The sequence below is a fragment of the Bubalus kerabau genome, unplaced genomic scaffold (assembly GCF_029407905.1).
Source record: "Bubalus kerabau isolate K-KA32 ecotype Philippines breed swamp buffalo unplaced genomic scaffold, PCC_UOA_SB_1v2 scaffold_25, whole genome shotgun sequence".
Taxonomy (NCBI): Eukaryota; Metazoa; Chordata; class Mammalia; order Artiodactyla; family Bovidae; genus Bubalus; species Bubalus kerabau.
Genome location: NW_026577879.1, coordinates 1,444,689 through 1,516,777, shown reverse-complemented (window position 1 = coordinate 1,516,777; position 72,089 = coordinate 1,444,689).

The window sequence follows — 72,089 nt, the reverse complement described above, 5'->3', positions numbered from 1 at the left end:
TGATCTACTGGCTGACAGGTGCTGATCAAGCAGCTGATACTCGCTGCTCAAGCTGCTGAAAGGTGCTGATCATCTGGCTGACAGTTGCTAATCAAGCGGCTGATAGGCGATGATCAAGGTGCTGACAGGTGCTGATCAACTGGCTGACAGGTGCTAAACATGCAGCTGATAGGTGCTGATTGCGCAGTTGAGAATGCAATGATCAAGCAGCTGATAGGCACTGATCAATCGGCAGGCAGGTGCTGATCAACTGGCTGACAAGTGCTAATCAAGTAGCTGATAGGCGATGATCAAGCTGCTGACAGGTTCTGATCAAGAGGCTGAGAGGTGCTGATCAACTGGCTGACAGGTGCTAATCACACGGCTGATAGGTGCTGATCAAGGTGCTGACAGGTGCTGTTCAACTGGCTGACAGGTGCTAATGAAGCGGCTGACAGGTGCTGATCAATTGGCTGACAGGTGCTGATCAACTGGCTGACAGGTGCTTATCAAGTGGCTAATAGGCCCTGATCAAGCTGCTGACAGGTGATTTTCAGGCGGCTGACTGGTGCTTATCGTGCGGCTGCATTGGTGCTTTTCAATCGGCTGAGTGGGCAGTGGTCAAGCAGCTGACAGGCACTAATCAAGCGGCTGACATGTGCTGATAAAGTCGTTGACAGGTGCTGATCAAGCGACTGATAGTCGCTGATAAAGTGGCTGACAGTACTTCTCAAGTGTCTGTCAGGCGCACCTCGCACGGCTGAGTAGGCGCTGATCGCAGGGCTGAGTAGACACAGATCAAGCGGCTGAAGCGATGATCACGCGGCTGAGTAAATGATCATCGTGTGGCTGATTAGGTGCTGATCAAGAGGCTGACAGGTACTTGTCAAGCGGCTGACAAGCACTGATCAGGCGGCTGTGTAGGCACTGACTGCGGGGCTCAGTGGGCACAGATCAACTGGCTGAAAGATGCTATTCGCGCGGCTGAGTCAGTGCTTTTCAATCGGCTGAGTGGAAAGTGGTTAAGCGCTGATCAAGCTGCTGACAGGTGCTTAACAAGCGGCTGACAATTGCTGATCAACTGGCTGACAGGGGTAATCAAGCCACTGATAGGCGCTTACCAAGCGGCTGACATGTGCTGGTCAACTGGCTGACAGGTGCTAATCAAGCGGCTGAGAGGTGCACATCAAGCTGCTGACAGGTGCTGATCAAGTGGCTGACAGGTACTTGTCAAGCGACTGACAAGCACTGATCGGGCAGCTGTGTAGGCACTGACTGCGGGGCTCAGTAGGCACAGATCAACTGGCTGAAAGATGATATTCACGCGGTTGAGTCTTTGCTTTTCAATCGGCTGAGTGGAAAGTGGTCAAGCGCTGATCAAGCTGCTGACAGGTGCATAACAAGCGGCTGACCATCGCTGATCAAGTGGCTGACAGGGGCTAATCAAGCAGCTGATAGGTGCTGATCAAGCTGCTGACAGGTGCTGATCAAGCGGTTGACAGGTTCTGATACAGCGGCTAACACGTGCTGATAATGTGGCTGACAGTTAATGATCAAGCTGCTTATAGGGGCTGCCCTAGCGCCTGACAGTTGCTGATAAAGTGGCTGACAGGTGCAAATGAAGTGGCTGACAGGTGCTGATCAACTGGCTGACAGGTACTGATCAAGTTGCTGACAGATGCTTCTCAAGTGGCTGACAGGCGCTTATCGCGTGGATGCGTATGCGTTTATCAATCAGCTGAGTGGGCACTGGTCAAGGGGCTGACAGGCACTGATCTAGTGGTGGACCAGGCGCTGAATGACCATCAGAGCAGGAAATGATCAAGCCGCTAACAGGCGCTGATCAGCCACCTGAGGGTCACTGATCCAGTGGCGGAGTAGGCTCTGATTACGCAGCTAAGTGGGCACTGATCAAGCTGTTGAGAGTTGCTGATATATTGGCTGACAGGTGCTGATAAAGTGGCTGACAGGTACTGATCAAGCTGCTGACACGCGTTTATCAAGCGGCTGACAGGTGCTGATCAAGTGGCTGACAGGTTCTTCTCAAGAGGCTGACAGTCACTGATCGGGCGGCTGAGTAGGCGCTGATCATGGGGCTCAGTAGGAGCAGATCAACTGGCTGAGAGATGCTATTTGCGCGGCTGAATAGGCACTGATCAACCGGCTGACAGGTGCTGATCAAGCAGCTGACAGACACTGATCTCGCGGCTGATTAAGCACTGATAGCGCAGCTCAGTAAGTGTTGATCAAGCGGTTTACAGGTGCTTGTAAAGCGGCTGACAGGCGCTTATCGCTCGGCTGCGTAGGCGCTTCTCAATCTGCTGAGTGGGCAGTGGTCAAGCGGCTGACTGACACTGATCCAGTGGTTGACCAGGCGCTGAATGACCAGCAGAGCAGGAAATGATCAAGCGCCTGACAGGAGAAGATCAACCGGCTGAGCGTCACTGACCGCGTGGCTGAGTAGGCTCTGTTCATGCAGCAAAGTGGGTGCTGATCTAGCGGATGACAGGTGATGATCAATAGACTGACAGGTGTTAATCAAGCAGCTGATACGCACTGATCAACCTGCTGACAGGTGCTGATCAACCGGATGACAGGTGCTGATCAACTGGCTGACAGCTGCTAATGACGCAACTCTCAGGTGCTGATCAACTGGATGACAGGTGCTAATCAAGTGGCTGATAGGCCCTGATAAATCTGCTGACAGGTGCTGATCAACTGGCTGACAGGTGCTAAACAAGCAGCTGATAGGTGCTGATTGCCCAGCTGAGAATGCAATGATCAAGCAGCTGACAGGCACTGATCAATCGGTAGGCAGGTGCTGATCAACTGGCTGACAAGTGCTAATCAAGTAGCTGATAGGCGATGATCAAGCTCCTGACAGGTTCTAATCAAGAGGCTGACAGGTGCTGATCAACTGGCTGACAGGTGCTAATCACACGGCTGATAGGCGATGATCAAGGGGCTGACAGGTGCTGTTCAACTGGCTGACAGGTGCTAATGAAGCGGCTGACAGGTGCTGATGAATTGGCTGACAGGTGCTGATCAACTAGCTGACAGGTGCTAATCAAGTGGCTAATAGGCCCTGATCAAGCTGCTGACAGGTGATCTTCAGGCGGCTGACTGGTGCTTATCGCGCGGCTGCATTGGCGCTTTTCAATCGGCTGAGTGGGCAGTGGTCAAGCAGCTGACAGGCACTTATCAAACGGCTGACAGGTGCTGATAAAGTCGTTGACAGGTGCCGATCAAGCGACTGATAGTCGCTGATAAAGTGGCTGACAGTACTTCTCAAGTGTCTGTCAGGCGCACCTCGCACGGCTGAGTAGGCACTGATCGCGGGGCTGAGTAGACACAGATCAAGCGGCTGAGGCGATGATCGTGCGGCTGAGTAAATGATGATCGCGTGGCTGATTAGGTGCTGGTCCAGTGGCTGCCAGGTACTTCTCAAGCGGCTGACAGGCACTGATCAAGTGGATGACCAGGAGCTGAATGACCAGCAGAGCAGGAAATGATCAAGCGGCTGACTGGTGCTGATCAACTGCCTGACAGGTTCTGACCAAGCGGCTGAATAGGTGCTGATCGTGAAGCTGATAAGGCGATGATCAAGCAGCTGATAGTCGTTGATCAAGTGGCTGTCAGGCACAGATCGCATGGCTGAGTAGGCGCTGGTCATGGGGCTGAGTAGGCACAGATCAAGAGGGTGAGGCGATGATCGCGCGGCTGAGTAAATGATCATCGTGTGGCCGATTAGGTGCTGATCAAGAGGCTGACAGGTACTTGTCAAGCGGCTGACAAGCACTGATCAGGCGGCTGTGTAGGCACTGACTGCGGGGCTCAGTGGGCACAGATCAACTGGCTGAAAGATGCTATTTGTGCGGCTGAGTCAGTGCTTTTCAATCGGCTGAGTGGAAAGTGGTCAAGCGCTGATCAAGCTGCTGACAGGTGCTTAACAAGCGGCTGACAATTGTTGATCAACTGGCTGACAGGGGCTAATCAAGCCACTGATAGGCGCTGACCAAGCGGCTGACAGGTGCTGGTCCACTGGCTGACAGGTGCTAATCAAGCGGCTGATAGGCGCACATCAAGCTGCTGACAGGTGCTGATCAAGTGTCTGACAGGTACTTGTCAAGCGGCTGACAAGCACTGATCGGGCAGCTGTGTAGGCACTGACTGCGAGGCTCAGTAGGCACAGATCAACTGGCTGAAAGATGATATTCACGCGGATGAGTCTTTGCTTTTCAATCGGCTGAGTGGAAAGTGGTCAAGCGCTGATCAAGCTGCTGACAGGTGCATAACAAGCGGCTGACAGTTGCTGATGAAGTGGCTGACAGGGGCTAATCAAGCAGCTGATAGGTGCTGATAAAGCTGCTGACAGGTGCTGATCAAGCGGTTGACAGTTTCTGATACAGCGGCTAACAGGTGCTGATAATGTGGCTGAGAGTTAATGATCAAGCTGCTTATAGGGGCTGCCCTAGCGCCTGACAGTTGCTGATAAAGTGGCTGACAGGTGCAAATGAACTGGTTGACAGGTGCTGATCAACTGGCTGACAGGTACTTATCAAGCTGCTGACAGATGCTTCTCAAGTGGCTGACAGGCGCTTATCGCGTGGATGCGTATGCGTTTATCAATCAGCTGAGTGGGCACTGGTCAAGGGGCTGACAGGCACTGATCTAGTGGTGGACTAGGCGCTGAATGACCATCAGAGCAGGAAATGATCAAGCCGCTGACAGGCGCTGATCAGCCCCCTGAGGGTCACTGATCCTGTGGCGGAGTAGGCTCTGATTACGCAGCTAAGTGGGCACTGATCAAGCTGTTGAGAGTTGCTGATATATTGGCTGACAGGTGCTGATAAAGTGGCTGACAGGTACTGATCAAGCTGCTGACACGCGTTTATCAAGCGGCTGACAGGTGCTGATCAAGTGGCTGACAGGTTCTTCTCAAGAGGCTGACAGTCACTGATCGGGCGGCTGAGTAGGCGCTGATCATGGGGCTCAGTAGGAGCAGATCAACTGGCTGAGAGATGCTATTTGCCCGGCTGAATAGGCACTGTTCAACCGGCTGACAGTTGCTGATCAAGCAGCTGACAGACAATGATCTCGCGGCTGATTAAGCACTGATAGCGCAGCTCAGTAAGTGTTGATCAAGCGGTTTACAGGTGCTTGTAAAGCGGCTGACAGGCGCTTATCGCTCGGCTGCGTAGGCGCTTCTCAATCTGCTGAGTGGGCAGTGGTCAAGCGGCTGACTGACACTGATCCAGTGGTTGACCAGGCGCTGAATGACCAGCAGAGCAGGAAATGATCAAGCGCCTGACAGGAGAAGATCAACCGGCTGAGCGTCACTGACCGCGTGGCTGAGTAGGCTCTGTTCATGCAGCAAAGTGGGTGCTGATCTAGCGGTTGACAGGTGATGATCAATAGACTGACAGGTGTTAATCAAGCAGCTGATACGCACTGATCAACCTGCTGACAGGTGCTGATCAACCGGATGACAGGTGCTGGTCAACTGGCTGACAGGTGCTAATGAAGCGACTGTCAGGTGCTGATCAACTGGCTGACAGGTGCTAATCAAGTGGCTGATAGGCCATGATCAATCTGCTGACAGGTGCTGATCAACTGGCTGACAGGTGCTGATCAAGCAGCTGATACTCGCTGCTCAAGCTGCTGACAGGTGCTGATCATCTGGCTGACAGGTGCTAATCAAGCGGCTGATAGGCGATGATCAAGGTGCTGACAGGTGCTGATCAACTGGCTGACAGGTGCTAAACAAGCAGCTTATAGGTGCTGATTGCGCAGCTGAGAATGCAATGATCAAGCAGCTGACAGGCACTGATCAATCGGTATGCAGGTGCTGATCAACTGGCTGACAAGTGCTAATCAAGTAGCTGATAGGCGATGATCAAGCTGCTGACAGGTTCTGATCAAGAGGCTGACAGGTGCTGATCAACTGGCTGACAGGTGCTAATCACACGGCTGATAGGCGATGATCAAGGGGCTGACAGGTGCTGTTCAACTGGCTGACAGGTGCTGATCAATTGGCTGACGGGTGCTGATCAACTAGCTGACAGGTGCTAATCAAGTGGCTAATAGGCCCTGATCAAGCTGCTGACAGGTGATTTTCAGGCGGCTGACTGGTGCTTATCGTGAGGCTGCATTGGCGCTTTTCAATCGGCTGAGTGGGCAGTAGTCAAGCAGCTGACAGGCACTAATCAAGCGGCTGACAAGTGCTCATAAAGTCGTTGACAGGTGCTGATCAACCGACTGATAGTCGCTGATAAAGTGGCTGACAGTACTTCTCAAGTGTCTGTCAGGCGCACATCGCATGGCTGAGTAGGCGCTGATCGCGGGGCTGAGTAGACACAGATCAAGCGGCTGAGTCGATGATCGTGCGGCTGAGTAAATGATGATCGCGTGGCTGATTGGGTGCTGGTCCAGTGGCTGCCAGGTATTCTCAAGCGGCTGACAGGCACTGATCAAGTGGATGACCAGGAGCTGAATGACCAGCAGAGCAGGAAATGATCAAGCGGCTGACTGGTGCTGATCAACTGCCTGACAGGTTCTGATCAAGCGGCTGAGTAGGCGCTGATCGTGCAGCTCATAAGGCGATGATCAAGCGGCTGATAGTCGTTGATCAAGTGGCTGTCAGGCACAGATCGCATGGCTGAGTAGGCGCTGGTCATGGGGCTGAGTAGGCACAGATCAAGAGGCTGAGGCGATGATCGCGCGGCTGAGTAAATGATCATCGTGTGGCTGATTAGGTGCTGATCAAGAGGCTGACAGGTACTTGTCAAGCGGCTGACAAGCACTGATCAGGCGGCTGTGTAGGCACTGACTGCGTGGCTCAGTAGGCACAGATCAACTGGCTGAAAGATGCTATTCGCGCGGCTGAGTCGGTGCTTTTCAATCGGCTGAGTGGAAAGTGGTCAAGCACTGATCACGCTGCTGACAGGTGCTTAAAATGAGGGTGACAAGTGCTGGTCAACTGGCTGACAGGTGCTAATCAAGCGGCTGATAGGCGCACATCAAGCTGCTGACAGGTGCTGATCAAGTGGCTGACAGGTACTTGTCAAGCGGCTGACAAGCACTGATCGGGCGGCTGTGTAGGCACTGACTGCGGGGCTCAGTAGGCACAGACCAACTGGCTGAAAGATGCTATTCACGCGGTTGTGTCTTTGCTTTTCAATCGGCTGAGTGGAAAGTGGTCAAGCGCTGATCAAGCTGCTGATAGGTGCATAACAAGCGGCTGACAATTGCTGATCAAGTGGCTGACAGGTACTTCTCAAGCGGCTGACAGGCACTGATCGGGCGGCTGAGTAGGCGCTGATTGCGGGGCTCAGTAGGCGCAGATCATCTGACTGAGTGATGCAATTCGCGCGGCTGAGTAGGCACTCTTCAACCCGCTGACAGGTGCTGATCAAGTGGATGACCGACTCTGATAAATAGGCTGACAGACTATGATCACGCGTCTGTGTAGGGGATGATTCGTGGCTTTGTAGGCGCTGATCGCGCAGCTGAGAAGGCAATGATCAACAGCTGTCAGGCACTGATGAAGCGGCTGGCAGGCGCTGTTTAAGCGGCTTACACGTGCTGATCAAGCAGCTGACAGGTGCTGATCAAGCAGCTGACAGGTGCTGATCAACTGACTGACAGGTTCTAATCCAGCAGCTGACAGTTGTTGATCAACATGCTGACAGGTGCTAATGAAGCAGCTGATAGGTGCTGATAAAGCTGCTGACAGGTACTGATCAAGCGGCTGACAGGTGCCGATCAACTGGCTGAGAGGTTCTGATCAAGAGTCTGAGTAAGCGCTGATCGTGCAGCTGATAAGGCGATGATCAAGTGGCTAACAGGCGCTGACCCAGAGGCTTAAAGGTGCTGGTCAACTGGCTGAGAGGTGTTGATCAACTGGCTGACAGTTGCTAATGAAGGGGCTGTCAGGTGTTGATCAACATGCTGACAGGTGCTAAACAAGCAGCTGATAGGTCCTGATAAAGCTGCTGAAAGTTCCTGATCTAGCGGCTGACAGGTGTCGATCAACTGGATGACAGGTACAATTCAAGTGGCAGATTGGCCCTGATCAAGCTTCTGACAGGTGCTTGTCAAGCGGCTGAGAGGCACTTATCGCACGGCTGTGTAGGCGCTTTTCAATCAGCTGAGTGGGCACTGGTCAAGTGGCTGACAGGGACTGAAGTGGTTGACCAGGCGTTGAATGACCAGCAGGGCAGGAAATGATCAAGCGGCTGACAGGTGCTGATCAACAGGCTGAGGGTCACGGATCACGTGGCTGAGTAGGATCTGATCACGCAGCAAAGTGGTCGCTGATCAAGCAGTTGACAGGTGCTGATAGAGTGGCTGACAGGTGCTGATAAAGTGGCTGACAGGTACTGATCAAGCGGTTGAGTAGGCCCTGATCGCGCAGCTGATTAGGCGATGATAAAGCAGCTGACAGGCGCTGATCAAGCGGCTGACAGGTGATGATAAAGTGGTTGAAAGGTGCTGATCAAGCGGCTGATAGTCGTTGATCAAGTGGCTGTCAGGCACAGATCGCATGACTGAGTAGGCGCTGGTCATGGGGCTGAGTAGGCACAGATCAAGAGGCTGAGGCGATGATCGCGCGGCTGAGTAAATGATCATCGTGTGGCTGATTAGGTGCTGATCAAGAGGCTGACAGGTACTTGTCAAGCGGCTGACAAGCACTGATCAGGCGGCTGTGTAGGCACTGACTGCGGGGCTCAGTAGGCACAGATCAACTGGCTGAAAGATGCTATTCGCGCGGCTGAATCGGTGCTTTTCAATTGGCTGAGTGGAAAGTGGTCAAGCGCTGATCAAGCTGCTGACAGGTGCTTAACAAGTGGCTGACAATTGCTGATCAACTGGCTGACAGGGGCTAATCAAGCCACTGATAGGCGCTGACCAAGCGGCTGACAGGTGCTAATCAAGCGGCTGATAGGTGCACATCAAGCTGCTGACAGGTGCTGATCAAGTGGCTGACAGGTACTTGTCAAGCGGCTGACAAGCACTGATCGGGCAGCTGAGTAGGCACAGATCAAGAGGCTGAGGCGATGATCACGCGGCTAAGTAAATGATCATCGCTTGGGAGATTAGGTGCTGATCAAGAGGCTGAGAGGCATTTATCAAGCTGCTGACAGGTGCTGATAAAGAGGCTGACAGGTGCTGATCAAGCAGCTGATAGGTGCTGATAAAGCTGCTGACAGGTGCTGATCAAGCAGCTGACAGGTGCTGATCAACTGGCTGAAAGTTTCTGATCAAGCAGCTGAGAAGGCACTGATCATGCATCTGATAAGGCGATGATCAAGCGGCTAACAGGCGCTGATCCAGTGGCTTACAGGTGCTGATCAACTAGCTGACAGGTGCTAATCAAGCAGCTTATAGGCGCTGATCAAGGTGCTGACAGGTGCTGATCAACTGGCTGACTGGTACAGATCAAGCGGCTGAGTAGGCGCTGATCATGCAGCTGATTATGTGATGATAAAGCGGGTAACAGGCACTGATCCAGCAGCTGAAAGGTGATGATAAAGTGGTTGACAGGTGCTGATCACGCGGTTGACAGGTTCTGATACAGCGGCTAACAGGTGCTGATAATGTGGCTGACAGTTAATGATCAAGCTGCTTATAGGGGCTACCCTAGCGCCTGACAGTTGCTGATAAAGTGGCTGACAGGTGCAAATGAAGTGGCTGACAGGTGCTGATCAACTGGCTGACAGGTACTGATCAAGCTGCTGACATGCGTTGATCAAGCGGCTGACAGGTGCTGATCAAGTGGCTGACAGGTACTTCTCAAGCGGCTGACAGGCACGGACCGGGCGGCTGAGTAGGCGTTCATTGCGGGGCTCATTAGGCGCAGATCAACTGGGTGAGAGATGCAATTCGCGCGGCTGAGTAGGCACTCTTCAACCTGCAGACAGTTGCTGATCAAGCGGATGACTGACTCTGATAAAGAGGCTTACAGACTATGATCACGTGGCTGTGGAGGGGCTGATTCGCGGCTGAGTAGGCGCTGATCGCGCAGCTGAGAAGGCAATGATCCAGCAGCTGACAGGCACTGATGAAGCGGCTGGCAGGTACTGTTTAATCGGCTTACAGGTCCTGATAAAGAGGCTGACAGGTGCTGATCAACTGCCTGAAAGGTGCTAATCAAGAGGCTGACAGTTGCTGATGAAGCGGCTGACAGGTGATGATCAACATGCTGACAGGTGCTAATCAAGCAGCTGATAGGTGCTGATAAAGCTGCTGACAGGTGCTGATCAAGCGGTTGACAGGTTCTGATACAGCGGCTAACAGGTGCTGATAATGTGGCTGACAGTTAATGATCAAGCGGCTTCTAGGGGCTGCCCTAGCGCCTGACAGTTGATGATAAAGTGGCTGACAGGTGAAAATGAAGTGGCTGACAGGTGCTGATCAACTGGCTGACAGGTACTGATCAAGTGGCTGATAGGCCCTGATCAAGTTGCTGACAGAGGCTTCTCAAGTGGCTGACAGGCGCTTATCGCGTGGATGCGTATGCGTTTATCAATCAGCTGAGTGGGCACTGGTCAAGGGGCTGACAGGCACTGATCTAGTGGTTGTCCAGGCGCTGAATGACCATCAGAGCAGGAAATGATCAAGCCGCTGACAGGAGCTGATCAGCCACCTGAGGGTCACTGATCCTGTGGCTGAGTAGGCTCTGATTACGCAGCTAAGCGGGCACTGATCAAGCTGTTGAGAGTTGCTGATATATTGGCTGACAGGTGCTGATAAAGTGGCTGACAGGTACTGATCAAGCTGCTGACACGCGTTTATCAAGCGGCTGACAAGTGCTGATCAAGTGGCTGACAGGTACTTCTCAAGAGGCTGACAGTCACTGATCGGGCGGCTGAGTAGGCGCTGATCGTGGGGCTCAGTAGGAGCACATCAACTGGCTGAGAGATGCTATTTGCGCGGCTGAATAGGCACTGTTCAACCGGCTGACAGGTGCTGATCAAGCAGCTGACAGACACTGATCTCGCGGCTGATTAAGCACTGATAGCGCAGCTCAGTAAGTGTTGATCAAGCGGTTTACAGGTGCTTGTAAAGCGGCTGACAGGCGCTTATCGCTCGGCTGCGTAGGCGCTTTTCAATCTGCTGAGTGGGCAGTGGTCAAGCGGCTGACTGACACTGATCCAGTGGTTGACCAGGCGCTGAATGACCAGCAGAGCAGGAAATGATCAAGCGCCTGACAGGAGAAGATCAACCGGCTGAGCGTCACTGACCGCGTGGCTGAGTAGGCTCTGTTCATGCAGCAAAGTGGGTGCTGATCTAGCGGTTGACAGGTGATGATCAATAGACAGACAGGTGTTAATCGAGCAGCTGATACACACTGATCAACCTGCTGACAGGTGCTGATCAGGCGGATGACAGGTGCTGATCAACTGGCTGACAGGTGCTAATGAAGTGACTCTCAGGTGCTGATCAACTGGCTGACAGGTGCTAATCAAGTGGCTGATAGGCCCTGATCAATCTGCTGACAGGTGCTGATCAAGCGGATGACAGGTGCTGATCAAGTGTCTGATAGGCCCTGATCAATCTGCTGACAGGTGCTGATCAACTGGCTGACAGGTGCTGATCAAGCAGCTGATACTCGCTGCTCAAGCTGCTGACAGGTGCTGATCATCTGGCTGACAGGTGCTAATCAAGAGGCTGATAGGCGATGATCAAGGTGCTGACAGGTGCTGATCAACTGGCTGACAGGTGCTAAACAAGCAGCTGATAGGTGCTGATTGTGCAGCTGAGAATGCAATGATCAAGCAGCTGACAGGCACTGATCAATCGGTAGGCAGGTGCTGATCAACTGGCTGACAAGTGCTAATCATGTAGCTGTTAGGCGATGATCTAGCTGCTGACAGGTTCTGATAGAGGCTGACAGGTGCTGATCAACTTCCTGACAGGTGATAATCACACGGCTGATAGGCGATGATCAAGGTGCTGACAGGTGCTGTTCAACTGGCTGACAGGTGCTAATGAAGCGGCTGACAGGTGCTGATCAATTGGCTGACAGGTGCTGATCAACTAGCTGACAGGTGCTAATCAAGTGGCTAATAGGCCGTGATCAAGCTGCTGACAGGTGATTTTCAGGCGGCTGACTGGTGCTTATTGCGCGGCTGCATTGGCGCTTTTCAATCGGCTGAGTGGGCAGTGGTCAAGCAGCTGACAGGCACTAATCAAGCGGCTGACAGGTGCTGATAAAGTCGTTGACAGGTGCTGATCAAGCGACTGATAGTCGCTGATCAAGTGGATGACAGTACTTCTCAAGTGTCTGTCAGGCGCACATCACACGGCTGAGTAGGCGCTGATCGCGGGGCTGAGTAGACACATATCAAGCGGCTGAGGCGATGATCGTGCGGCTGAGTAAATGATGATCGCGTGGCTGATTAGGTGCTGGTCAAGTGGCTGCCAGGTACTTCTCAAGCGGCTGAAAGGCACTGATCAAGTGGATGACCAGGAGCTGAATGACCAGCAGAGCAGGAAATGATCAAGCGGCTGAGTGGTGCTGATCAACTGCCTGAGAGGTTCTGATCAAGCGGCTGAGTAGGCGCTGATCGTGCAGCTGATAAGGCGATGATCAAGCGGCTGATAGTCATTGATCAAGTGGATGTCAGGCACAGATCGCATGGCTGAGTAGGCGCTGGTCATGGGTCTGAGTAGGCACAGATCAAGAGGCTGAGGCGATGATCGCGTGGCTGAGTAAATGATCATCGTGTGGCTGATTAGGTGCTGATCAAGAGGCTGACAGGTACTTGTCAAGCGGCTGACAAGCACTGATCAGGCGGCTGTGTAGGCACTGACTGCGGGGCTCAGTAGGCACAGATCAACTGGCTGAAAGATGCTATTCGCGCGGCTCAGTCGGTGCTTTCCAATCGGCAGAGTGGAAAGTGGTCAAGCGCTGATCAAGCTGCTGACAGGTGCTTAACAAGCGGCTGACAATTGCTGATCAACTGGCTGACAGGGACTAATCAAGCCACTGATAGGCGCTGATCAAGCGGCTGACAGGTGCTTGTTAACTGGCTGACAGGTGCTAATCAAGCGGCTGATAGGCGCACATCAAGCTGCTGACAGGTGCTGATCAAGTGGCTGACAGTTACTTGTCAAGCGGCTGACAAGCACTGATCGGGCAGCTGTGTAGGCACTGACTGCGGGGCTCAGTAGGCCCAGATAAACTGGCTGAAAGATGGTCTTCACGCGGTTGAGTCTTTGCTTTTCAATCGGCTGAGTGGAAAGTGGTCAAGCGCTGATCAAGCTGCTGACAGGTGCATAACAAGCGGCTGACAATTGCTGATCCAGTGGCTGACAGGGGCTAATCAAGCAGCTGATAGGTGCTGATAAAGCTGCTGACAGTTGCTGATCAAGCGGTTGACAGGTTCTGAAATAGCGGCTAACAGGTGCTGATAATGTGGCTGACAGTTAATGATCAAGCTGCTTATAGGGCCTGCCCTAGCTCCTGACAGTTGCTGATAAAGTGGCTGACAGGTGCAAATGAAGTGGGTGACAGGTGCTGATCAACTGGTTGACAGGTACTGATCAAGTGGCTGATAGGCCCTGATCAAGCTGCTGACAGGTGCTGATTAAGCGGCTGACAGGTGCTAATCAACTGGCTGACAGGGGCTAATCAAGCGGCTGATAGGCGCTGATCAAGCGGCTAACAGGTGCTGATCAACTGGCTGAGAAGTGTTAATTAAGCAGCTGATAGGTGCTGATCAAGCTGCTGAAAGTTGCTGATCAAGCGGCTGACAGGTGCTGATCCAGTGGCTTACAGGTGCTGATCAACTGGCTTACAGGTGCTGATCAACTGGCTGACAGGTACTTCTCAAGCGGCTGACAGGCACGGACCGGGTGGCTGAGTAGGCGTTCATTGCGGGGCTCACTAGGCGCAGATCAACTGGGTGAGAGATGCAATTCGCGCGGCTGAGTAGGCACTCTTCAACCTCCAGACAGTTGCTGATCAAGCGGATGACTGACTCGGATAAAGAGGCTGACAGACTATGATCACGTGGCTGTGGAGGGGCTGATTCGCGGCTGAGTAGGCGCTGATCGCGCAGCTGAGAAGGCAATGATCCAGCAGCTGACAGGCGCTGATGAAGCGGCTGGCAGGTGCTGTTTAATCGGCTTACAGGTGCTGATCAAGAGGCTGACAGGTGCTGATCAACTGGCTGACAGGTGCTAATCAAGTGGCTGACAGTTGCTGATCAACTGGCTGACAGTTCCTAATGAAGCGGCTGACAGGTGTTGATCAACATGCTGACAGGTGCTAATCAAGCAGCTGATAGGTGCTGATAAAGCTGCTGACAGGTGCTGATCAAGCGGTTGGCAGGTTCTGATACAGCGGCTAACAGGTGCTGATAATGTGGCTGACATTTAATGATCAAGCTGCTTATAGGCCCTGCCCTGGCACCTGACAGTTGCTGATAAAGTGGCTGAAAGGTGCAAATGAAGTGTCTGACAGGTGCTGGTCAACTGGCTGACAGGTACTGATCAAGTGGCTGATAGGCCCTGATCATGTTGCTGACAGATGCTTCTCAAGTGGCTGACAGGCGCTTATCGCGTGGATGCGTATGCGTTTATCAATCATCTGAGTGGGCACTGGTCAAGGGGCTGACAGGCACTGATCTAGTGTTTGACCAGGCGCTGAATGACCATCAGAGCAGAAAATGATCAAGCCGCTGAGAGGCGCAGATCAGTCGCCTGAGGGTCACTGATCCTGTGGCTTAGTAGGCTCTGATTACGCAGCTAAGCGGGCACTGATCAAGCTGTTGAGAGTTGCTGATATATTGGCTGACAGGTGCTGATAAAGTGGCTGACAGGTACTGATCAAGCTGCTGACACGCGTTTATCAAGCGGCTGACAGGTGCTGATCAAGTGGCTGGCAGGTACTTCTCAAGAGGCTGACACTCACTGATCGGGCGGCTGAGTAGGCGCTGATCGTGGGGCTCAGTAGGAGCACATCAACTGGCTGAGAGATGCTATTTGCGCGGCTGAATAGGCACTGTTCAACCGGCTGACAGGTGCTGATCAAGCAGCTGACAGACACTGATCTCGCGGCTGATTATGCACTGATAGCACAGCTCAGTAAGTGTTGATCAACCGGTTTACAGGTGCTTGTAAAGCGGCTGACAGGCGCTTATCGCTCGGCTGCGTAGGCGCTTTTCAATCTGCTGAGTGGGCAGTGGTCAAGCGGCTGACTGACACTGATCAAGTGGTTGACCAGGCGCTGAATGAACACCAGAGCAGGAAATGATCAAGTGCCTGACAGGAGAAGATCAACCGGCTGAGCGTCACTGACCGCGTGGCTGAGTAGGCTCTGTTCATGCAGCAAAGTGGGTGCTGATCTAGCGGTTGACAGGTGATAATCAATAGTCAGACAGGTGTTAATCCAGCAGCTGATACAAACTGATCAACCTGCTGACAGGTGCTGATCAAGCGGATGACAGGTGCTGATCAAGCGGTTGACAGTTTCTGATACAGCGGCTAACACGTGCTGATAATGTGGCTGACAGTTAATGATCAAGCTGCTTATAGGGGCTGCCCTAGCGCCTGACAGTTGCTGATAAAGTGGCTGACAGGTGCAAATGAAGTGGCTGACAGGTGCTGATCAACTGGCTGACAGGTACTGATCAAGTTGCTGACAGATGCTTCTCAAGTGGCTGACAGGCGCTTATCGCGTGGATGCGTATGCGTTTATCAATCAGCTGAGTGGACACTGGTCAAGGGGCTGACAGGCACTGATCTAGTGGTGGACCAGGCGCTGAATGACCATCAGAGCAGGAAATGATCAAGCGGCTGACAGGCGCTGATCAGCCGCCTGAGGGTCACTGATCCTGTGGCTGAGTAGGCTCTGATTACGCAGCTAAGCGGGCACTGATCAAGATGTTGAGAGTTGCTGATATATTGGCTGACAGGTGCTGATCAAGTGGCTGACAGGTACTTCTCTAGAGGCTGACACGCGTTTATCAAGCGGCTGACAGGTGCTGATCAAGTGGCTGACAGGTGCTAATCCAGAGGCTGACAGTAGCTGATCAACTGGCTGAGAGTTGCTAATGAAGCAGCTGACAGGTGTTGATCAACATGCTGACAGGTGCTAATCAAGCAGCTGATAGGTGCTGATAAAGATGCTGACAGGTGCGGATCAAGCTGCTGACAGGTGCTGATTAAGCGGCTGACAGGTGCTCATCAACTGGCTGACAGGTGCTAATCAAGCGGCTGATAGGCGCTGATCAAGCGGCTAACAGGTGCTGATCAACTGGCTGAAAAGTGTTAATAAAGCAGCTGATAGGCGCTGATCAAGCTGCTGATAGGTGCTGATCAAGCGGCTGACAGGTACTACTCAAGCGGCTGGCAGGCACGGACGGGGCGGCTGAGTAGGCGCTGATTCCTGGGCTCAGTACGCGCACATCAACTGGCTGAGAGATGCAATTCGCGCGGCTGAGTAGGCACTCTTCAACTTGCTGACAGGTGCTGATCAAGCAGATCACCGACTCTGATAAAGAGGCTGACAGACTATGATCACGCGGCTGTGGAGGGCCTGATTCGCGGCTGAGTAGGCGCTGATCGCGCAGCTGAGAAGGCAATGATCAAGCACGTGACAGGCACTGATGAAGCGGCTGGCAGGCACTGTTTAAGCGGCTTACAGGTGCTGATCAAGCAGCTGACAGGTGCTGATCAACTGGCTGACAGTTGCTAATGAAGCGGCTGACAGGTGTTGATCAACATGCTGACAGGTGCTAATCAAGCAGCTGATAAGTGCTGATAAAGCTACTGACAGGTGCCGATCAACTGGTTGACAGGTTCTGATCAAGCAGCTGAGTAGGCGCTGATCGTGCACCTGATAAGGCGATGATCAAGCGGCTAACAGGCGCTGATCCAGTGGCTTACAGGTGCTGATCAACTGGCTGAGAGGTGCTGATCAACTGGCTGACAGGTGCTAATCAAGCAGTTGATAGGCGCTGATCAAGCTGCTGACAGGTGTTGATCAACTGGTGACTGGTACTGATCAAGCGGCTGAGTAGGCGCTGATCAGGCTGCTGTTTAGGCGATGATAAAGCGGCTAACAGGCGCTGATCAATCGGCTGACAGGTGATGATAAAGTGGTTGACAGGTGCTGATCTAGCGGCTGATAATCGCTGATCAAGCGGCTGACAGGTGCTGGTCAAGCGGCTGATAGGCGCTCATCAAGCAGCTGACAGATGCTAATCAAGCGGCTGATAGGCGCTGATCAAGGCGCTGACAGGTGCTGATCAACTGGCTGATAGGTAGTATTCAAGTGGCTGATAGGCCCTGATCAAGCTTCTGACAGGTGCTTGTCAAGCGGCTGAGAGGCACTTAACGCGCAGCTGCGTAGGCGCTTTTCAATCAGCTGAGTGGCCACTGGTCAAGTGGCTGACAGGCACTGATGAAGTGGTTGACCAGGCGCTGAATGACCAGCAGAGCAGGAAATGATCAAGTGGCTGACAGGCACTGATCAAGTGGCTGACAGGTGCTGATAAAGTCGTTGACAGATGTTGATCTAGCTGCTGATAATCGCTGATCATGCGGCTGACAGGCGCTGATCAAGCGGCTGAAATGTGCTGATAAAGTCGTTGACAGATGCTGATCTAGCGGCTGATAATCGCTGATCAATCGGCTGACAGTACTTCGCAATCGGCTGTCAGGCACATATCGCACGGCTGGGTAGGCACTGATTCCGGGGCTGAGAAGGCACTGATCAAACGGCTGGCAGGCGCTGTTTAAGTGGCTTACAGGTGCTGATCAAGTAACTGACAGGTGCTGATCAACTGGCTGACAGTTGCTAATGAAGCAGCTAACAGGTGTTGATCAACATGGTGATGACAGGTGCAAATCAATCAGCTGATATGTGCTGATCAAGCTGCTGACAGGTGCTGATCAAGCTGCTGACAGGTGCTGATTAAGCGGCTGACAGGTGCTAATCAACTGGCTAGACAGGTGCTAAATAAGCGGCTGATAGGCGCTGATCAAGCGGCTCACAGGTGCTGATCAACTGGCTGAGAAGTGTTAATTAAGCAGCTGATAGGTGCTGATCAAGGTGCTGATCAAGATTCTGAACGGTGCTGATGAAGCGGCTGACAGGTGCTGATCCAGTGGCTTACAGGTGCTGATCAACTGGCTGACAGGTACTTCTCAAGCAGCTGACAGGCACTGATTGGGCGGCTGAGTGAGCGCTGATTGCAGGGCTCAGTAGGCGCAGATCAACTGGCTGAGAGATGCAATTCGCACGGCTGAGGAGGCACTCTTCATCGTGCTGACAGGTGCTGATCAGGTGGATGACCGACTCTGATAAAGAGGCCGACAGACTATGATCACGTGGCTGTGTAGGGGCTGATTCGCGGCTGAGTTGGCGCTGATCGCGCAGCTAAGAAGGCAATGATCAAGCAGCTGACAGGCACTGATGGGGCGGCTGGCAGGCGCTGTTTAAGCGGCTTACAGGTGCTGATAAAATCGTTGACAGATGTTGATCTGGCGGCTGATAATCGCTGATCAAGCAGCTGACAGGCACTGATCAAGCGGCTGAAAAGTGCTGATAAAGTCGTTGACAGATGCTGATCTAGCGGCTGATAATCGCTGATCAAGCGGCTGAGAGTACTTCTCAATCTGCTGTCAGGCACATATCGCACGGCTGACTAGGCACTGATCAAACGTCTGGCAGGCGCTATTTAAGCGGCTTACAGGTGCTGATCAAGCAGCTGACAGGTGCTAATGAAGCGGCTGACAGTTGTTGATCAACATGCTGACAGGTGCTAATCAAGCAGCTGATAGGTGCTGATCAAGCTGCTGACAGGTGCTGATCAAGCGGATGACAGGTGCTGATCAACTGGCTGACCGGTTCTGATCAAACGGCTGAGTAGGTGCTGATCCTGCAGCTGATAATGCGATGATCAAGCAGCTAACAAGCGCTGATCCAGTGGCTTACACGCGCAGATCAACTGGCTGCCAGGTGTTGATGAACATGCTGACAGGTGCTAATCAAGCAGCTGATAGGTGCTGATAAAGCTGCTGACAGGTGCTGATCAAGCGGTTGACAGGTTCTGATACAGCGGCTAACAGGTGCTGATAATGTGGCTGACAGTTAATGATCAAGCTGCTTATAGGGGCTGCCCTAGCGCCTGACAGTTGCTGATAAAGTGGCTGACAGGTGCAAATGAAGTGGCTGACAGGTGCTGATCAACTGGCTGACAGGTACTGATCAAGTGGCTGATAGGCCCTGATCAAGTTGCTGACAGATGCTTCTCAAGTGGCTGACAGGCGCTTATCGCGTGGATGCGTATGCGTTTATCAATCAGCTGAGTGGGCACTGGTCAAGGGGCTGACAGGCACTGATCTAGTGGTTGTCCAGGCGCTGAATGACCATCAGAGCAGGAAATGATCAAGCGGCTGACAGGCGCTGATCAGCCGCCAGAGGGTCACTGATCCTGTGGCTGAGTAGGCTCTGATTACGCAGATAAGTGGGCACTGATCAAGATGTTGAGAGTTGCTGATATATTGGCTGACAGGTGCTGATCAAGTGGCTGACAGGTACTTCTCAAGAGGCTGACAGTCACTGATCGGGCGGCTGAGTAGGCGCTGATCATGGGGCTCAGTAGGAGCAGATCAACTGGCTGAGAGATGCTATTTGCGCGGCTGAATAGGCACTGTTCAATCGGCTGACAGGTGCTCATCAAGCAGCTGACAGACACTGATCTCGCGGCTGATTAAGCACTGATAGCGCAGCTCAGTAAGTGTTGATCAAGCGGTTTACAGGTGCTTGTAAAGCGGCTGACAGGCGCTTATCGCTCGGCTGCGTAGGCGCTTTTCAATCTGCTGAGTGGGCAGTGGTCAAGCGGCTGACTGACACTGATCCAGTGGTTGACCAGGCGCTGAATGACCAGCAGAGCAGGAAATGATCAAGCGCCTGACAGGAGAAGATCAACCGGCTGAGCGTCACTGACCGTGTGGCTGAGTAGGCTCTGTTCATGCAGCAAAGTGGGTGCTGATCTAGCGGTTGACAGGTGATGATCAATAGACTGACAGGTGTTAATCAAGCAGCTGATACGCACTGATCAACCTGCTGACAGGTGCTGATCAACCGGATGACAGGTGCTGATCAACTGGCTGACAGGTGCTAATGAAGCGACTCTCAGGTGCTGATCAACTGGCTGACAGGTGCTAATCAAGTGGCTGATAGGCACTGATCAATCTGCTGACAGGTGCTGATCAAGCAGCTGATACTCGCTGCTCAAGCTGCTGACAGGTGCTGATCATCTGGCTGACAGGTGCTAATCAAGCGGCTGATAGGCGATGATCAAGGTGCTGACAGGTGCTGATCAACTGGCTGACAGGTGCTAAACAAGGAGCTGATAGGTGCTGATTGCGCAGCTGAGAATGCAATGATCAAGCAGCTGACAGGCACTGATCAATCGGTAGGCAGGTGCTGATCAACTGGCTGACAAGTGCTAATCAAGTAGCTGATAGGCGATGATCAAGCTGCTGACAGGTTCTGATCAAGAGGCTGACAGGTGCTGATCAACTGGCTGACAGGTGCTAATCAAGTGACTGATAGGCCCTGATCAATCTGCTGACAGGTGCTGATCAACTGGCTGACAGGTGCTGATCAAGCAGCTGATACTCGCTGCTCAAGCTGCTGACAGGTGCTGATCAAACGGCTGATAGGCGATGATCAAGGTGCTGACAGGTGCTGATCAACTGGCTGACAGGTGCTAAACAAGCAGCTGATAGGTGCTGATTGTGCAGCTGAGAATGCAATGATCAAGCAGCTGACAGGCACTGATCAATCGGTAGGCAGGTGCTGATCAACTGGCTGACAAGTGCTAATCTAGTAGCTGATAGGCGATGATCAAGCTGCTGACAGGTTCTGATCAAGAGGCTGACAGGTGCTGATCAACTGGCTGACAGGTGCTAATCACACGGCTGATAGGCGATGATCAAGGGGCTGACAGGTGCTGTTCAACTGGCTGACAGGTGCTAATGAAGTGGCTGACAGGTGCTGATCAATTGGCTGACAGGTGCTGATCAACTAGCTGACAGGTGCTAATCAAGTGGCTAATAGGCCCTGATCAAGCTGCTGACAGGTGATTTTCAGGCGGCTGACTGGTGCTTATCACGCGGCTGCATTGGCGCTTTTCAATCGGCTGAGTGGGCAGTGGTCAAGCAGCTGACAGGCACTAATCAAGCGGCTGACAGGTGCTGATAAAGTCGTTGACAGGTGCTGATCAAGCGACTGAGAGTCGCTGATAAAGTGGCTGACAGTATTTGTCAAGTGTCTGTCAGGCGCACCTCGCACGGCTGAGTAGGCGCTGATCTCGGGGCTGAGTAGACACAGATCAAGCGGCTGAGGCGATGATCGTGCGGCTGAGTAAATGATCATCGTGTGGCTGATTAGGTTCTGATCAAGAGGCTGACAGGTACTTGTCAAGCGGCTGACAAGCACTGATCAGGCGGCTGTGTAGGCACTGACTGCGGGGCTCAGTGGGCACAGATCAACTGGCTGAAAGATGCTATTCGAGCGGCTGAGTCAGTGCTTTTCAATCGGCTGAGTGTAAAGTGGTCAAGCGCTGATCAAGCTGCTGACAGGTGCTTAACAAGCGGCTGACAATTGCTGATCAACTGGCTGACAGGGGTAATCAAGCCACTGATAGGCGCTTACCAAGCGGCTGACAGGTGCTGGTCAACTGGCTGACAGGTGCTAATTAAGCGGCTGATAGGTGCACATTAAGCTGCTGACAGGTGCTGATCAAGTGGCTGACAGGTACTTGTCAAGCGGCTGACAAGCACTGATCGGGCAGCTGTGTAGGCACTGACTGCGGGGCTCAGTAGGCACAGATCAACTGGCTGAAAGATGATATTCACGCGGTTGAGTCTTTGCTTTTCAATCGGCTGAGTGGAAAGTGGTCAAGCGCTGATCAAGCTGCTGACTGGTGCATAACAAGCGGCTGACAATTGCTGATCAAGTGGCTGACAGGGGCTAATCAAGCAGCTGATAGGTGCTGATAAAGCTGCTGACAGGTGCTGATCAAGCGGTTGACAGGTTCTGATAGAGCGGCTAACACGTGCTGATAATGTGGCTGACAGTTAATGATCAAGCTGCTTATAGGGGCTGCCCTAGCGCCTGACAGTTGCTGATAAAGTGGCTGACAGGTGCAAATGAAGTGGCTGACAGGTGCTGATCAACTGGCTGACAGGTACTGATCAAGTGGCTGATAGGCCCTGATCAAGTTGCTGACAGATGCTTCTTAAGTGGCTGACAGGCGCTTATCGCGTGGATGCGTATGCGTTTATCAATCAGCTGAGTGGGCACTGGTCAAGGGGCTGACAGGCACTGATCTAGTGGTGGACCAGGCGCTGAATGACCATCAGAGCAGGAAATGATCAAGCCGCTGACAGGCGCTGATCAGCCCGCTGAGGATCACTGATCCTGTGGCGGAGTAGGCTCCGATTACGCAGCTAAGCGGGCACTGATCAAGCTGTTGAGAGTTGCTGATATATTGGCTGACAGGTGCTGATAAAGTGGCTGACAGGTACTGATCAAGCTGCTGACATGCGTTTATCAAGCGGCTGACAGGTGCTGATCAAGTGCCTGACAGGTTCTTCTCAAGAGGCTGTCAGTCACTGATCGGGCGGCTGAGTAGGCGCTGATCATGGGGCTCAGTAGGAGCAGATCAACTGGCTGAGAGATGCTATTTGCGCGGCTGAATAGGCACTGTTCAACCGGCTGACAGGTGCTGATCAAGCAGCTGACAGACGCTGATCTCGCGGCTGATTAAGCACTGATAGCGCAGCTCAGTAAGTGTTGATCAAGCGGTTTACAGGTGCTTGTAAAGCGGCTGACAGGCGCTTATCGCTCGGCTGCGTAGGCGCTTTTCAATCTGCTGAGTGGGCAGTGGTCAAGCGGCTGACTGACACTGATCCAGTGGTTGACCAGGCGCTGAATGACCAGCAGAGCAGGAAATGATCAAGCGCCTGACAGGAGAAGATCAACCGGCTGAGCGTCACTGACCGCGTGGCTGAGTAGGCTCTGTTCATGCAGCAAAGTGGGTGCTGATCTAGCGGTTGACAGGCCATAATCAATAGACTGACAGGTGTTAATCAAGCAGCTGATACGCACTGATCAACCTGCTGACAGGTGCTGATCAACCGGATGACAGGTGCTGATCAACTGGCTGACAGGTGCTAATGAAGCGACTCTCAGGTGCTGATCAACTGGCTGACAGGTGCTGATCAAGCAGCTGATAATCGCTGCTCAAGCTGCTGACAGGTGCTGATCATCTGGCTGACAGGTGCTAATCAAGCGGCTGATAGGCAATGATCAAGGTGCTGACAGGTGCTGATCAACTGGCTGACAGGTGCTAAACAAGCAGCTGATAGGTGCTGATTGTGCAGCTGAGAATGCAATGATCAAGCAGCTGACAGGCACTGATCAATCGGTAGGCAGGTGCTGATCAACTGACTGGCAAGTGCTAATCAAGTAGCTGATAGGCGATGATCAAGCTGCTGACAGGTTCTGATCAAGAGGCTGACAGGTGCTGATCAACTGGCTGACAGGTGCTAATCACACGGCTGATAGGCGATGATCAAGGGGCTGACAGGTGCTGTTCAACTGGCCGACAGGTGCTAATGAAGCGGCTGAAAGGTGCTGATCAATTGGCTGACAGATGCTGATCAACTAGCTGACAGGTGCTAATCAAGTGGCTAATAGGCCCTGATCAAGCTGCTGACAGGTGATTTTCAGGCGGCTGACTGGTGCTTATCACGCGGCTGCATTGGCGCATTTCAATCGGCTGAGTGGGCAGTGGTCAAGCAGCTGACAGGCACTAATCAAGCGGCTGACAGGTGCTGATAAAGTCGTTGACAGGTGCTGATCAAGCGACTGAGAGTCGCTGATAAAGTGGCTGACAGTACTTCTCAAGTGTCTGTCAGGCGCACCTCGCACGGCTGAGTAGGCGCTGATCGCGGGGCTGAGTAGACACAGATCAAGCGGCTGAGGCGATGATCGTGCGGCTGAGTAAATGATGATCGCGTGGCTGATTAGGTGCTGGTCAAGTGGCTGCCAGGAACTTCTCAAGCGGCTGACAGGCACTGATCAAGTGGATGACCAGGAGCTGAATGACCAGCAGAGCAGGAAATGATCAAGCGGCTGACTGGTGCTGATCAACTGCCTGACAGGTTCTGACCAAGCGGCTGAGTAGGTGCTGATCGTGAAGCTGATAAGGCGATGATCAAGCGGCTGATAGTCGTTGATCAAGTGGCTGTCAGGCACAGATCGCATGGCTGAGTAGGCGCTGGTCATGGGGCTGAGTAGGCACAGATGAAGAGGCTGAGGCGATGATCGCGCGGCTGAGTAAATGATCATCGTGTGGCCGATTAGGTGCTGATCAAGAGGCTGACAGGTACTTGTCAAGCGGCTGACAAGCACTGATCAGGCGGCTGTGTAGGCACTGACTGCGGGGCTCAGTGGGCACAGATCAACTGGCTGAAAGATGCTATTCGCGCGGCTGAGTCAGTGCTTTTCAATCGGCTGAGTGGAAAGTGGTCAAGCGCTGATCAAGCTGCTGACAGGTGCTTAACAAGCGGCTGACAATTGCTGATCAACTGGCTGACAGGGGCTAATCAAGCCACTGATAGGCGCTGACCAAGCGGCTGACAGGTGCTGGTCAACTGGCTGACAGGTGCTAATCAAGGGGCTGATAGGTGCACATCAAGCTGCTGACAGGTGCTGATCAAGTGGCTGACAGGTACTTGTCAAGCGGCTGACAAACACTGATTGGGCAGCAGTGTAGGCACTGACTGCGGGGCTCAGTAGGCACAGATCAACTGGCTGAAAGATGATATTCACGTGGTTGAGTCTTTGCTTTTCAATCGGCTGAGTGGAAAGTGGTCAAGCGCTGATCAAGCTGCTGACAGGTGCATAACAAGCGGCTGACAATCGCTGATCCAGTGGCTGACAGGGGCTAATCAAGCAGCTGATAGGTGCTGATCAAGCTGCTGACAGGTGCTGATCCAGCAGTTGACAGGTTCTGAAACAGCGGCTAACACGTGCTGATAATGTGGCTGACAGTTAATGATCAAGCTGCTTATAGGGGCTGCCCTAGCGCCTGACAGTTGCTGATAAAGTGGCTGACAGGTGCAAATGAAGTGGCTGACAGGCGCTGATCAACTGGCTGACAGGTACTGATCAAGTTGCTGACAGATGCTTCTCAAGTGGCTGACAGGCGCTTATCGCGTGGATGCGTATGCGTTTACCAATCAGCTGAGTGGGCACTGGTCAAGGGGCTGACAGGCACTGATCTAGTGGTGGACCAGGCGCTGAATGACCATCAGAGCAGGAAATGATCAAGCCGCTGACAGGCGCTGATCAGCCCGCTGAGGGTCACTGATCCTGTGGCGGAGTAGGCTCCGATTACACAGCTAAGCGGGCACTGATCAAGCTGTTGAGAGTTGCTGATATATTGGCTGACAGGTGCTGATAAAGTGGCTGACAGGTACTGATCAAGCTGCTGACACGCGTTTATCAAGCGGCTGACAGGTGCTGATCAAGTGGCTGACAGGTTCTTCTCAAGAGGCTGACAGTCACTGATCGGGCGGCTGAGTAGGCGCTGATCATGGGGCTCAGTAGGAGCAGATCAACTGGCTGAGAGATGCTATTTGCGCGGCTGAATAGGCACTGTTCAACCGGCTGACAGGTGCTGATCAAGCAGCTGACAGACACTGATCTGGCGGCTGATTAAGCACTGACAGCGCAGCTCAGTAAGTGTTGATCAAGCGGTTTACAGGTGCTTGTAAAGCGGCTGACAGGCGCTTATCGCTCGGCTGCGTAGGCGCTTCTCAATCTGCTGAGTGGGCAGTGGTCAAGCGGCTGACTGACACTGATCCAGTGGTTGACCAGGCGCTGAATGACCAGCAGAGCAGGAAATGATCAAGCGCCTGACAGGAGAAGATCAACCGGCTGAGCATCACTGACCGCGTGGCTGAGTAGGCACTGTTCATGCAGCAAAGTGGGTGCTGATCTAGCGGTTGACAGGTGATGATCAATAGACTGACAGGTGTTAATCAAGCAGCTGATACGCACTGATCAACCTGCTGACAGGTGCTGATCAACCAGATGACAGGTGCTGATCAACTGGCTGACAGGTGCTAATGAAGCGACTCTCAGGTGCTGGTCAACTGGCTGACAGGTGCTAATCAAGTGGCTGATAGGCCCTGATCAATCTGCTGACAGGTGCTGATCAACTGGCTGACAGGTGCTGATCAAGCAGCTGATACTCGCTGCTCAACCTGCTGACAGGTTCTGATCATCTGGCTGACAGGTGCTAATCAAGCGGCTGATAGGCGATGATCAAGGTGCTGACAGGTGCTGATCAACTGGCTGACAGGTGCTAAACAAGCAGCTGATAGGTGCTGATTGCGCAGCTGAGAATGCAATGATCAAGCAGCTGACAGACACTGAACAATCGGTAGGCAGGTGCTGATCAACTGGCTGACAAGTGCTAATCAAGTAGCTGATAGGCGATGATCAAGCTGCTGACAGGTTCTGATCAAGAGGCTGACAGGTGCTGATCAACTGGCTGACAGGTGCTAATCACACGGCTGATAGGCGATGATCAAGTGGCTGACAGGTGCTGTTCAACTGGCTGACAGGTGCTAATGAAGCGGCTGACAGGTGCTGATCAATTGGCTGACAGGTGCTGATCAACTAGCTGACAGGTGCTAATCAAGTGGCTGATAGGCGATGATCAAGGTGCTGACAGGTGCTGTTCAACTGGCTGACAGGTGTTGATCAATTGGCTGACAGGTGCTGATCAACTAGCTGACAGGTGTTAATCAAGTGGCTAATAGGCCCTGATCAAGCTGCTGACAGGTGATTTTCAGGCGGCTGACTGGTGCTAATCGTGCGGATGCATTGGCGCTTTTCAATCGGCTGAGTGAGCAGTAGTCAAGCAGCTGACAGGCACTAATCAAGCGGCTCACAAGTGCTCATAAAGTCGTTGACAGGTGCTGATCAAGCGACTGATAGTCGCTGATAAAGAGGCTGACAGTGCTTCTCAAGTGTCTGTCAGGCACACATCGCACGGCTGAGTAGGCGCTGATCGCGGGGCTGAGTAGACACAGATCAAGCGGCTGAGGCGATGATCGTGCGGCTGAGTAAATGATGATCGCGTGGCTGATTAGGTGCTGGTCCAGTGGCTGCCAGGTATTCTCAAGCGGCTGACAGGCACTGATCGGGCGGCTGAGTAGGCGTTGATTGCACGTCTCAGTAGCTGCAGATCAACTGGCTGAGAGATGCAATTCGCACGGCTGAGTAGGCACTCTTCAACCTGCTGACAGGTGCTGATCAAGCGGATGAACGACTCTGATAAAGAGGCTGACAGTCTAAAATCACGCGGCTGTGTAGGGGCTGATTCGCGGCTGAGTAGGCGCTGATCCCGCAGCTGAAAAGGCAATGATCAAGCAGCTAACAGGCACTGATGAAACGGCTGGCAGGCGCTGTTTAAGCGGCTTACAGGTGCTGATCAAGCAGCTGACAAGTGCTGATCAACTAGCTGACAGGTGGTAATCAAGCGGCTGACAGTTGCTGATCAACTGGCTGACAGTTGCTAATGAAGGGGCTGTCAGGTGTTGATCAACATGCTGACAGGTGCTAAACAAGCAGCTGATAGGTGCTGATAAAGCTGCTGAAAGGTCCTGATCAAGCGGCTGACAGGTGCTGGTCAACTGGCTGACAGGCGCTAATCAAGCAGCTGATAGGTGCTGATAAAGATGCTGACAGGTGCCGATCAACTGGCTGAGAGGTTCTGATTAAGCGGCTAAGTAGGTGCTGATCATGCAGGTGATAATGCGATGATCAAGTGGCTAACAGGCGCTGATCCAGTGGCTTACAGGCGCTGTTCAACTGTTGAGAGGTGCTGATCAACTGGCTGACAGGTGCTAATCAAGCAGCTGATAAGTGCTGATAAAGCTGCTGACAGGTGCTGATCAAGCGGCTGACAGGCGAGGATCAACAGGCTGAGGGTCACTAATCACGTGGCTGAATAGGATCTGATCACGTGTCTGTTAGATCTGATCATGCAGCAAAGTGGTCGCTGATCAAGCAGCTGACAGGCACTGATGAAGCGGCCGGCAGGTGCTTTTTAAGCGGCTTACAGGTGCTGATCAAGCAGCTGACACGTGCTGATCAACTGGCTGACAGTTGCTAATGAAGCATCTGACAGGTGTTGATCAAAATGATGACAGGTGCTAATCAAGCCGCTGACAGGTGCTGATCGCGCCGCTCAATAGGCGCTGATCGAGGGGGTGATTAGGCGCTGATCAAGCGTCTGACAGTCTCTGATCAAGCGGCTGACAGACTATGATCACGCGGTTGTGTAGGGGCTGATTCGTGGCTGAGTAGGCATTGATCGCACAGCTGAGAAGGCACTGATCAAGCGGCTGATAGGCGCTCATCAAGCGGCTGACAGATGCTGATCAACTGGCTGATAGGTACTATTCAAGTGGCTGATAGGCCCTGATCAAGCTTCTGAGAGGTGCTTGTCAAGCGGCTGAGAGGCACTTATCCCGTGGCTGCGTAGGCGATTTTCAATCAGCTGAGTGGGCACTGGTCAAGTGGCTGACAGGCACTGATGAAGTGGTTGACCAGGCGCTGAATGACCATCAGAGCAGGAAATGATCAAGCGGCTGACAGGCGCTGATCAACCGGCTGAGGGTCACGTATCACGTGGCCGAGTAGGATCTGATCACGTAGCAAAGTGGTCGCTGATCAAGCAGTTGACAGTTGCTGATAGAGTGGCTGACAGGTGCTGATAGAGTGGCTGACAGGTACTGATCAAGCCGTTGAATAGGCGCTGATCGCGTTGCTGATTAGGCGATGATAAAGCTGCTGACAGGTGCTGATCAAGCGGCTGACAGGTGCTGATCAACTGGCTGACAGATTCTGATCAAGCGGCTGAGTAGGCACTGATCGCGCTGCTGATTAGGCAATGATAAAGTGGCTGACAGTCGCTGATCAAGGGGCTGACAGGTGCTGATCAAGTCGTTGACAGATCTTGATCTAGCGGCTGACAATCGCTGATCAAGCAGCTGACAGGCGCTGATCAAGCGGCTGAAAGGTGCTGATAAAGTCGTTAATAGATGCTGATCTAGCGGCTGATAATCGCTGATCAAGCGACTGACAGTACTTCTCCATCGGCTTTCAGGCACATATCGCATGGCTGAGTAGACATTGATCGCGGGGCTGAGTAGGCACAGATCATGCGGCTGAGGCGATGATCGCATGGCTCAGTAAATACTGATAGCGAAGCTAATTAGGTGTTGATCAAGTGGTGTATAGGAGCTTGTCAAGCGGCTGACAGGTGCTGATCACGCCGCTGAATATGCGCTGATCGAGGGGGTGATTAGGCGCTGATCAAGTGTCTGACAGTCTCTGATCAAGCGGCTTACAGACTATGATCACGCGGCTGTTTAGGGGCTGATTCGCAGATGAGTAGGCATTGATCCCGCAGCTGAGAAGGCAAAGATCAAGAGGCTGTCAGGTGCTGTTTAAGCGGCTTTCAGGGGCTGATCAAGCAGCTGACAGGTGCTGATCAACTGGCTGACAGTTGCTAATGAAGCGGCTGAAAGGTTTTGATCAACATGCTGACAGGTGCTGATTAAGCGGCTGACAGGTGCTGATAAAGCTGCTGACAGGTGCTGATCAAGCTGCTGACAGGTGTTTAACAAGCATCTAACAATTGCTGATCAACTGGCTGACAGGGGCTAATCAAGCCACTGGTAGGCGCTTATCAAGCGGCTGACAGGTGCTGGTCAACTGGCTGACAGGTGCTAATCAAGCGGCTGATAGGCACTCATCAAGCGGCTGACAGGTGCTGATCAAGCGGCTGATAGGCGCTGATCAAGAGGCTGACAGGTGCTGATCAACTGGCTGACAGGTGCTAATCAAGCGGCTGATAGGCACTCATCAAGCAGCTGGCAGGTGCTGATCAAGTGGCTGATAGGCCCTGATCAAACTTCTGACAGGTGCTGGTCAAGCGGCTGAGAGGCACTTATCGCGCGGCTGTGTAGGCGCTTTTCAATCAGCTGATTGGGCACTGGTCAAGTGGCTGACAGGCACTGATGAAGTGGTTGACCAGGCGCTGAATGACCAGCAGAGCAGGAAATGATCAAGCGGCTGACAGGCGCTGATCAACCGGCTGAGGGTCACGGATCACGTGGCTGAGTAGGAACTGATCACGCAGCAAAGTGGTCGCTGATCAAGCAGTTGAGAGGTGCTGATAGAGTGGCTGACAGGTGCTGATAAAGTGGCTGACAGGTACTGATCAAGCCGTTGAGTAGGCGCTGATCGCGCAGCTGATTAGGCGATGATAAAGCGGCTGACAGGCGCTGATGAAGTGGCTGACAGGTGCTGATAAAGTCGTTGACAGATGTTGATCTAGCGGCTAATAATCGCTGATCAAGGGGCTGACAGGTGCTGTTAAATCTTTGACAGATGCTGATCTGGCGGCTGATAATCGCTGATCAAGCGGCTGACAGTAATTCTCAATCGGCTGTCAGGCACATATCGCACGGCTGAGTAGGCAGTGATCGCGGGGTTGAGTAGGCACAGATCATGCGGCTGAGGCGAGCATCGCATGGCTCAGTAAATACTGATAGCGAAGCTAATTAGGTGTTGATCAAGTGGTGTATAGGAGCTTGTCAAGCGGCTGACAGGTGCTGATCACGCTGCTGAATAGGCGCTGATCGAGGGGGTGATTAGGCGCTGATCAAGCGTCTGACAGTCTCTGATCAAGCGGCCGACAGACTATGATCACCCGGCAGTGTAGGGGCTGTTTCTCGGCTAAGTAGGCATTGATGGCGCAGCTGAGAAGGCACTGATCAAGCGGCTGGCAGCACTGTTTAAGCGGCTTACAGGTGCTGATCAAGCAGCTGACAGGTGCTGATCAACTGGCTGACAGTTGCTAATGAAGCGGCTGACAGGTGTTGATCAACATGCTGACAGGTGCTAATCAAGCAGCTGATAGGTGCTGATAAAGCTGCTGACAGATGCTGATCAAGCTGCTGACAGGTGCTGATTAAGCGGCTGACAGGTGCTAATCAACTGGCTGACAGGTGCTAATCAAGCAGCTGATAAGCGCTGATCAAGCGGCTCTCAGGTGCTGATCAACTGGCTGAGAAGTGTTAATTAAGCAGCTGATAGGCGCTGATCAAGCGTCTGAAAGGTGCTGATAAAGTAGTTGACAGATGCTGATCTAGCGGTTGATGATCGCTGATCTAGCGGCTGATTATCACTGATCAAGCGAGTGACAGTACTTCTCAATCGGATGTCAGGCACATATCGCACGGCTGAGTAGGCACTGATCGCGGGGCTGAGTAGGCACAGATCATGCAGCTGAGGCCATGATCGCATGGCTCAGGAAATACTGAGAGTGAAGCTAATAAGGTGTTGATCAAGTGGTGTATAAGTTCTTGTCAAGCGCCTGACAGGTGCTGATCGCCCTGCTCAATAGGCGCTGATGGAGCGGGTGATTAGGCGCTGATCAAGCGCCTGACAGTCTCTGCTCAAGCGGCTGGCAGACTATGATCACGCGTCTGTGTAGGGGCTGATTCGCGGCTGAGTAGGCGCTGATAGCCCAGCTGAGAAGGCAATGATCAAGCAGCTGACGGGCACTGATGAAGCCGGTTATATGTGCTGATCAAGCAGCTGACAGGTGCTGATCAACTGGCTGAGAGGTGCTAATGAAGCGGCTGACAGGTGTTGATCAACATGCTGACAGGTGCTAATCAAGCAACTGATAGGTGCTGATAAAGCTGCTGACAGGTGCTGATCAAGCGGCTGACAGGTGCTGATCAACTGGCTGACAGATTCTGATCAAGCGGCTGAGTAGGCGCTGATCGCGCAGCTGATTAGGCAATGATAAAATGGCTGACAGGCGCTGATCAAGTGGCTGACAGGTGCTGATCAAGTCGTTGACAGATCTTGATCTAGCGGCTGATATTCTCTGATCAAGCAGCTGACAGGCGCTGATCAAGCGGCTGAAAGGTGCTGATAAAGTCGTTAATAGATGCTGATCTAGCGGCTGATAATCGCTGATCAAGCGACTGACAGTACTTCTCCATCGGCTTTCAGGCACATATCGCATGGCTGAGTAGACATTGATCGCGGGGCTGAGTAGGCACAGATCATGCGGCTGAGGCGAGCATCGCATGGCTCAGTAAATACTGATAGCGAAGCTAATTAGGTGTTGATCAAGTGGTGTATAGGAGCTTGTCAAGCGGCTGACACGTGCTGATCACGCCGCTGAATATGCGCTGATCGAGGGGGTGATTAGGCGCTGATCAAGTGTCTGACAGTCTCTGATCAAGCGGCTTACAGACTATGATCACGCGGCTGTTTAGGGGCTGATTCGCAGATGAGTAGGCATTGATCCCGCAGCTGAGAAGGCAATGATCAAGAGGCTGTCAGGTGCTGTTTAAGCGGCTTTCAGGTGCTGATCAAGCAGCTGACAGGTGCTGATCAACTGGCTGACAGTGGCTAATGAAGCGGCTGACAGCCGCTGATCAACAGGCTGACAGTTGCTAATGAAGCGGCTGAAAGGTTTTGATCAACATGCTGACAGGTGCTGATTAAGCGGCTGACAGGTGCTGATAAAGCTGCTGACAGGTGCTGATCAAGCTGCTGACAGGTGTTTAACAAGCATCTAACAATTGCTGATCAACTGGCTGACAGGGGCTAATCAAGCGGCTGATAGGCGCTGATCAAGGGGCTGACAGGTGCTGATCAACTGGCTGACAGGTGCTAATCAAGCGGCTGATAGGCACTCATCAAGCAGCTGGCAGGTGCTGATCAAGTGGCTGATAGGCCCTGATCAAACTTCTGACAGGTGCTTGTCAAGCGGCTGAGAGGCACTTATCGCGCGGCTGTGTAGGCGCTTTTCAATCAGCTGATTGGGCACTGGTCAAGTGGCTGACAGGCACTGATGAAGTGGTTGACCAGGCGCTGAATGACCAGCAGAGCAGGAAATGATCAAGCGGCTGACAGGCGCTGATCAACCGGCTGAGGGTCACGGATCACGTGGCTGAGTAGGAACTGATCACGCAGCAAAGTGGTCGCTGATCAAGCAGTTGACAGGTGCTGATAGAGTGGCTGACAGGTGCTGATAAAGTGGCTGACAGGTACTGATCAAGCCGTTGAGTAGGCGCTGATCGCGCAGCTGATTAGGCGATGATAAAGCGGCTGACAGGCGCTGATGAAGTGGCTGACAGGTGCTGATAAAGTCGTTGACAGATGTTGATCTAGCGGCTAATAATCGCTGATCAAGGGGCTGACAGGTGCTGTTAAATCTTTGACAGATGCTGATCTGGCGGCTGATAATCGCTGATCAAGCGGCTGACAGTAATTCTCAATCGGCTGTCAGGCACATATCGCACGGCTGAGTAGGCAGTGATCGCGGGGTTGAGTAGGCACAGATCATGCGGCTGAGGCGAGCATCGCATGGCTCAGTAAATACTGATAGCGAAGCTAATTAGGTGTTGATCAAGTGGTGTATAGGAGCTTGTCAAGCGGCTGACAGGTGCTGATCACGCTGCTGAATAGGCGCTGATCGAGGGGGTGATTAGGCGCTGATCAAGCGTCTGACAGTCTCTGATCAAGCGGCCGACAGACTATGATCACCCGGCAGTGTAGGGGCTGTTTCTCGGCTAAGTAGGCATTGATGGCGCAGCTGAGAAGGCACTGATCAAGCGGCTGGCAGCACTGTTTAAGCGGCTTACAGGTGCTGATCAAGCAGCTGACAGGTGCTGATCAACTGGCTGACAGTTGCTAATGAAGCGGCTGACAGGTGTTGATCAACATGCTGACAGGTGCTAATCAAGCAGCTGATAGGTGCTGATAAAGCTGCTGACAGATGCTGATCAAGCTGCTGACAGGTGCTGATTAAGCGGCTGACAGGTGGTAATCAACTGGCTGACAGGTGCTAATCAAGCAGCTGATAGGCGCTGATCAAGCGGCTCTCAGGTGCTGATCAACTGGCTGAGAAGTGTTAATTAAGCAGCTGATAGGCGCTGATCAAGCGTCTGAAAGGTGCTGATAAAGTAGTTGACAGATGCTGATCTAGCGGTTGATGATCGCTGATCTAGCGGCTGATTATCACTGATCAAGCGAGTGACAGTACTTCTCAATCGGATGTCAGGCACATATCGCACGGCTGAGTAGGCACTGATCGCGGGGCTGAGTAGGCACAGATCATGCAGCTGAGGCCATGATCGCATGGCTCAGGAAATACTGAGAGTGAAGCTAATAAGGTGTTGATCAAGTGGTGTATAAGTTCTTGTCAAGCGCCTGACAGGTGCTGATCGCCCTGCTCAATAGGCGCTGATGGAGCGGGTGATTAGGCGCTGATCAAGCGCCTGACAGTCTCTGCTCAAGCGGCTGGCAGACTATGATCACGCGTCTGTGTAGGGGCTGATTCGCGGCTGAGTAGGCGCTGATAGCCCAGCTGAGAAGGCAATGATCAAGCAGCTGACGGGCACTGATGAAGCCGGTTATATGTGCTGATCAAGCAGCTGACAGGTGCTGATCAACTGGCTGAGAGGTGCTAATGAAGCAGCTGACAGGTGTTGATCAACATGCTGACAGGTGATAATCAAGCAACTGATAGGTGCTGATAAAGCTGCTGAGAGGTGCTGATCAAGCGGCTGACAGGTGCTGATCAACTGGCTGACAGATTCTGATCAAGCGGCTGAGTAGGCGCTGATCGCGCAGCTGATTAGGCAATGATAAAGTGGCTGACAGGCGCGGATAAAGTGGCTGACAGGCGCTGATCAAGTGGCTGACAGGTGCTGATCAAGTTGTTGACAGATCTTGATCTAGCGGCTGATAATCGCTGATCAAGCGACTGACAGTACTTCTCAATCGGCTTTCAGGCACATATCGCATGGCTGAGTAGACATTGATCGCGGGGCTGAGTAGGCACAGATCATGCGGCTGAGGCGATGATCGCATGGCTCAGTAAATACTGATAGCGAAGCTAATTAGGTGTTGATCAAGTGGTGTATAGGAGCTTGTCAAGCGGCTGACAGGTGCTGATCACGCCGCTGAATATGCGCTGATCGAGGGGGTGATTAGGCGCTGATCAAGTGTCTGACAGTCTCTGATCAAGCGGCTTACAGACTATGATCACGCGGCTGTTTAGGGGCTGATTCGCAGATGAATAGGCATTGATCCCGCAGCTGAGAAGGCAATGATCAAGAGGCTGTCAGGTGCTGTTTAAGCGGCTTTCAGGGGCTGATCAAGCAGCTGACAGGTGCTGATCAACTGGCTGACAGTGGCTAATGAAGCGGCTGACAGCCGCTGATCAACTGGCTGACAGTTGCTAATGAAGCGGCTGAAAGGTTTTGATCAACATGCTGACAGGTGCTGATTAAGCGGCTGACAGGTGCTGATAAAGCTGCTGACAGGTGCTGATCAAGCTGCTGACAGGTGTTTAACAAGCATCTAACAATTGCTGATCAACTGGCTGACAGGGGCTAATCAAACCACTGATAGGGGCTTATCAAGCGGCTGACAGGTGCTGGTCAACTGGCTGACAGGTGCTAATCAAGCGGCTGATAGGCACTCATCAAGCGGCTGACAGGTGCTGATCAAGCGGCTGATAGGCGCTGATCAAGGGGCTGACAGGTGCTGATCAACTGGCTGACAGCTGCTAATCAAGCGGCTGATAGGCACTCATCAAGCAGCTGGCAGGTGCTGATCAAGTGGCTGATAGGCCCTGATCAAACTTCTGACAGGTGCTGGTCAAGCGGCTGAGAGGCACTTATCGCGCGGCTGTGTAGGCGCTTTTCAATCAGCTGATTGGGCACTGGTCAAGTGGCTGACAGGCACTGATGAAGTGGTTGACCAGGCGCTGAATGACCAGCAGAGCAGGAAATGATCAAGCGGCTGACAGGCGCTGATCAACCGGCTGAGGGTCACGGATCACGTGGCTGAGTAGGAACTGATCACGCAGCAAAGTGGTCGCTGATCAAGCAGTTGAGAGGTGCTGATAGAGTGGCTGACAGGTGCTGATAAAGTGGCTGACAGGTACTGATCAAGCCGTTGAGTAGGCGCTGATCGCGCAGCTGATTAGGCGATGATAAAGCGGCTGACAGGCGCTGATGAAGTGGCTGACAGGTGCTGATAAAGTCGTTGACAGATGTTGATCTAGCGGCTAATAATCGCTGATCAAGGGGCTGACAGGTGCTGTTAAATCTTTGACAGATGCTGATCTGGCGGCTGATAATCGCTGATCAAGCGGCTGACAGTAATTCTCAATCGGCTGTCAGGCACATATCGCACGGCTGAGTAGGCAGTGATCGCGGGGTTGAGTAGGCACAGATCATGCGGCTGAGGCGAGCATCGCATGGCTCAGTAAATACTGATAGCGAAGCTAATTAGGTGTTGATCAAGTGGTGTATAGGAGCTTGTCAAGCGGCTGACAGGTGCTGATCACGCTGCTGAATAGGCGCTGATCGAGGGGGTGATTAGGCGCTGATCAAGCGTCTGACAGTCTCTGATCAAGCGGCCGACAGACTATGATCACCCGGCAGTGTAGGGGCTGTTTCTCGGCTAAGTAGGCATTGATGGCGCAGCTGAGAAGGCACTGATCAAGCGGCTGGCAGCACTGTTTAAGCGGCTTACAGGTGCTGATCAAGCAGCTGACAGGTGCTGATCAACTGGCTGACAGTTGCTAATGAAGCGGCTGACAGGTGTTGATCAACATGCTGACAGGTGCTAATCAAGCAGCTGATAGGTGCTGATAAAGCTGCTGACAGATGCTGATCAAGCTGCTGACAGGTGCTGATTAAGCGGCTGACAGGTGCTAATCAACTGGCTGACAGGTGCTAATCAAGCAGCTGATAGGCGCTGATCAAGCGGCTCTCAGGTGCTGATCAACTGGCTGAGAAGTGTTAATTAAGCAGCTGATAGGCGCTGATCAAGCGTCTGAAAGGTGCTGATAAAGTAGTTGACAGATGCTGATCTAGCGGTTGATGATCGCTGATCTAGCGGCTGATTATCACTGATCAAGCGAGTGACAGTACTTCTCAATCGGATGTCAGGCACATATCGCACGGCTGAGTAGGCACTGATCGCGGGGCTGAGTAGGCACAGATCATGCAGCTGAGGCCATGATCGCATGGCTCAGGAAATACTGAGAGTGAAGCTAATAAGGTGTTGATCAAGTGGTGTATAAGTTCTTGTCAAGCGCCTGACAGGTGCTGATCGCCCTGCTCAATAGGCGCTGATGGAGCGGGTGATTAGGCGCTGATCAAGCGCCTGACAGTCTCTGCTCAAGCGGCTGGCAGACTATGATCACGCGTCTGTGTAGGGGCTGATTCGCGGCTGAGTAGGCGCTGATAGCCCAGCTGAGAAGGCAATGATCAAGCAGCTGACGGGCACTGATGAAGCCGGTTATATGTGCTGATCAAGCAGCTGACAGGTGCTGATCAACTGGCTGAGAGGTGCTAATGAAGCAGCTGACAGGTGTTGATCAACATGCTGACAGGTGATAATCAAGCAACTGATAGGTGCTGATAAAGCTGCTGAGAGGTGCTGATCAAGCGGCTGACAGGTGCTGATCAACTGGCTGACAGATTCTGATCAAGCGGCTGAGTAGGCGCTGATCGCGCAGCTGATTAGGCAATGATAAAGTGGCTGACAGGCGCTGATAAAGTGGCTGACAGGTGCTGATCAAGTTGTTGACAGATCTTGATCTAGCGGCTGATAATCGCTGATCAAGCGACTGACAGTTCTTCTCAATCGGCTTTCAGGCACATATCGCATGGCTGAGTAGACATTGATCGCGGGGCTGAGTAGGCACAGATCATGCGGCTGAGGCGATGATCGCATGGCTCAGTAAATACTGATAGCGAAGCTAATTAGGTGTTGATCAAGTGGTGTATAGGAGCTTGTCAAGCGGCTGACAGGTGCTGATCACGCCGCTGAATATGCGCTGATCGAGGGGGTGATTAGGCGCTGATCAAGTGTCTGACAGTCTCTGATCAAGCGGCTTACAGACTATGATCACGCGGCTGTTTAGGGGCTGATTCGCAGATGAATAGGCATTGATCCCGCAGCTGAGAAGGCAATGATCAAGAGGCTGTCAGGTGCTGTTTAAGCGGCTTTCAGGGGCTGATCAAGCAGCTGACAGGTGCTGATCAACTGGCTGACAGTGGCTAATGAAGCGGCTGACAGCCGCTGATCAACTGGCTGACAGTTGCTAATGAAGCGGCTGAAAGGTTTTGATCAACATGCTGACAGGTGCTGATTAAGCGGCTGACAGGTGCTGATAAAGCTGCTGACAGGTGCTGATCAAGCTGCTGACAGGTGTTTAACAAGCATCTAACAATTGCTGATCAACTGGCTGACAGGGGCTAATCAAACCACTGATAGGGGCTTATCAAGCGGCTGACAGGTGCTGGTCAACTGGCTGACAGGTGCTAATCAAGCGGCTGATAGGCACTCATCAAGCGGCTGACAGGTGCTGATCAAGCGGCTGATAGGCGCTGATCAAGGGGCTGACAGGTGCTGATCAACTGGCTGACAGGTGCTAATCAAGCGGCTGATAGGCACTCATCAAGCAGCTGGCAGGTGCTGATCAAGTGGCTGATAGGCCCTGATCAAACTTCTGACAGGTGCTGGTCAAGCGGCTGAGAGGCACTTATCGCGCGGCTGTGTAGGCGCTTTTCAATCAGCTGATTGGGCACTGGTCAAGTGGCTGACAGGCACTGATGAAGTGGTTGACCAGGCGCTGAATGACCAGCAGAGCAGGAAATGATCAAGCGGCTGACAGGCGCTGATCAACCGGCTGAGGGTCACGGATCACGTGGCTGAGTAGGAACTGATCACGCAGCAAAGTGGTCGCTGATCAAGCAGTTGACAGGTGCTGATAGAGTGGCTGACAGGTGCTGATAAAGTGGCTGACAGGTACTGATCAAGCCGTTGAGTAGGCGCTGATCGCGCAGCTGATTAGGCGATGATAAAGCGGCTGACAGGCGCTGATGAAGTGGCTGACAGGTGCTGATAAAGTCGTTGACAGATGTTGATCTAGCGGCTAATAATCGCTGATCAAGGGGCTGACAGGTGCTGTTAAATCTTTGACAGATGCTGATCTGGCGGCTGATAATCGCTGATCAAGCGGCTGACAGTAATTCTCAATCGGCTGTCAGGCACATATCGCACGGCTGAGTAGGCAGTGATCGCGGGGTTGAGTAGGCACAGATCATGCGGCTGAGGCGAGCATCGCATGGCTCAGTAAATACTGATAGCGAAGCTAATTAGGTGTTGATCAAGTGGTGTATAGGAGCTTGTCAAGCGGCTGACAGGTGCTGATCACGCTGCTGAATAGGCGCTGATCGAGGGGGTGATTAGGCGCTGATCAAGCGTCTGACAGTCTCTGATCAAGCGGCCGACAGACTATGATCACCCGGCAGTGTAGGGGCTGTTTCTCGGCTAAGTAGGCATTGATGGCGCAGCTGAGAAGGCACTGATCAAGCGGCTGGCAGCACTGTTTAAGCGGCTTACAGGTGCTGATCAAGCAGCTGACAGGTGCTGATCAACTGGCTGACAGTTGCTAATGAAGCGGCTGACAGGTGTTGATCAACATGCTGACAGGTGCTAATCAAGCAGCTGATAGGTGCTGATAAAGCTGCTGACAGATGCTGATCAAGCTGCTGACAGGTGCTGATTAAGCGGCTGACAGGTGCTAATCAACTGGCTGACAGGTGCTAATCAAGCAGCTGATAGGCGCTGATCAAGCGGCTCTCAGGTGCTGATCAACTGGCTGAGAAGTGTTAATTAAGCAGCTGATAGGCGCTGATCAAGCGTCTGAAAGGTGCTGATAAAGTAGTTGACAGATGCTGATCTAGCGGTTGATGATCGCTGATCTAGCGGCTGATTATCACTGATCAAGCGAGTGACAGTACTTCTCAATCGGATGTCAGGCACATATCGCACGGCTGAGTAGGCACTGATCGCGGGGCTGAGTAGGCACAGATCATGCAGCTGAGGCCATGATCGCATGGCACAGGAAATACTGAGAGTGAAGCTAATAAGGTGTTGATCAAGTGGTGTATAAGTTCTTGTCAAGCGCCTGACAGGTGCTGATCGCCCTGCTCAATGGGCGCTGATGGAGGCGGTGATTAGGCGCTGATCAAGCGCCTGACAGTCTCTGCTCAAGCGGCTGGCAGACTATGATCACGCGTCTGTGTAGGGGCTGATTCGCGGCTGAGTAGGCGCTGATAGCCCAGCTGAGAAGGCAATGTTCAAGCAGCTGACGGGCACTGATGAAGCCGGTTATATGTGCTGATCAAGCAGCTGACAGGTGCTGATCAACTGGCTGAGAGGTGCTAATGAAGTGGCTGACAGGTGTTGATCAACATGCTGACAGGTGCTAATCAAGCAGCTGATAGGTGCTGATAAAGCTGCTGACAGGTGCTGATCAACTGGCTGACAGATTCCGATCAAGCGGCTGAGTAGGCGCTGATCGCGCAGCTGATTAGGCAATGATAAAGTGGCTGACAGGCGCTGATCAAGTGGCTGACAGGTGCTGATCAAGTCGTTGACAGATCTTGATCTAGCGGCTGATAATCGCTGAACAAGCGACTGACAGTACTTCTCAATCGGCTTTCAGGCACATATCGCATGGCTGAGTAGACATTGATCGCGGGGCTGAGTAGGCACAGATCATGCGGCTGAGGCGATGATCGCATGGCTCAGTAAATACTGATAGCGAAGCTAATTAGGTGTTGATCAAGTGGTGTATAGGAGCTTGTCAAGCGGCTGACAGGTGCTGATCACGCCGCTGAATATGCGCTGATCGAGGGGGTGATTAGGCGCTGATCAAGTGTCTGACAGTCTCTGATCAAGCGGCTTACAGACTATGATCACGCGGCTGCTTAGGGGCTGATTCGCAGATGAGTAGGCATTGATCCGGCAGCTGAGAAGGCAATGATCAAGAGGCTGTCAGGTGCTGTTTAAGCGGCTTTCAGGGGCTGATCAAGCAGCTGACAGGTGCTGATCAACTGGCTGACAGTGGCTAATGAAGCGGCTGACAGCCGCTGAACAACTGGCTGACAGTTGCTAATGAAGCGGCTGAAAGGTTTTGATCAACATGCTGACAGGTGCTGATTAAGCGGCTGACAGGTGCTGATAAAGCTGCTGACAGGTGCTGATCAAGCTGCTGACAGGTGTTTAACAAGCATCTAACAATTGCTGATCAACTGGCTGACAGGGGCTAATCAAGCCACTGATAGGCGCTTATCAAGCGGCTGACAGGTGCTGGTCAACTGGCTGACAGGTGCTAATCAAGCGGCTGATAGGCACTCATCAAGCGGCTGACAGGTGCTGATCAAGCGGCTGATAGGTGCTGATCAAGGGGCTGACAGGTGCTGATCAACTGGCTGACAGGTGCTAATCAAGCGGCTGATAGGCACTCATCAAGCAGCTGGCAGGTGCTGATCAAGTGGCTGATAGGCCCTGATCAAACTTCTGACAGGTGCTTGTCAAGCGGCTGAGAGGCACTTATCGCGCGGCTGTGTAGGCGCTTTTCAATCAGCTGATTGGGCACTGGTCAAGTGGCTGACAGGCACTGATGAAGTGGTTGACCAGGCGCTGAATGACCAGCAGAGCAGGAAATGATCAAGCGGCTGACAGGCGCTGATCAACCGGCTGAGGGTCACGGATCACGTGGCTGAGTAGGAACTGATCACGCAGCAAAGTGGTCGCTGATCAAGCAGTTGAGAGGTGCTGATAGAGTGGCTGACAGGTGCTGATAAAGTGGCTGACAGGTACTGATCAAGCCGTTGAGTAGGCGCTGATCGCGCAGCTGATTAGGCGATGATAAAGCGGCTGACAGGCGCTGATGAAGTGGCTGACAGGTGCTGATAAAGTCGTTGACAGATGTTGATCTAGCGGCTAATAATCGCTGATCAAGGGGCTCACAGGTGCTGTTAAATCTTTGACAGATGCTGATCTGGCGGCTGATAATCGCTGATCAAGCGGCTGACAGTAATTCTCAATCGGCTGTCAGGCACATATCGCACGGCTGAGTAGGCAGTGATCGCGGGGTTGAGTAGGCACAGATCATGCGGCTGAGGCGAGCATCGCATGGCTCAGTAAATACTGATAGCGAAGCTAATTAGGTGTTGATCAAGTGGTGTATAGGAGCTTGTCAAGCGGCTGACAGGTGCTGATCATGCTGCTGAATAGGCGCTGATCGAGGGGGTGATTAGGCGCTGATCAAGCGTCTGACAGTCTCTGATCAAGCGGCCGACAGACTATGATCACCCGGCAGTGTAGGGGCTGTTTCTCGGCTAAGTAGTCATTGATGGCGCAGCTGAGAAGACACTGATCAAGCGGCTGGCAGCACTGTTTAAGCGGCTTACAGGTGCTGATCAAGCAGCTGACAGGTGCTGATCAACTGGCTGACAGTTGCTAATGAAGCGGCTGACAGGTGTTGATCAACATGCTGACAGGTGCTAATCAAGCAGCTGATAGGTGCTGATAAAGCTGCTGACAGATGCTGATCATGCTGCTGACAGGTGCTGATTAAGCGGCTGACAGGTGCTAATCAACTGGCTGACAGGTGCTAATCAAGCAGCTGATAGGCGCTGATCAAGCGGCTCTCAGGTGCTGATCAACTGGCTGAGAAGTGTTAATTAAGCAGCTGATAGGCGCTGATCAAGCGTCTGAAAGGTGCTGATAAAGTAGTTGACAGATGCTGATCTAGCGGTTGATGATCGCTGATCTAGCGGCTGATTATCACTGATCAAGCGAGTGACAGTACTTCTCAATCGGATGTCAGGCACATATCGCACGGCTGAGTAGGCACTGATCGCGGGGCTGAGTAGGCACAGATCATGCAGCTGAGGCCATGATCGCATGGCTCAGGAAATACTGAGAGTGAAGCTAATAAGGTGTTGATCAAGTGGTGTATAAGTTCTTGTCAAGCGCCTGACAGGTGCTGATCGCCCTGCTCAGTAGGCGCTGATTTAGGGGGTGATTAGGCGCTGATCAAGCGCCTGACAGTCTCTGCTCAAGCGGCTGGCAGACTATGATCACGCGTCTGTGTAGGGGCTGATTCGCGGCTGAGTAGGCGCTGATAGCCCAGCTGAGAAGGCAATGATCAAGCAGCTGACGGGCACTGATGAAGCCGGTTATATGTGCTGATCAAGCAGCTGACAGGTGCTGATCAACTGGCTGAGAGGTGCTAATGAAGCGGCTGACAGGTGTTGATCAACATGCTGACAGGTGCTAATCAAGCAGCTGATAGGTGCTGATAAAGCTGCTGACAGGTGCTGATCAAGCGGCTGACAGGTGCTGATCAACTGGCTGACAGATTCCGATCAAGCGGCTGAGTAGGCGCTGATCGCGCAGCTGATTAGGCAATGATAAAGTGGCTGACAGGCGCTGATCAAGTGGCTGACAGGTCCTGATCAAGTCGTTGACAGATCTTGATCTAGCGGCTGATAATCGCTGAACAAGCGACTGACAGTACTTCTCAATCGGCTTTCAGGCACATATCGCATGGCTGAGTAGACATTGATCGCGGGGCTGAGTAGGCACAGATCATGCGGCTGAGGCGATGATCGCATGGCTCAGTAAATACTGATAGCGAAGCTAATTAGGTGTTGATCAAGTGGTGTATAGGAGCTTGTCAAGCGGCTGACAGGTGCTGATCACGCCGCTGAATATGCGCTGATCGAGGGGGTGATTAGGCGCTGATCAAGTGTCTGACAGTCTCTGTTCAAGCGGCTTACAGACTATGATCACGCGGCTGTTTAGGGGCTGATTCGCAGATGAGTAGGCATTGATCCCGCAGCTGAGAAGGCAATGATCAAGAGGCTGTCAGGTGCTGTTTAAGCGGCTTTCAGGGGCTGATCAAGCAGCTGACAGGTGCTGATCAACTGGCTGACAGTGGCTAATGAAGCGGCTGACAGCCGCTGATCAACTGGCTGACAGTTGCTAATGAAGCGGCTGAAAGGTTTTGATCAACATGCTGACAGGTGCTGATTAAGCGGCTGACAGGTGCTGATAAAGCTGCTGACAGGTGCTGATCAAGCTGCTGACAGGTGTTTAACAAGCATCTAACAATTGCTGATCAACTGGCTGACAGGGGCTAATCAAGCCACTGATAGGCGCTTATCAAGCGGCTGACAGGTGCTGGTCAACTGGCTGACAGGTGCTAATCAAGCGGCTGATAGGCACTCATCAAGCGGCTGACAGGTGCTGATCAAGCGGCTGATAGGCGCTGATCAAGGGGCTGACAGGTGCTGATCAACTGGCTGACAGGTGCTAATCAAGCGGCTGATAGGCACTCATCAAGCAGCTGGCAGGTGCTGATCAAGTGGCTGATAGGCCCTGATCAAACTTCTGACAGGTGCTGGTCAAGCGGCTGAGAGGCACTTATCGCGCGGCTGTGTAGGCGCTTTTCAATCAGCTGATTGGGCACTGGTCAAGTGGCTGACAGGCACTGATGAAGTGGTTGACCAGGCGCTGAATGACCAGCAGAGCAGGAAATGATCAAGCGGCTGACAGGCGCTGATCAACCGGCTGAGGGTCACGGATCACGTGGCTGAGTAGGAACTGATCACGCAGCAAAGTGGTCGCTGATCAAGCAGTTGACAGGTGCTGATAGAGTGGCTGACAGGTGCTGATAAAGTGGCTGACAGGTACTGATCAAGCCGTTGAGTAGGCGCTGATCGCGCAGCTGATTAGGCGATGATAAAGCGGCTGACAGGCGCTGATGAAGTGGCTGACAGGTGCTGATAAAGTCGTTGACAGATGTTGATCTAGCGGCTAATAATCGCTGATCAAGGGGCTGACAGGTGCTGTTAAATCTTTGACAGATGCTGATCTGGCGGCTGATAATCGCTGATCAAGCGGCTGACAGTAATTCTCAATCGGCTGTCAGGCACATATCGCACGGCTGAGTAGGCAGTGATCGCGGGGTTGAGTAGGCACAGATCATGCGGCCGAGGCGAGCATCGCATGGCTCAGTAAATACTGATAGCGAAGCTAATTAGGTGTTGATCAAGTGGTGTATAGGAGCTTGTCAAGCGGCTGACAGGTGCTGATCACGCTGCTGAATAGGGGCTGATCGAGGGGGTGATTAGGCGCTGATCAAGCGTCTGAAAGTCTCTGATCAAGCGGCCGACAGACTATGATCACCCGGCAGTGTAGGGGCTGTTTCTCGGCTAAGTAGGCATTGATGGCGCAGCTGAGAAGGCACTGATCAAGCGGCTGGCAGCACTGTTTAAGCGGCTTACAGGTGCTGATCAAGCAGCTGACAGGTGCTGATCAACTGGCTGACAGTTGCTAATGAAGCAGCTGACAGGTGTTGATCAACATGCTGACAGGTGCTAATCAAGCAGCTGATAGGTGCTGATAAAGCTGCTGACAGATGCTGATCAAGCTGCTGACAGGTGCTGATTAAGCGGCTGACAGGTGCTAATCAACTGGCTGACAGGTGCTAATCAAGCAGCTGATAGGCGCTGATCAAGCGGCTCTCAGGTGCTGATCAACTGGCTGAGAAGTGTTAATTAAGCAGCTGATAGGCGTTGATCAAGCGTCTGAAAGGTGCTGATAAAGTAGTTGACAGATGCTGATCTAGCGGTTGATGATCACTGATCTAGCGGCTGATTATCACTGATCAAGCGAGTGACAGTACTTCTCAATCGGATGTCAGGCACATATCGCACGGCTGAGTAGACATTGATCGCGGGGCTGAGTAGGCACAGATCATGCGGCTGAGGCGAGCATCACATGGCTCAGTAAATACTGATAGCGAATCTAATTAGGTGTTGATCAAGTGGTGTATAGGAGCTTGTCAAGCGTCTGACAGGTGCTGATCACGCCGCTGAATATGCGCTGATCGAGGGGGTGATTAGGCGCTGATCAAGTGTCTGACAGTCTCTGATCAAGCGGCTTACAGACTATGATCACGCGGCTGTTTAGGGGCTGATTCGCAGATGAGTAGGCATTGATCCCGCAGCTGAGAAGGCAATGATCAAGAGGCTGTCAGGTGCTGTTTAAGCGGCTTTCAGGTGCTGATCAAGCAGCTGACAGGTGCTGATCAACTGGCTGACAGTTGCTAATGAAGCGGCTGAAAGGTTTTGATCAACATGCTGACAGGTGCTGATTAAGCGGCTGACAGGTGCTGATAAAGCTGCTGACAGGTGCTGATCAAGCTGCTGACAGGTGTTTAACAAGCATCTAACAATTGCTGATCAACTGGCTGACAGGGGCTAATCAAGCCACTGATAGGCGCTTATCAAGCGGCTGACAGGTGCTGGTCAACTGGCTGACAGGTGCTAATCAAGCGGCTGATAGGCACTCATCAAGCGGCTGACAGGTGCTGATCAAGCGGCTGATAGGCGCTGATCAAGTGGCTGACAGGTGCTGATCAACTGGCTGACAGGTGCTAATCAAGCGGCTGATAGGCATTCATCAAGCAGCTGGCAGGTGCTGATCAAGTGGCTGATAGGCCCTGATCAAACTTCTGACAGGTGCTGGTCAAGCGGCTGAGAGGCACTTATCGCACGGCTGTGTAGGCGCTTTTCAATCAGCTGATTGGGCACTGGTCAAGTGGCTGACAGGCACTGATGAAGTGGTTGACCAGGCGCTGAATGACCAGCAGAGCAGGAAATGATCAAGCGGCTGACAGGCGCTGATCAACCGGCTGAGGGTCACGGATCACGTGGCTGAGTAGGAACTGATCACGCAGCAAAGTGGTCGCTGATCAAGCAGTAGACAGGTGCCGATAGAGTGGCTGACAGGTGCTGATAAAGTGGCTGACAGGTACTGATCAAGCCGTTGAGTAGGCGCTGATCGCACAGCTGATTAGGCGATGATAAAGCGGCTGACAGGCGCTGATGAAGTGGCTGACAGGTGCTGATAAAGTCGTTGACAGATGTTGATCTAGCGGCTAATAATCGCTGATCAAGGGGCTGACAGGTGCTGTTAAATCTTTGACAGATGCTGATCTGGCGGCTGATAATCGCTGATCAAGCGGCTGACAGTAATTCTCAATCGGCTGTCAGGCACATATCGCACGGCTGAGTAGGCAGTGATCGCGGGGTTGAGTAGGCACAGATCATGCGGCTGAGGCGAGCATCGCATGGCTCAGTAAATACTGATAGCGAAGCTAATTAGGTGTTGATCAAGTGGTGTATAGGAGCTTGTCAAGCGGCTGACAGGTGCTGATCACGCCGCTGAATAGGCGCTGATCGAGGGGGTGATTAGGCGCTGATCAAGCGTCTGACAGTCTCTGATCAAGCGGCCGACAGACTATGATCACCCGGCAGTGTAGGGGCTGTTTCTCGGCTAAGTAGGCATTGATGGCGCAGCTGAGAAGGCACTGATCAAGCGGCTGGCAGCACTGTTTAAGCGGCTTACAGGTGCTGATCAAGCAGCTGACAGGTGCTGATCAACTGGCTGACAGTTGCTAATGAAGCGGCTGACAGGTGTTGATCAACATGCTGACAGGTGCTAATCAAGCAGCTGATAGGTGCTGATAAAGCTGCTGACAGATGCTGATCAAGCTGCTGACAGGTGCTGATTAAGCGGCTGACAGGTGCTAATCAACTGGCTGACAGGTGCTAATCAAGCAGCTGATAGGCGCTGATCAAGCGGCTCTCAGGTGCTGATCAACTGGCTGAGAAGTGTTAATTAAGCAGCTGATAGGCGCTGATCAAGCGTCTGAAAGGTGCTGATAAAGTAGTTGACAGATGCTGATCTAGCGGTTGATGATCGCTGATCTAGCGGCTGATTATCACTGATCAAGCGAGTGACAGTACTTCTCAATCGGATGTCAGGCACATATCGCACGGCTGAGTAGGCACTGATCGCGGGGCTGAGTAGGCACAGATCATGCAGCTGAGGCCATGATCGCATGGCTCAGGAAATACTGAGAGTGAAGCTAATAAGGTGTTCATCAAGTGGTGTATAAGTTCTTGTCAAGCGCCTGACAGGTGCTGATCGCCCTGCTCAATGGGCGCTGATGGAGGGGGTGATTAGGCGCTGATCAAGCGCCTGACAGTCTCTGCTCAAGCGGCTGGCAGACTATGATCACGCGTCTGTGTAGGGGCTGATTCGCGGCTGAGTAGGCGCTGATAGCCCAGCTGAGAAGGCAATGATCAAGCAGCTGACGGGCACTGATGAAGCCGGTTACATGTGCTGATCAAGCAGCTGACAGGTGCTGATCAACTGGCTGAGAGGTGCTAATGAAGCGGCTGATAGGCACTCATCAAGCGGCTGACAGGTGCTGATCAAGCGGCTGATAGGCGCTGATCAAGGGACTGACAGGTGCTGATTAACTGGCTGACAGGTGCTAATCAAGCGGCTGATAGGCACTCATCAAGCAGCTGGCAGGTGCTGATCAAGTGGCTGATAGGCCCTGATCAAACTTCTGACAGGTGCTGATAAAGCTGCTGACAGATGCTGATCAAGCTGCTGACAGGTGCTGATTAAGCGGCTGACAGGTGCTAATCAACTGGCTGACAGGTGCTAATCAAGCAGCTGATAGGCGCTGATCAAGCGGCTCTCAGGTGCTGATCAACTGGCTGAGAAGTGTTAATTAAGCAGCTGATAGGCGCTGATCAAGCGTCTGAAAGGTGCTGATAAAGTAGTTGACAGATGCTGATCTAGCGGTTGATGATCACTGATCTAGCGGCTGATTATCACTGATCAAGCGAGTGACAGTACTTCTCAATCGGATGTCAGGCACATATCGCACGGCTGAGTAGACATTGATCGCGGGGCTGAGTAGGAACAGATCATGCGGCTGAGGCGAGCATCACATGGCTCAGTAAATACTGATAGCGAATCTAATTAGGTGTTGATCAAGTGGTGTATAGGAGCTTGTCAAGCGGCTGACAGGTGCTGATCACGCCGCTGAATATGCGCTGATCGAGGGGGTGATTAGGCGCTGATCAAGCGTCTGACAGTCTCTGATCAAGCGGCTTACAGACTATGATCACGCGGCTGTGTAGGGGCTGATTCGCGGCTGAGTAGGCACTGATAGCCCAGCTGAGAAGGCAATGATCAAGCAGCTGACGGGCACTGATGAAGCCGGTTATATGTGCTGATCAAGCAGCTGACAGGTGCTGATCAACTGGCTGAGAGGTGCTAATGAAGCGGCTGACAGGTGTTGATCAACATGCTGACAGGTGCTAATCAAGCAGCTGATAGGTGCTGATAAAGCTGCTGACAGGTGCTGATCAAGTGGCTGACAGGTGCTGATCAACTGGCTGACAGGTGCTGATCAACTGGCTGACAGATTCTGATCAAGCGGCTGAGTAGGCGCTGATCGCGCTGCTGATTAGGCAATGATAAAGTGGCTGACAGGCGCTGATCAAGGGGCTGACAGGTGCTGATCAAGTCGTTGACAGATCTTGATCTAGCGGCTGATAATCGCTGATCAAGCAGCTGACAGGCGCTGATCAAGCGGCTGAAAGGTGCTGATAAAGTCGTTAATAGATGCTGATCTAGCGGCTGATAATCGCTGATCAAGCGACTGACAGTACTTCTCAATCGGCTTTCATGCACATATCGCATGGCAGAGTAGAAATTGATCTCGGGGCTGAGTAGGCACAGATCATGCGGCTGAGGCGATGATCGCATGGCTCAGTAAATACTGATAGCGAAGCTAATTAGGTGTTGATCAAGTGGTGTATAGGAGCTTGTCAAGCGGCTGACAGGTGCTGATCACGCCGCTGAATATGCGCTGATCGAGGGGGTGATTAGGCGCTGATCAAGCGTCTGACAGTCTCTGATCAAGCGGCTTACAGACTATGATCACGCGGCTGTTTAGGGGCTGATTCGCAGATGAGTAGGCATTGATCCCGCAGCTGAGAAGGCAATGATCAAGAGGCTGTCAGGTGCTGTTTAAGCGGCTTTCAGGTGCTGATCAAGCAGCTGACAGGTGCTGATCAAGCTGCTGACAGGTGCTGATCAACTGGCTGACAGTGGCTAATGAAGCGGCTGACAGCCGCTGATCAACTGGCTGACAGTTGCTAATGAAGCGGCTGAAAGGTTTTGATCAACATGCTGACAGGTGCTGATTAAGCGGCTGACAGGTGCTGATCAAGCTGCTGACAGGTGCTGATCAAGGTGCTGACAGGTGTTTAACAAGCATCTAACAATTGCTGATCAACTGGCTGACAGGGGCTAACCAAGCGGCTGATAGGCGCTGATCAAGGGGCTGACAGGTGCTGATCAACTGGCTGACAGGTGCTAATCAAGCGGCTGATAGGCACTCATTAAGCAGCTGGCAGGTGCTGATCAAGTGGCTGATAGGCCCTGATCAAACTTCTGACAGGTGCTTGTCAAGCGGCTGAGAGGCACTTATCGCGCGGCTGTGTAGGCGCTTTTCAATCAGCTGATTGGGCACTGGTCAAGTGGCTGACAGGCACTGATGAAGTGGTTGACCAGGCGCTGAATGACCAGCAGAGCAGGAAATGATCAAGCGGCTGACAGGCGCTGATCAACCGGCTGAGGGTCACGGATCACGTGGCTGAGTAGGAACTGATCACGCAGCAAAGTGGTCGCTGATCAAGCAGTTGACAGGTGCTGATAGAGTGGCTGACAGGTGCTGATAAAGTGGCTGACAGGTACTGATCAAGCCGTTGAGTAGGCGCTGATCGCGCAGCTGATTAGGCGATGATAAAGCGGCTGACAGGCGCTGATGAAGTGGCTGACAGGTGCTGATAAAGTCGTTGACAGATGTTGATCTAGCGGCTAATAATCGCTGATCAAGGGGCTGACAGGTGCTGTTAAATCTTTGACAGATGCTGATCTGGCGGCTGATAATCGCTGCTCAAGCGGCTGACAGTAATTCTCAATCGGCTGTCAGGCACATATCGCACGGCTGAGTAGGCAGTGATCGCGGGGTTGAGTAGGCACAGATCATGCGGCTGAGGCGAGCATCGCATGGCTCAGTAAATACTGATAGCGAAGCTAATTAGGTGTTGATCAAGTGGTGTATAGGAGCTTGTCAAGCGGCTGACAGGTGCTGATCACGCTGCTGAATAGGCGCTGATCGAGGGGGTGATTAGGCGCTGATCAAGCGTCTGACAGTCTCTGATCAAGCGGCCGACAGACTATGATCACCCGGCAGTGTAGGGGCTGTTTCTCGGCTAAGTAGGCATTGATGGCGCAGCTGAGAAGGCACTGATCAAGCGGCTGGCAGCACTGTTTAAGCGGCTTACAGGTGCTGATCAAGCAGCTGACAGGTGCTGATCAACTGGCTGACAGTTGCTAATGAAGCGGCTGACAGGTGTTGATCAACATGCTGACAGGTGCTAATCAAGCAGCTGATAGGTGCTGATAAAGCTGCTGACAGATGCTGATCAAGCTGCTGACAGGTGCTGATTAAGCGGCTGACAGGTGCTAATCAACTGGCTGACAGGTGCTAATCAAGCAGCTGATAGGCGCTGATCAAGCGGCTCTCAGGTGCTGATCAACTGGCTGAGAAGTGTTAATTAAGCAGCTGATAGGCGCTGATCAAGCGTCTGAAAGGTGCTGATAAAGTAGTTGACAGATGCTGATCTAGCGGTTGATGATCGCTGATCTAGCGGCTGATTATCACTGATCAAGCGAGTGACAGTACTTCTCAATCGGATGTCAGGCACATATCGCACGGCTGAGTAGGCACTGATCGCGGGGCTGAGTAGGCACAGATCATGCAGCTGAGGCCATGATCGCATGGCTCAGGAAATACTGAGAGTGAAGCTAATAAGGTGTTGATCAAGTGGTGTATAAGTTCTTGTCAAGCGCCTGACAGGTGCTGATCGCCCTGCTCAGTAGGCGCTGATGGAGGGGGTGATTAGGCGCTGATCAAGCGCCTGACAGTCTCTGCTCAAGCGGCTGGCAGACTATGATCACGCGTCTGTGTAGGGGCTGATTCGCGGCTGAGTAGGCACTGATAGCCCAGCTGAGAAGGCAATGATCAAGCAGCTGACGGGCACTGATGAAGCCGGTTATATGTGCTGATCAAGCAGCTGACAGGTGCTGATCAACTGGCTGAGAGGTGCTAATGAAGCGGCTGACAGGTGTTGATCAACATGCTGACAGGTGCTAATCAAGCAGCTGATAGGTGCTGATAAAGCTGCTGACAGGTGCTGATCAAGTGGCTGACAGGTGCTGATCAACTGGCTGACAGGTGCTGATCAACTGGCTGACAGATTCTGATCAAGCGGCTGAGTAGGCGCTGATCGCGCAGCTGATTAGGCAATGATAAAGTGGCTGACAGGCGCTGATCAAGTGGCTGACAGGTGCTGATCAAGTCGTTGACAGATCTTGATCTAGCGGCTGATAATCGCTGATCAAGCAGCTGACAGGCACTGATCAAGCGGCTGAAAGGTGCTGATAAAGTCGTTAATAGACGCTGATCTAGCGGCTGATAATAGCTGATCATGCGACTGACAGTACTTCTCAATCGGCTTTCAGGCACATATCGCATGGCTGAGTAGACTTTGATCGCGGGGCTGAGTAGGCACAGATCATGTGGCTGAGGCGAGCATCACATGGCTCAGTAAATACTGATAGCGAATCTAATTAGGTGTTGATCAAGTGGTGTATAGGAGCTTGTCAAGCGGCTGACAGGTGCTGATCACGCCGCTGAATATGCGCTGATCGAGGGGGTGATTAGGCGCTGATCAAATGTCTGACAGTCTCTGATCAAGCGGCTTACAGACTATGATCACGCGGCTGTGTAGGGGCTGATTCGCAGATGAGTAGGCATTGATCCCGCAGCTGAGAAGGCAATGATCAAGAGGCTGTCAGGTGCTGTTTAAGCGGCTTTCAGGTGCTGATCAAGCAGCTGACAGGTGCTGATCAACTGGCTGACAGTGGCTAATGAAGCGGCCGACAGCCGCTGATCAACTGGCTGACAGTTGCTAATGAAGCGGCTGAAAGGTTTTGATCAACATGCTGACAGGTGCTGATTAAGCGGCTGACAGGTGCTGATAAAGCTGCTGACAGGTGCTGATCAAGCTGCTGACAGGTGTTTAACAAGCATCTAACAATTGCTGATCAACTGGCTGACAGGGGCTAATCAAGCGGCTGATAGGCACTCATCAAGCAGCTGGCAGGTGCTGATCAAGTGGCTGATAGGCCCTGATCAAACTTCTGACAGGTGCTTGTCAAGCGGCTGAGAGGCACTTATCGCGCGGCTGTGTAGCCGCTTTTCAATCAGCTGATTGGGCACTGGTCAAGTGGCTGACAGGCACTGATGAAGTGGTTGACCAGGCGCTGAATGACCAGCAGAGCAGGAAATGATCAAGCGGCTGACAGGCGCTGATCAACCGGCTGAGTGTCACGGATCACGTGGCTGAGTAGGAACTGATCACGCAGCAAAGTGGTCGCTGATCAAGCAGTTGACAGGTGCTGATAGAGTGGCTGACAGGTGCTGATAAAGTGGCTGACAGGTACTGATCAAGCCGTTGAGTAGGCGCTGATCGCGCAGCTGATTAGGCGATGATAAAGCGGCTGACAGGCGCTGATGAAGTGGCTGACAGGTGCTGATAAAGTCGTTGACAGATGTTGATCTAGCGGCTAATAATCGCTGATCAAGGGGCTGACAGGTGCTGTTAAATCTTTGACAGATGCTGATCTGGCGGCTGATAATCGCTGATCAAGCGGCTGACAGTAATTCTCAATCGGCTGTCAGGCACATATCGCACGGCTGAGTAGGCAGTGATCGCGGGGTTGAGTAGGCACAGATCATGCGGCTGAGGCGAGCATCGCATGGCTCAGTAAATACTGATAGCGAAGCTAATTAGGTGTTGATCAAGTGGTGTATAGGAGCTTGTCAAGCGGCTGACAGGTGCTGATCACGCTGCTGAATAGGCGCTGATCGAGGGGGTGATTAGGCGCTGATCAAGCGTCTGACAGTCTCTGATCAAGCGGCCGACAGACTATGATCACCCGGCAGTGTAGGGGCTGTTTCTCGGCTAAGTAGGCATTGATGGCGCAGCTGAGAAGGCACTGATCAAGCGGCTGGCAGCACTGTTTAAGCGGCTTACAGGTGCTGATCAAGCAGCTGACAGGTGCTGATCAACTGGCTGACAGTTGCTAATGAAGCGGCTGACAGGTGTTGATCAACATGCTGACAGGTGCTAATCAAGCAGCTGATAGGTGCTGATAAAGCTGCTGACAGATGCTGATCAAGCTGCTGACAGGTGCTGATTAAGCGGCTGACAGGTGCTAATCAACTGGCTGACAGGTGCTAATCAAGCAGCTGATAGGCGCTGATCAAGCGGCTCTCAGGTGCTGATCAACTGGCTGAGAAGTGTTAATTAAGCAGCTGATAGGCGCTGATCAAGCGTCTGAAAGGTGCTGATAAAGTAGTTGACAGATGCTGATCTAGCGGTTGATGATCGCTGATCTAGCCGCTGATTATCACTGATCAAGCGAGTGACAGTACTTCTCAATCGGATGTCAGGCACATATCGCACGGCTGAGTAGGCACTGATCGCGGGGCTGAGTAGGCACAGATCATGCAGCTGAGGCCATGATCGCATGGCTCAGGAAATACTGAGAGTGAAGCTAATAAGGTGTTGATCAAGTGGTGTATAAGTTCTTGTCAAGCGCCTGACAGGTTCTGATCGCCCTGCTCAATAGGCGCTGATGGAGGGGATGATTAGGCGCTGATCAAGCGCCTGACAGTCTCTGCTCAAGCGGCTGGCAGACTATGATCACGCGTCTGTTTAGGGGCTGATTCGCGGCTGAGTAGGCGCTGATAGCCCAGCTGAGAAGGCAATGATCAAGCAGCTGACGGGCACTGATGAAGCCGGTTATATGTGCTGATCAAGCAGCTGACAGGTGCTGATCAACTGGCTGAGAGGTGCTAATGAAGCGGCTGACAGGTGTTGATCAACATGCTGACAGGTGCTAATCAAGCAGCTGATAGGTGCTGATAAAGCTGCTGACAGGTGCTGATCAAGCGGCTGACAGGTGCTGATCAACTGGCTGACAGATTCTGATCAAGCGGCTGAGTAGGCGCTGATCGCGCAGCTGATTAGGCAATGATAAAGTGGCTGACAGGCGCTGATCAAGTGGCTGACATGTGCTGATCAAGTCGTTGACAGATCTTGATCTAGCGGCTGATAATCGCTGATCAAGCAGCTGACAGGCACTGATCAAGCGGCTGAAAGGTGCTGATAAAGTCGTTAATAGATGCTGATCTAGCGGCTGATAATCGCTGATCAAGCGACTGACAGTACTTCTCAATCGGCTTTCAGGCACATATCGCATGGCTGAGTAGACATTGATCGCAGGGCTGAGTAGGCACAGATCATGCGGCTGAGGCGATGATCGCATGGCTCAGTAAATACTGATAGCGAAGCTAATTAGGTGTTGATCAAGTGGTGTATAGGAGCTTGTCAAGCGGCTGACAGGTGCTGATCACGCCGCTGAATATGCGCTGATCGAGGGGGTGATTAGGCGCTGATCAAGTGTCTGACAGTCTCTGATCAAGCGGCTTACAGACTATGATCACGCGGCTGTTTAGGGGCTGATTCGCAGATGAGTAGGCATTGATCCCGCAGCTGAGAAGGCAATGATCAAGAGGCTGTCAGGTGCTGTTTAAGCGGCTTTCAGGTGCTGATCAAGCAGCTGACAGGTGCTGATCAACTGGCTGACAGTGGCTAATGAAGCGGCTGACAGCCGCTGATCAACTGGCTGACAGTTGCTAATGAAGCGGCTGAAAGGTTTTGATCAACATGCTGACAGGTGCTGATTAAGCGGCTGACAGGTGCTGATAAAGCTGCTGACAGGTGCTGATCAAGCTGCTGACAGGTGTTTAACAAGCATCTAACAATTGCTGATCAACTGGCTGACAGGGGCTAATCAAGCCACTGGTAGGCGCTTATCAAGCGGCTGACAGGTGCTGGTCAACTGGCTGACAGGTGCTAATCAAGCGGCTGATAGGCACTCATCAAGCGGCTGACAGGTGCTGATCAAGCGGCTGATAGGCGCTGATCAAGGGGCTGACAGGTGCTGATCACCTGGATGACAGGTGCTAATCAGGCGGCTGATAGGCACTCATCAAGCAGCTGGCAGGTGCTGATCAAGTGGCTGATAGGCCCTGATCAAACTTCTGACAGGTGCTGGTCAAGCGGCTGAGAGGCACTTATCGCGCGGCTGTGTAGGCGCTTTTCAATCAGCTGATTGGGCACTGGTCAAGTGGCTGACAGGCACTGATGAAGTGGTTGACCAGGCGCTGAATGACCAGCAGAGCAGGAAATGATCAAGCGGCTGACAGGCGCTGATCAACCGGCTGAGGGTCACGGATCACGTGGCTGAGTAGGAACTGATCACGCAGCAAAGTGGTCGCTGATCAAGCAGTTGACAGGTGCTGAGAGAGTGGATGACAGGTGCTGATAAAGTGGCTGACAGGTACTGATCAAGCCGTTGAGTAGGCGCTGATCGCGCAGCTGATTAGGCGATGATAAAGCGGCTGACAGGCGCTGATGAAGTGGCTGACAGGTGCTGATAAAGTCGTTGACAGATGTTGATCTAGCGGCTAATAATCGCTGATCAAGGGGCTGACAGGTGCTGTTAAATCTTTGACAGATGCTGATCTGGCGGCTGATAATCGCTGATCAAGCGGCTGACAGTAATTCTCAATCGGCTGTCAGGCACATATAGCACGGCTGAGTAGGCAGTGATCGCGGGGTTGAGTAGGCACAGATCATGCGGCTGAGGCGAGCATCGCATGGCTCAGTAAATACTGATAGCGAAGCTAATTAGGTGTTGATCAAGTGGTGTATAGGAGCTTGTCAAGCGGCTGACAGGTGCTGATCACGCTGCTGAATAGGCGCTGATCGAGGGGGTGATTAGGCGCTGATCAAGCGTCTGACAGTCTCTGATCAAGCGGCCGACAGACTATGATCACCCGGCAGTGTAGGGGCTGTTTCTCGGCTAAGTAGGCATTGATGGCGCAGCTGAGAAGGCACTGATCAAGCGGCTGGCAGCACTGTTTAAGCGGCTTACAGGTGCTGATCAAGCAGCTGACAGGTGCTGATCAACTGGCTGACAGTTGCTAATGAAGCGGCTGACAGGTGTTGATCAACATGCTGACAGGTGCTAATCAAGCAGCTGATAGGTGCTGATAAAGCTGCTGACAGATGCTGATCAAGCTGCTGACAGGTGCTGATTAAGCGGCTGACAGGTGCTAATCAACTGGCTGACAGGTGCTAATCAAGCAGCTGATAGGCGCTGATCAAGCGGCTCTCAGGTGCTGATCAACTGGCTGAGAAGTGTTAATTAAGCAGCTGATAGGCGCTGATCAAGCGTCTGAAAGGTGCTGATAAAGTAGTTGACAGATGCTGATCTAGCGGTTGATGATCGCTGATCTAGCGGCTGATTATCACTGATCAAGCGAGTGACAGTACTTCTCAATCGGATGTCAGGCACATATCGCACGGCTGAGTAGGCACTGATCGCGGGGCTGAGTAGGCACAGATCATGCAGCTGAGGCCATGATCGCATGGCTCAGGAAATACTGAGAGTGAAGCTAATAAGGTGTTGATCAAGTGGTGTATAAGTTCTTGTCGAGCGCCTGACAGGTGCTGATCGCCCTGCTCAATAGGCGCTGATGGAGGGGGTGATTAGGCGCTGATCAAGCGCCTGACAGTCTCTGCTCAAGCGGCTGGCAGACTATGATCACGCGTCTGTTTAGGGGCTGATTCGCGGCTGAGTAGGCGCTGATAGCCCAGCTGAGAAGGCAATGATCAAGCAGCTGACGGGCACTGATGAAGCCGGTTATATGTGCTGATCAAGCAGCTGACAGGTGCTGATCAACTGGCTGAGAGGTGCTAATGAAGCGGCTGACAGGTGTTGATCAACATGCTGACAGGTGCTAATCAAGCAGCTGATAGGTGCTGATAAAGCTGCTGACAGGTGCTGATCAAGCGGCTGACAGGTGCTGATCAACTGGCTGACAGATTCTGATCAAGCGGCTGAGTAGGCGCTGATCGCGCAGCTGATTAGGCAATGATAAAGTGGCTGACAGGCGCTGATCAAGTGGCTGACAGGTGCTGATCAAGTCGTTGACAGATCTTGATCTAGCGGCTGATAATCGCTGATCAAGCAGCTGACAGTACTTCTCAATCGGCTTTCAGGCACATATCGCATGGCTGAGTAGACATTGATCGCGGGGCTGAGTAGGCACAGATCATGCGGCTGAGGCGATGATCGCATGGCTCAGTAAATACTGATAGCGAAGCTAATTAGGTGTTGATCAAGTGGTGTATAGGAGCTTGTCAAGCGGCTGACAGGTGCTGATCACGCCGCTGAATATGCGCTGATCGAGGGGGTGATTAGGCGCTGATCAAGTGTCTGACAGTCTCTGATCAAGCGGCTTGCAGACTATGATCACGCGGCTGTTTAGGGGCTGATTCGCAGATGAGTAGGCATTGATCCCGCAGCTGAGAAGGCAATGATCAAGAGGCTGTCAGGTGCTGTTTAAGCGGCTTTCAGGTGCTGATCAAGCAGCTGACAGGTGCTGATCAACTGGCTGACAGTGGCTAATGAAGCGGCTGACAGCCGCTGATCAACTGGCTGACAGTTGCTAATGAAGCGGCTGAAAGGTTTTGATCAACATGCTGACAGGTGCTGATTAAGCGGCTGACAGGTGCTGATAAAGCTGCTGACAGGTGCTGATCAAGCTGCTGACAGGTGTTTAACAAGCATCTAAAAATTGCTGATCAACTGGCTGACAGGGGCTAATCAAGCCACTGATAGGCGCTTATCAAGTGGCTGACAGGTGCTGGTCAACTGGCTGACAGGTGCTAATCAAGCGGCTGATAGGCACTCATCAAGCGGCTGACAGGTGCTGATCAAGCGGCTGATAGGCGCTGATCAAGGGGCTGATAGGTGCTGATCAACTGGCTGACAGGTGCTAATCAAGCGGCTGATAGGCACTCATCAAGCAGCTGGCAGGTGCTGATCAAGTGGCTGATAGGCCCTGATCAAACTTCTGACAGTGCTTGTCAAGCGGCTGAGAGGCACTTATCGCGCGGCTGTGTAGGCGCTTTTCAATCAGCTGATTGGGCACTGGTCAAGTGGCTGACAGGCACTGATGAAGTGGTTGACCAGGCGCTGAATGACCAGCAGAGCAGGAAATGATCAAGCGGCTGACAGGCGCTCATCAACCGGCTGAGGGTCATGGATCACGTGGCTGAGTAGGAACTGATCACGCAGCAAAGTGGTCGCTGATCAAGCAGTTGACAGGTGCTGAGAGAGTGGATGACAGGTGCTGATAAAGTGGCTGACAGGTACTGATCAAGCCGTTGAGTAGGCACTGATCGCGCAGCTGATTAGGCGATGATAAAGCGGCTGACAGGCGCTGATGAAATGGCTGACAGGTGCTGATAAAGTCGTTGACAGATGTTGATCTAGCGGCTAATAATCGCTGATCAAGGGGCTGACAGGTGCTGTTAAATCTTTGACAGATGCTGATCTGGCGGCTGATAATCGCTGATCAAGCGGCTGACAGTAATTCTCAATCGGCTGTCAGGCACATATCGCACGGCTGAGTAGGCAGTGATCGCGGGGTTGAGTAGGCACAGATCATGCGGCTGAGGCGAGCATCGCATGGCTCAGTAAATACTGATAGCGAAGCTAATTAGGTGTTGATCAAGTGGTGTATAGGAGCTTGTCAAGCGGCTGACAGGTGCTGATCACGCTGCTGAATAGGCGCTGATCGAGGGGGTGATTAGGCGCTGATCAAGCGTCTGACAGTCTCTGATCAAGCGGCCGACAGACTATGATCACCCGGCAGTGTAGGGGCTGTTTCTCGGCTAAGTAGGCATTGATGGTGCAGCTGAGAAAGCACTGATCAAGCGGCTGGCAGCACTGTTTAAGCGGCTTACAGGTGCTGATCAACTGGCTGACAGTTGCTAATGAAGCGGCTGACAGGTGTTGATCAACATGCTGACAGGTGCTAATCAAGCAGATGATAGGTGCTGATAAAGCTGCTGACAGATGCTGATCAAGCTGCTGACAGGTGCTGATTAAGCGGCTGACAGGTGCTAATCAACTGGCTGACAGGTGCTAATCAAGCAGCTGATAGGCGCTGATCAAGCGGCTCTCAGGTGCTGATCAACTGGCTGAGAAGTGTTAATTAAGCAGCTGATAGGCGCTGATCAAGCGTCTGAAAGGTGCTGATAAAGTAGTTGACAGATGCTGATCTAGCGGTTGATGATCGCTGATCTAGCGGCTGATTATCACTGATCAAGCGAGTGACAGTACTTCTCAATCGGATGTCAGGCACATATCGCACGGCTGAGTAGGCACTGATCGCGGGGCTGAGTAGGCACAGATCATGCAGCTGAGGCCATGATCGCATGGCTCAGGAAATACTGAGAGTGAAGCTAATAAGGTGTTGATCAAGTGGTGTATAAGTTCTTGTCAAGCGCCTGACAGGTGCTGATCGCCCTGCTCAATAGGCGCTGATGGAGGGGGTGATTAGGCGCTGATCAAGCGCCTGACAGTCTCTGCTCAAGCGGCTGGCAGACTATGATCACGCGTCTGTGTAGGGGCTGATTCGCGGCTGAGTAGGCGCTGATAGCCCAGCTGAGAAGGCAATGATCAAGCAGCTGACGGGCACTGATGAAGCCGGTTATATGTGCTGATCAAGCAGCTGACAGGTGCTGATCAACTGGCTGAGAGGTGCTAATGAAGCGGCTGACAGGTGTTGATCAACATGCTGACAGGTGCTAATCAAGCAGCTGATAGGTGCTGATAAAGCTGCTGACAGGTGCTGATCAAGTGGCTGACAGGTGCTGATCAACTGGCTGACAGGTGCTGATCAACTGGCTGACAGATTCTGATCAAGCGGCTGAGTAGGCGCTGATCGCGCAGCTGATTAGGCAATGATAAAGTGGCTGACAGGCGCTGAACAAGTGGCTGACAGGTGCTGATCAAGTCGTTGACAGATCTTGATCTAGCGGCTGATAATCGCTGATCAAGCAGCTGACAGGCGCTGATCAAGCGGCTGAAAGGTGCTGATAAAGTCGTTAATAGATGCTGATCTAGCGGCTGATAATCGCTGATCAAGCGACTGACAGTACTTCTCAATCGGCTTTCAGGCACATATCGCATGGCTGAGTAGACATTGATCGCGGGGCTGAGTAGGCACAGATCATGCGGCTGAGGCGATGATCGCATGGCTCAGTAAATACTGATAGCGAAGCTAATTAGGTGTTGATCAAGTGGTGTATAGGAGCTTGTCAAGCGGCTGACAGGTGCTGATCACGCCGCTGAATATGCGCTGATCGAGGGGGTGATTAGGCGCTGATCAAGTGTCTGACAGTCTCTGATCAAGCGGCTTACAGACTATGATCACGCGGCTGTTTAGGGGCTGATTCGCAGATGAGTAGGCATTGATCCCGCAGCTGAGAAGGCAATGATCAAGAGGCTGTCAGGTGCTGTTTAAGCGGCTTTCAGGTGCTGATCAAGCAGCTGACAGGTGCTGATCAACTGGCTGACAGTGGCTAATGAAGCGGCTGACAGCCGCTGATCAACTGGCTGACAGTTGCTAATGAAGCGGCTGAAAGGTTTTGATCAACATGCTGACAGGTGCTGATTAAGCGGCTGACAGGTGCTGATAAAGCTGCTGACAGGTGCTGATCAAGCTGCTGACAGGTGTTTAACAAGCATCTAACAATTGCTGATCAACTGACTGACAGGGGCTAATCAAGCCACTGGAAGGCGCTTATCAAGTGGCTGACAGGTGCTGGTCAACTGGCTGACAGGTGCTAATCAAGCAGCTGATAGGCGCTGATCAAGCGGCTCTCAGGTGCTGATCAACTGGCTGAGAAGTGTTAATTAAGCAGCTGATAGGCGCTGATCAAGCGTCTGAAAGGTGCTGATAAAGTAGTTGACAGATGCTGATCTAGCGGTTGATGATCGCTGATCTAGCGGCTGATTATCACTGATCAAGCGAGTGACAGTACTTCTCAATCGGATGTCAGGCACATATCGCACGGCTGAGTAGGCACTGATCGCGGGGCTGAGTAGGCACAGATCATGCAGCTGAGGCCATGATCGCATGGCTCAGGAAATACTGAGAGTGAAGCTAATAAGGTGTTGATCAAGTGGTGTATAAGTTCTTGTCAAGCGCCTGACAGGTGCTGATCGCCCTGCTCAATAGGCGCTGATGGAGGGGGTGATTAGGCGCTGATCAAGCGCCTGACAGTCTCTGCTCAAGCGGCTGGCAGACTATGATCACGCGTCTGTGTAGGGGCTGATTCGCGGCTGAGTAGGCGCTGATAGCCCAGCTGAGAAGGCAATGATCAAGCAGCTGACGGGCACTGATGAAGCCGGTTATATGTGCTGATCAAGCAGCTGACAGGTGCTGATCAACTGGCTGAGAGGTGCTAATGAAGCGGCTGACAGGTGTTGATCAACATGCTGACAGGTGCTAATCAAGCAGCTGATAGGTGCTGATAAAGCTGCTGACAGGTGCTGATCAAGTGGCTGACAGGTGCTGATCAACTGGCTGACAGGTGCTGATCAACTGGCTGACAGATTCTGATCAAGCGGCTGAGTAGGCGCTGATCGCGCAGCTGATTAGGCAATGATAAAGTGGCTGACAGGCGCTGAACAAGTGGCTGACAGGTGCTGATCAAGTCGTTGACAGATCTTGATCTAGCGGCTGATAATCGCTGATCAAGCAGCTGACAGGCGCTGATCAAGCGGCTGAAAGGTGCTGATAAAGTCGTTAATAGATGCTGATCTAGCGGCTGATAATCGCTGATCAAGCGACTGACAGTACTTCTCAATCGGCTTTCAGGCACATATCGCATGGCTGAGTAGACATTGATCGCGGGGCTGAGTAGGCACAGATCATGCGGCTGAGGCGATGATCGCATGGCTCAGTAAATACTGATAGCGAAGCTAATTAGGTGTTGATCAAGTGGTGTATAGGAGCTTGTCAAGCGGCTGACAGGTGCTGATCACGCCGCTGAATATGCGCTGATCGAGGGGGTGATTAGGCGCTGATCAAGTGTCTGACAGTCTCTGATCAAGCGGCTTACAGACTATGATCACGCGGCTGTTTAGGGGCTGATTCGCAGATGAGTAGGCATTGATCCCGCAGCTGAGAAGGCAATGATCAAGAGGCTGTCAGGTGCTGTTTAAGCGGCTTTCAGGTGCTGATCAAGCAGCTGACAGGTGCTGATCAACTGGCTGACAGTGGCTAATGAAGCGGCTGACAGCCGCTGATCAACTGGCTGACAGTTGCTAATGAAGCGGCTGAAAGGTTTTGATCAACATGCTGACAGGTGCTGATTAAGCGGCTGACAGGTGCTGATAAAGCTGCTGACAGGTGCTGATCAAGCTGCTGACAGGTGTTTAACAAGCATCTAACAATTGCTGATCAACTGGCTGACAGGGGCTAATCAAGCCACTGGTAGGCGCTTATCAAGCGGCTGACAGGTGCTGGTCAACTGGCTGACAGGTGCTAATCAAGCGGCTGATAGGCACTCATCAAGCGGCTGACAGGTGCTGATCAAGCGGCTGATAGGCGCTGATCAAGGGGCTGACAGGTGCTGATCACCTGGCTGACAGGTGCTAATCAAGCGGCTGATAGGCACTCATCAAGCAGCTGGCAGGTGCTGATCAAGTGGCTGATAGGCCCTGATCAAACTTCTGACAGGTGCTGGTCAAGCGGCTGAGAGGCACTTATCGCGCGGCTGTGTAGGCGCTTTTCAATCAGCTGATTGGGCACTGGTCAAGTGGCTGACAGGCACTGATGAAGTGGTTGACCAGGCGCTGAATGACCAGCAGAGCAGGAAATGATCAAGCGGCTGACAGGCGCTGATCAACCGGCTGAGGGTCACGGATCACGTGGCTGAGTAGGAACTGATCACGCAGCAAAGTGGTCGCTGATCAAGCAGTTGACAGGTGCTGATAGAGTGGCTGACAGGTGCTGATAAAGTGGCTGACAGGTACTGATCAAGCCGTTGAGTAGGCGCTGATCGCGCAGCTGATTAGGCGATGATAAAGCGGCTGACAGGCGCTGATGAAGTGGCTGACAGGTGCTGATAAAGTCGTTGACAGATGTTGCTCTAGCGGCTAATAATCGCTGATCAAGGGGCTGACAGGTGCTGTTAAATCTTTGACAGATGCTGATCTGGCAGCTGATAATCGCTGATCAAGCGGCTGACAGTAATTCTCAATCGGCTGTCAGGCACATATCGCACGGCTGAGTAGGCAGTGATCGCGGGGTTGAGTAGGCACAGATCATGCGGCTGAGGCGAGCATCGCATGGCTCAGTAAATACTGATAGCGAAGCTAATTAGGTGTTGATCAAGTGGTGTATAGGAGCTTGTCAAGCGGCTGACAGGTGCTGATCACGCTGCTGAATAGGCGCTGATCGAGGGGGTGATTAGGCGCTGATCAAGCGTCTGACAGTCTCTGATCAAGCGGCCGACAGACTATGATCACCCGGCAGTGTAGGGGCTGTTTCTCGGCTAAGTAGGCATTGATGGCGCAGCTGAGAAGGCACTGATCAAGCGGCTGGCAGCACTGTTTAAGCGGCTTGCAGGTGCTGATCAAGCGGCTGACAGGTGTTGATCAACATGCTGACAGGTGCTAATCAAGCAGCTGATAGGTGCTGATAAAGCTGCTGACAGATGCTGATCAAGCTGCTGACAGGTGCTGATTAAGCGGCTGACAGGTGCTAATCAACTGGCTGACAGGTGCTAATCAAGCAGCTGATAGGCGCTGATCAAGCGGCTCTCAGGTGCTGATCAACTGGCTGAGAAGTGTTAATTAAGCAGCTGATAGGCGCTGATCAAGCGTCTGAAAGGTGCTGATAAAGTAGTTGACAGATGCTGATCTAGCGGTTGATGATCGCTGATCTAGCGGCTGATTATCACTGATCAAGCGAGTGACAGTACTTCTCAATCGGATGTCAGGCACATATCGCACGGCTGAGTAGGCACTGATCGCGGGGCTGAGTAGGCACAGATCATGCAGCTGAGGCCATGATCGCATGGCTCAGGAAATACTGAGAGTGAAGCTAATAAGGTGTTGATCAAGTGGTGTATAAGTTCTTGTCAAGCGCCTGACAGGTGCTGATCGCCCTGCTCAATAGGCGCTGATGGAGGGGGTGATTAGGCGCTGATCAAGCGCCTGACAGTCTCTGCTCAAGCGGCTGGCAGACTATGATCACGCGTCTGTGTAGGGGCTGATTCGCGGCTGAGTAGGCGCTGATAGCCCAGCTGAGAAGGCAATGATCAAGCAGCTGACGGGCACTGATGAAGCCGGTTATATGTGCTGATCAAGCAGCTGACAGGTGCTGATCAACTGGCTGAGAGGTGCTAATGAAGCGGCTGACAGGTGTTGATCAACATGCTGACAGGTGCTAATCAAGCAGCTGATAGGTGCTGATAAAGCTGCTGACAGGTGCTGATCAAGCGGCTGACAGGTGCTGATCAACTGGCTGACAGATTCTGATCAAGCGGCTGAGTAGGCGCTGATCGCGCAGCTGATTAGGCAATGATAAAGTGGCTGACAGGCGCTGATGAAGTGGCTGACAGGTGCTGATCAAGTCGTTGACAGATCTTGATCTAGCGGCTGATAATCGCTGATCAAGCAGCTGACAGGCGCTGATCAAGCGGCTGAAAGGTGCTGATAAAGTCGTTAATAGATGCTGATCTAGCGGCTGATAATCGCTGATCAAGCGACTGACAGTACTTCTCAATCGGCTTTCAGGCACATATCGCATGGCTGAGTAGACATTGATCGCGGGGCTGAGTAGGCACAGATCATGCGGCTGAGGCGATGATCGCATGGCTCAGTAAATACTGATAGCGAAGCTAATTAGGTGTTGATCAAGTGGTGTATAGGTGCTTGTCAAGCGGCTGACAGGTGCTGATCACGCCGCTGAATATGCGCTGATCGAGGGGGTGATTAGGCGCTGATCAAGTGTCTGACAGTCTCTGATCAAGCGGCTTACAGACTATGATCACGCGGCTGTTTAGGGGCTGATTCGCAGTTGAGTAGGCATTGATCCCGCAGCTGAGAAGGCAATGATCAAGAGGCTGTCAGGTGCTGTTTAAGCGGCTTTCAGGTGCTGATCAAGCAGCTGACAGGTGCTGATCAACTGGCTGACAGTGGCTAATGAAGCGGCTGACAGCCGCTGATCAACTGGCTGACAGTTGCTAATGAAGCGGCTGAAAGGTTTTGATCAACATGCTGACAGGTGCTGATTAAGCGGCTGACAGGTGCTGATCAAGCTGCTGACAGGTGCTGATCAAGCTGCTGACAGGTGTTTAACAAGCATCTAACAATTGCTGATCAACTGGCTGACAGGGGCTAATCAAGCGGCTGATAGGCGCTGATCAAGGGGCTGACAGGTGCTGATCAACTGGCTGACAGGTGCTAATCAAGCGGCTGATAGGCACTCATCAAGCAGCTGGCAGGTGCTGATCAAGTGGCTGATAGGCCCTGATCAAACTTCTGACAGGTGCTGGTCAAACGGCTGAGAGGCACTTATCGCGCGGCTGTGTAGGCGCTTTTCAATCAGCTGATTGGGCACTGGTCAAGTGGCTGACAGGCACTGATGAAGTGGTTGACCAGGCGCTGAATGACCAGCAGAGCAGGAAATGATCAAGCGGCTGACAGGCGCTGATCAACCGGCTGAGGGTCACGGATCACGTGGCTGAGTAGGAACTGATCACGCAGCAAAGTGGTCGCTGATCAAGCAGTTGACAGGTGCTGATAGAGTGGCTGACAGGTGCTGATAAAGTGGCTGACAGGTACTGATCAAGCCGTTGAGTAGGCGCTGATCGCGCAGCTGATTAGGCGATGATAAAGCGGCTGACAGGCGCTGATGAAGTGGCTGACAGGTGCTGATAAAGTCGTTGACAGATGTTGATCTAGCGGCTAATAATCGCTGATCAAGGGGCTGACAGGTGCTGTTAAATCTTTGACAGATGCTGATCTGGCGGCTGATAATCGCTGATCAAGCGGCTGACAGTAATTCTCAATCGGCTGTCAGGCACATATCGCACGGCTGAGTAGGCAGTGATCGCGGGGTTGAGTAGGCACAGATCATGCGGCTGAGGCGAGCATCGCATGGCTCAGTAAATACTGATAGCGAAGCTAATTAGGTGTTGATCAAGTGGTGTATAGGAGCTTGTCAAGCGGCTGACAGGTGCTGATCACGCTGCTGAATAGGCGCTGATCGAGGGGGTGATTAGGCGCTGATCAAGCGTCTGACAGTCTCTGATCAAGCGGCCGACAGACTATGATCACCCGGCAGTGTAGGGGCTGTTTCTCGGCTAAGTAGGCATTGATGGCGCAGCTGAGAAGGCACTGATCAAGCGGCTGGCAGCACTGTTTAAGCGGCTTACAGGTGCTGATCAAGCAGCTGACAGGTGCTGATCAACTGGCTGAGAGTTGCTAATGAAGCGGCTGACAGGTGTTGATCAACATGCTGACAGGTGATAATCAAGCAGCTGATAGGTGCTGATAAAGCTGCTGACAGATGCTGATCAAGCTGCTGACAGGTGCTGATTAAGCGGCTGACGGGTGCTAATCAACTGGCTGACAGGTGCTAATCAAGCAGCTGATAGGCGCTGATCAAGCGGCTCTCAGGTGCTGATCAACTGGCTGAGAAGTGTTAATTAAGCAGCTGATAGGCGCTGATCAAGCGTCTGAAAGGTGCTGATAAAGTAGTTGACAGATGCTGATCTAGCGGTTGATGATCGCTGATCTAGCGGCTGATTATCACTGATCAAGCGAGTGACAGTACTTCTCAATCGGATGTCAGGCACATATCGCACGGCTGAGTAGGCACTGATCGCGGGGCTGAGTAGGCACAGATCATGCAGCTGAGGCCATGATCGCATGGCTCAGGAAATACTGAGAGTGAAGCTAATAAGGTGTTGATCAAGTGGTGTATAAGTTCTTGTCAAGCGCCTGACAGGTGCTGATCGCCCTGCTCAATAGGCGCTGATGGAGGGGGTGATTAGGCGCTGATCAAGCGCCTGACAGTCTCTGCTCAAGCGGCTGGCAGACTATGATCACGCGTCTGTGTAGGGGCTGATTTGCGGCTGAGTAGGCGCTGATAGCCCAGCTGAGAAGGCAATGATCAAGCAGCTGACGGGCACTGATGAAGCCGGTTATATGTGCTGATCAAGCAGCTGACAGGTGCTGATCAACTGGCTGAGAGGTGCTAATGAAGCGGCTGACAGGTGTTGATCAACATGCTGACAGGTGCTAATCAAGCAGCTGATAGGTGCTGATAAAGCTGCTGACAGGTGCTGATCAAGCGGCTGACAGGTGCTGATCAACTGGCTGACAGATTCCGATCAAGCGGCTGAGTAGGCGTTGATCGCGCAGCTGATTAGGCAATGATAAAGTGGCTGACAGGCGCTGATCAAGTGGCTGACAGGTGCTGATCAAGTCGTCGACAGATCTTGGTCTAGCGGCTGATAATCGCTGATCAAGCGACTGACAGTACTTCTCAATCGGCTTTCAGGCACATATCGCATGGCTGAGTAGACATTGATCGCGGGGCTGAGTAGGCACAGATCATGCGGCTGAGGCGATGATCGCATGGCTCAGTAAATACTGATAGCGAAGCTAATTAGGTGTTGATCAAGTGGTGTATAGGAGCTTGTCAAGCGGCTGACAGGTGCTGATCACGCCGCTGAATATGCGCTGATCGAGGGGGTGATTAGGCGCTGATCAAATGTCTGACAGTCTCTGATCAAGCGGCTTACAGACTATGATCACGCGGCTGTTTAGGGGCTGATTCGCAGATGAGTAGGCATTGATCCCGCAGCTGAGAAGGCAATGATCAAGAGGCTGTCAGGTGCTGTTTAAGCGGCTTTCAGGTGCTGATCAAGCAGCTGACAGGTGCTGATCAACTGGCTGACAGTGGCTAATGAAGCGGCTGACAGCCGCTGATCAACTGGCTGACAGTTGCTAATGAAGCGGCTGAAAGGTTTTGATCAACATGCTGACAATTGCTGATTAAGCGGCTGACAGGTGCTGATAAAGCTGCTGACAGGTGCTGATCAAGCTGCTGACAGGTGTTTAACAAGCATCTAACAATTGCTGATCAACTGGCTGACAGGGGCTAATCAAGCCACTGGTAGGCGCTTATCAAGCGGCTGACAGGTGCTGGTCAACTGGCTGACAGGTGCTAATCAAGCGGCTGATAGGCACTCATCAAGCGGCTGACAGGTGCTGATCAAGCGGCTGATAGGCGCTGATCAAGGGGCTGACAGGTGCTGATCACCTGGCTGACAGGTGCTAATCAAGCGGCTGATAGGCACTCATCAAGCAGCTGGCAGGTGCTGATCAAGTGGCTGATAGGCCCTGATCAAACTTCTGACAGGTGCTGGTCAAGCGGCTGAGAGGCACTTATCGCGCGGCTGTGTAGGCGCTTTTCAATCAGCTGATTGGGCACTGGTCAAGTGGCTGACAGGCACTGATGAAGTGGTTGACCAGGCGCTGAATGACCAGCAGAGCAGGAAATGATCAAGCGGCTGACAGGCGCTGATCAACCGGCTGAGGGTCACGGATCACGTGGCTGAGTAGGAACTGATCACGCAGCAAAGTGGTCGCTGATCAAGCAGTTGACAGGTGCTGATAGAGTGGCTGACAGGTGCTGATAAAGTGGCTGACAGGTACTGATCAAGCCGTTGAGTAGGCGCTGATCGCGCAGCTGATTAGGCGATGATAAAGCGGCTGACAGGCGCTGATGAAGTGGCTGACAGGTGCTGATAAAGTCGTTGACAGATGTTGCTCTAGCGGCTAATAATCGCTGATCAAGGGGCTGACAGGTGCTGTTAAATCTTTGACAGATGCTGATCTGGCAGCTGATAATCGCTGATCAAGCGGCTGACAGTAATTCTCAATCGGCTGTCAGGCACATATCGCACGGCTGAGTAGGCAGTGATCGCGGGGTTGAGTAGGCACAGATCATGCGGCTGAGGCGAGCATCGCATGGCTCAGTAAATACTGATAGCGAAGCTAATTAGGTGTTGATCAAGTGGTGTATAGGAGCTTGTCAAGCGGCTGACAGGTGCTGATCACGCTGCTGAATAGGCGCTGATCGAGGGGGTGATTAGGCGCTGATCAAGCGTCTGACAGTCTCTGATCAAGCGGCCGACAGACTATGATCACCCGGCAGTGTAGGGGCTGTTTCTCGGCTAAGTAGGCATTGATGGCGCAGCTGAGAAGGCACTGATCAAGCGGCTGGCAGCACTGTTTAAGCGGCTTGCAGGTGCTGATCAAGCGGCTGACAGGTGTTGATCAACATGCTGACAGGTGCTAATCAAGCAGCTGATAGGTGCTGATAAAGCTGCTGACAGATGCTGATCAAGCTGCTGACAGGTGCTGATTAAGCGGCTGACAGGTGCTAATCAACTGGCTGACAGGTGCTAATCAAGCAGCTGATAGGCGCTGATCAAGCGGCTCTCAGGTGCTGATCAACTGGCTGAGAAGTGTTAATTAAGCAGCTGATAGGCGCTGATCAAGCGTCTGAAAGGTGCTGATAAAGTAGTTGACAGATGCTGATCTAGCGGTTGATGATCGCTGATCTAGCGGCTGATTATCACTGATCAAGCGAGTGACAGTACTTCTCAATCGGATGTCAGGCACATATCGCACGGCTGAGTAGGCACTGATCGCGGGGCTGAGTAGGCACAGATCATGCAGCTGAGGCCATGATCGCATGGCTCAGGAAATACTGAGAGTGAAGCTAATAAGGTGTTGATCAAGTGGTGTATAAGTTCTTGTCAAGCGCCTGACAGGTGCTGATCGCCCTGCTCAATAGGCGCTGATGGAGGGGGTGATTAGGCGCTGATCAAGCGCCTGACAGTCTCTGCTCAAGCGGCTGGCAGACTATGATCACGCGTCTGTGTAGGGGCTGATTCGCGGCTGAGTAGGCGCTGATAGCCCAGCTGAGAAGGCAATGATCAAGCAGCTGACGGGCACTGATGAAGCCGGTTATATGTGCTGATCAAGCAGCTGACAGGTGCTGATCAACTGGCTGAGAGGTGCTAATGAAGCGGCTGACAGGTGTTGATCAACATGCTGACAGGTGCTAATCAAGCAGCTGATAGGTGCTGATAAAGCTGCTGACAGGTGCTGATCAAGCGGCTGACAGGTGCTGATCAACTGGCTGACAGATTCTGATCAAGCGGCTGAGTAGGCGCTGATCGCGCAGCTGATTAGGCAATGATAAAGTGGCTGACAGGCGCTGATGAAGTGGCTGACAGGTGCTGATCAAGTCGTTGACAGATCTTGATCTAGCGGCTGATAATCGCTGATCAAGCAGCTGACAGGCGCTGATCAAGCGGCTGAAAGGTGCTGATAAAGTCGTTAATAGATGCTGATCTAGCGGCTGATAATCGCTGATCAAGCGACTGACAGTACTTCTCAATCGGCTTTCAGGCACATATCGCATGGCTGAGTAGACATTGATCGCGGGGCTGAGTAGGCACAGATCATGCGGCTGAGGCGATGATCGCATGGCTCAGTAAATACTGATAGCGAAGCTAATTAGGTGTTGATCAAGTGGTGTATAGGTGCTTGTCAAGCGGCTGACAGGTGCTGATCACGCCGCTGAATATGCGCTGATCGAGGGGGTGATTAGGCGCTGATCAAGTGTCTGACAGTCTCTGATCAAGCGGCTTACAGACTATGATCACGCGGCTGTTTAGGGGCTGATTCGCAGTTGAGTAGGCATTGATCCCGCAGCTGAGAAGGCAATGATCAAGAGGCTGTCAGGTGCTGTTTAAGCGGCTTTCAGGTGCTGATCAAGCAGCTGACAGGTGCTGATCAACTGGCTGACAGTGGCTAATGAAGCGGCTGACAGCCGCTGATCAACTGGCTGACAGTTGCTAATGAAGCGGCTGAAAGGTTTTGATCAACATGCTGACAGGTGCTGATTAAGCGGCTGACAGGTGCTGATCAAGCTGCTGACAGGTGCTGATCAAGCTGCTGACAGGTGTTTAACAAGCATCTAACAATTGCTGATCAACTGGCTGACAGGGGCTAATCAAGCGGCTGATAGGCG